At 44.3% G+C, this 72,089-nt stretch overlaps 2 long non-coding RNA genes across 3 annotated transcripts; both read right to left on the reverse strand.

Annotated features, from left to right (window-relative positions):
- Positions 1 to 12,124: 12,124 nt before the first annotated feature.
- On the reverse strand, positions 12,125 to 14,909 carry LOC121916284. Its single transcript, XR_006100815.1, has 3 exons — positions 14,768 to 14,909; positions 14,599 to 14,697; positions 12,125 to 12,783 (listed from the first exon to the last, which is right to left on the reverse strand). It is a non-coding gene; the product is annotated as an uncharacterized LOC121916284 (long non-coding RNA).
- Positions 14,910 to 24,046: 9,137 nt separating this feature from the next.
- On the reverse strand, positions 24,047 to 55,097 carry LOC121916283. 2 transcript variants are annotated; one of them, XR_006100813.1, is made up of 5 exons: positions 54,864 to 55,097; positions 50,164 to 50,294; positions 40,273 to 40,442; positions 33,219 to 33,373; positions 24,047 to 25,099 (listed from the first exon to the last, which is right to left on the reverse strand). It is a non-coding gene; the product is annotated as an uncharacterized LOC121916283 (long non-coding RNA). The 2 variants fall into 2 exon arrangements; XR_006100814.1 differs by lacking the exon at positions 54,864 to 55,097 and adding an exon at positions 50,985 to 51,364.
- Between the last annotated feature and the right edge of the window lie 16,992 nt (positions 55,098 to 72,089).

Genomic DNA, 72,089 nt, shown 5'->3' on the forward strand with positions numbered 1-72,089 from the left:
TCAGACATGCTGATAACAGAGGCATCTCTTAAAGCTCACATAGTAAGTGACAGAGGGAGGAGTGTGGCTTGTGTGCCATGGGTATTGCTGCTCCTAAGGCATTTATATATGTGTTGAAGCCTTTAAACATTATATCCCTTGTTGCTTTTCTGGGCAAGATTTGGGAAACTATGTGAGCATCAGGATGTGACAACATCAGATGGATGGAGATCCCTTCTTCTCTTCTGTTCATTGCTTCAGTTTATTTTTAGTTAAGGTTTCAAAGATCAGCTTTGTCCTCTAGCGGAAGGGATCTGTCAAACGGAATTGGTGAGGGATTCCTCCAACCCACTTTGTCTCTCATTCTGTCTGCCTTTGCAACCCTATTAGCTTCCAAACCAGTGCGTCCCTCCCTGCTTCATATTTTATGTTTTATTTGTCAGGCCTGGTTAGCTCTTTTCTTTCATCCCTTTTCCCCGTCGCTCTGCCATCCGCAATATTGAACTGTCAACTTCAAATATTAAAATTTAACCAAGGTGCTACGGGGCTGGCTTTCCTTTGGGTGCGTGTGTGGTTTTTTTCAATTATTAAAAGAGCTCAATATCTTGACTTGAATGCCAACGACAGATGGATGGGGCAATTCACGAGGCATGAAGCCAAACTGAAGAGCATGTTCCACTCGCCCAGTTCAGGGACTTTGTAATGCCATCATAGGCCTTCATGATGGCTTCAGTGAGTGCATTTGATGTCAGGAGAAGGCAGAACATCTCCCCTTTTTCTCTCCTACAGGAGGGTGCCATAGAACCAGTCACCAAATAGGTTTCTTCCTTTCCTTTGCAATGAGTGTTCCCATGCTTCCAACTTTCCTTTGCAGTCAGAAGATGCTCTGATGCCTCCAGCCTTCCTTTTCAGCCAGAAGATGATCTGAAGTTCCCACCCTTAGCTTCCACACCAGTTTTGCAGCCTGTAAGTGTCCCGATGCTTCCACCTTTTCTTTGCAACTAGAAGGTGTCCTGATGCTTACCCTATTTCTATGTACATAGCCGGTATGTTAAGGCTTCCACTCTTCTTCTGCATCCACAACCCAAGACTGTGAGTGTTCACGTAAGCCCTCCCCATGGAAGGGGAAATTTTACTTCCGTAGAGAGAATAAGCTCGGAGAATGATGGAAAGGAAGAAGATGAAGAGCCCCTCTTTGACCAGGACTGACCTCATATTTCTGCTTAGTATCTGCTAAAAGAGCTTCCGCAAATGCCTCCCTTTCTCCTCCTTCTCCAGTGCCTCGGGAAGTTGCCGGCAGCTGGAAAACGTTTCTCCGCGCTGTGATAAAATTAAATTCCCCTAACAAATTGCTAAGTCAAAGAGACAGGATTCTGTCTGATTAAGCCATTTATTGAAAAAGAACGTTCGGATTGTTTCGGGAGAGTTTTTGCCGATGCCCTGATGAAGCAATTAATTTTACAAAGTCATCCAGTCTTGATCTGGTTCACTCAGCCTCTACTCATTCATGGGGCCGGTGCAGTTCACCTCTGCCCTCCGCCAACCCTGCTTTTGGTTAATTTGTCTTATCTTCTAGGGCCAGTTATTGCATCAGTTGCTTTGAGGGAGAGCCTTTGTTTGGAAGTTTTTAATACTCTTTTTGGTGTTAAAACCTTGGGATTAAATATTTTGAAATAATAAATAATTGCTTTGGACATTGACTAAGAAAAGAGCAGCCAGGCATGATTTCATCATGCCTTGGCCCCGAAGCTGGTGAGAGGTCCATCCTCTGTGTACAGTTTGCAATTGCTCCACCTCTGAGCAAAGCAGCCAGGCATCGCTCCATTGTGCCTTGGTCCCAGCAAAGGGTGAGAGGACCTCCCTCCATGTGCCAGTTGTCATTTCTCTGGCCTCAGTCAAGAAGAAAGAAGTGTGCCTCTCTATGGCCTTTTTCACCATCCAGGGGTTCAGTGAGGGGAATAGATATGGCTGATTAATCTGATTTGTAGTAAGGAGCAGAACAGAAGAGATTTCCTCTGGCTTGGCTTGTAATCCTGCCAGAGGCAAAGTCCTGGCTGTGGGATTTAGTGCCGAGGAAAGCAGCCTCAGGCACTAGCCGATCTTTGAGGGGTGATGTATCACTATGTAACAGCAATCTCAGGGGTTCCAGTCTCTTGTGGGATGAGAACTGTTTGCACCTCCTGGATTGTCTAAGGGCAGCAGCTACTGTGTATTTCTCCCATTAAATGTTTGCAATTACTTAGTACATGGAAGAGATACTCTGGGAGTTTGGATGTCACGCAACTGACAGATTTCAGGCTGCCTGTCACTTCCAGGCTGAGCAGAAGGCAAGCAAGGCAACATCTTGGCTTTGAGTTCATACCCTGTCAAGATAATCCTCATTCATGCAGTGGAATGGGCTTCTGTTCTCCCTGGCCCCACTCACTCAATGGTAGGGTTGCCAGTTCAGGATAATCCCAGGCCTTGAGGTTTCCAAGCCAAAGTGTGAGACCTGGGTACAGCCCTTGGAGATGTCATGGAACCTAGTGGGGGTTCCATGACCAAGTAGGATTTGAACCATGGTCTCTAAATCCAGCACTCCAATCACGACACCATGCTGGCCCTCAGGAAGGGTTAGCAGGCAAGTAAAGCCAAAAACCAACTCTTCTTTAGTTCTTCCTGCTCTAACTGCAACAGTTGAAGAATGTATCAAGATACCTTTCACTGGGTAGACATAGACAAAAATGGGGGTTGGGAGATTTGGGCTATTAATCACCATAAAAAGATATGTAATTTGAAAGAAAATTTCATTGGAAGTGCAAAATTATCTTTGGAGGGCAATGTCATCATTGCTTGCTCCATCACTACATCTCTGCTATAATCAGTGCCCAACCTGAAAATCACTTCCCTCTCCCCTGGACCTGGCTTGACCCTTTGCAAACTGTCTCCTCCAATGGTGAGTGTCCCACATTGGGCAGGCTGGATTTTCTTCCAACAAATTAGTCTGGGCTGAAAAGCTATCCCTCCAAAGTGCTACACAATGCTTCCCATGCACCTTTACTAGCATATCTCTCAAGGCATCTGTCTACAAAGGAACCAACCCAGTCAGGCAGAAAGAAAGCAGCTAGTGGAGACAAAAGAGGTGGAGTATGGCCAGAGAAAGAGGTAAGAGACATCTGATGCAGAACACAAGCAGGTGAGATGCAAGTCTCCGTAAACCTTACTTGGCAACTGTGACCCCTTCCAGATATTGTTGCTGATGTTGCTGTGTGTCTTCAAGTCATTTCTGACTTATGGCAGCCCTAAAGCTATCATGAAGTTTTCTTGGTAAGATCTGTTCAGAGGAGGTTTGCCATTGCCTTCCTCTGAGGACAAGAGAATGTGACTTGCCCAGGGTCACCCAGTGGGATTCCATGGCTGAGAGGGATTCAATCTCTGGTCTCTCAGATTCATAGTCCAATGCCTAAGTCAATACACTATGCTGTCTCTCCACATATTGCTGATATTGCTGGATATTGCAAGTTTGAAGCATTTGGCTGTAATGGTTGTGGGTGATGGGAGCTGCATTCCAATATTTTCTAAAGGCCCATAGTTATCCATCACTGATGGATGGTGTCATTTATACCTTCTTCTTATGGCGTTGAGGTTCAAAAAGATGTTGGCATCTGAAGAGGATAGACTTCCTTCTCCCCATGCAACTGATACCAATCATGAATATGGAACAGCTACCTAAATTTACTCATTAGTAACTGTTCTGAATTCAAGATCACTACTCAATCATGATTGTGATACTATTGCCACAACTGTAACTCCTCCACCCCCAGCCTACTTTACTAGGCATTTGCTGCATGGGGGAAAGTCTACTATGCCAGTGATTGGAGCATGTATGAATAATGGGTTTGGACCCCTTGTAGTCTCTTCCAATGCTATGATTCTAAGAAGTGACCGAATTAAATATACTTAACTAAGCAGCTAGTAGAGAATACTGGTCATTACATTGAAACGTATAGCTCCTTCAGCTAAAGGAAAAACAAAACCATGTTAGATTGCTTCCCTTTCACATCATTGCTCAAACTTTAGCGGTGCACCGACTTAGATGAGGACCAGTATCCAAACTGTGGGAGCACCAGGAATAAAGTAGGGTGGCAAAGGGAAGTATGAGAGTGTGGCAAATGACACAGCCTGGTCTTGTCATCCAAGCAGACTTGATATTGCCGCTGGGTTTGTGGCTGTCTTGAATAAAAAGGGTGTCTTGGAGAAAAGGTGGACACCAACTTTCCGCCTTCTCGATTTCCGGGCAAATGGGCAAATCCCAGGGAGAGTAGCAGCTGCCTTAGCAAGCCCCTCTCCTTCATCATCATCGACTTAAAGTCAGGGCCTCTTTCTTCCCAGAGCTGTGATAATCTGTGAATTGTCAAAGGCGAGGGATACAGGGGACCCATCAGGAGGTGAAAGCAGGGTGGGGAGAAATGGGATTTGTTCACAGGCAAGATCATGGCGAGCGCAGCTGTAGAGTAGGCTGTGCTAAAGAAGAACTCGGCGCCTCATTGATATGACAAGCTTATCGTTGGATTATATCAGAGGCTACAAGGTCATTTCCTTTGATGTTAAAAAGGCTATAAAGGAAAAAAAATTCCCTACCCAGCCGGTGCATTAAGTCAAAAATAATGTCTCTCTCCATATTCTGTGGGAAATGCAAGGAGGTTGGCTTCGGAGTCGGAATCTTATATTTACAGGGAAACGTGCCTGGACTGGAAACCAGGGTTACTTTCTCTGTAGTTGAATGAAATGCTAAAGGGCAGGGGGGTCCCAAGTGCCAAAGTGGATTGACTGCATTTTTCATGGATCTCACCCCAAGAGGCTACCTCTGTTCCACCAAAAGACAGATTAACATTAATATTGGGCCAGGTTGGTGATAGAATAGGATAGGAATTACATGAATGCTTAAAATCTGAATTCATGGAAAACTCTTGCTTTGGGATTGCTATGCATCCACCTCCAAATGTTAAAATTATACCTCTTTAATTTGATTCTCAAAGGAAGGAAGGAATAGTTTTAGTGATTTTCTTCTTGCTGCAAGGAAGTCTTTGCAATTTCTGTGTAAATTTTGCATTGGAGGAGTTGCACCAAAAACAACTTTTTCTGCAGAGGAAATAATATTAATGATGTTAACAATATATCAATAATAATTAATAATATAATATTATTATCGCTGAATAAATGAGTTGCTTATTTTCTGCACAGAAAATACACTTTCCTCTGCACAAATGGCAGTTTTCGGCATTACAAAAAAAACATGTGCAATTTTTGCAAGGAATGAGTCCCTGACTACAGCATTTTGTGTACAAAACTAATATTCCTGCACAGAAAGTTCATTTTCAGTACAGAAAAAGGTATTTGTAATTTTGTCATTAAATAAGGTGCTTTTTGCCATTTATAATTGGTATGGTAAAAGCAACACCACTTTTGCAAACATTCACCATCATGGGATGGGAGAACCATCCTTCAATGCACCGGGGAAAGCTTTGGAAGCAGGCTTTTCTCCTAAACAGGCAAGCGTCAGATGGAACGGTCCATTCATTTGGACCATCTGCAGGCGAAGAGCCCTGGGGAGGCTTCCAGGATCCTTGCTGAGCTGAGGCCCGGCTCTTGTCCCTTAATGTAGAAAGGAGGAGCAAAGTGCGAAGTGATAAAAACTTGTAGGCGATGCAAAATTATTCAGAGTGGCTGAGCTGGGAGCCGTGATGAAAGAGCTGCCAAATCATCTCGCAAAAAACGGGTGATTGGGCAATAAAATGGCTGATGAAATTCAATTTGGATAAGTACAAAGTGATGTGCATTGGCAGAAAATAATCCTAACTCTACATATGCAATGCTGGGTATTAAATCAGCTGCCACTGTTGCAGAAAAAGAGAGCACTCCCTCAAACGTTACACCTGTTCTGTGCTAAACAGAGGTTGTTGGGAGTGGGAAGAGACTTATGGGGCCATGAAGGTACATCTTTGCAATGTAGGATCAGTACTCACCTGCCCTATTAGTGCAAGGGAAGATGAGGACTCACCTACCTGGTGCATGAATTGGTCTGAGCCCTTTTATATCATGGGGAGTTGTAACTTCATATTGTAGTTACATGATTTTCATGGTTTAACTATGCGCTGTATTAAGACTCTTTCTATCTGCCTCGAATGGCCTACCATTTAGATTCATTGGATGAACTCCAACAAAAGTATCTAATATTATAAGAGAGGGACAGAAACTTGTTCCATCTATTGGAAACCATGCTCTATGAGGAGTGGTTTTGGGAGCTGGGTATGTTTCGCCTGGGAAGAGAAGGTCAAGAGGTGACACGATAGCCATGTTTAAATATTTGAAGGGATGACATACTGAGGATGGAGCAAGCTTGTTTTCGGCTGCTCCAGAGATTAGGACACGGAGCAATGGATTCAAACTACAAGAAAAGAGATTCCACCTAAACATTAGGAAGAACTTCCTGACAGTAAGGGCTGTTCTATAGTGGAGCACACTCCGTCGGAGAGGGGTAGAGTCTCCTTCTTTGGAAGTTTGTAAACAGAGGCTGGATGGCCATCTATCAAGAGCGCATGACTGCGAGTTAGACTGGATGGATCTTGTGATCTCTTCCAATGCTAACTTGAGACCAGACTACCTGAAAGACCATTCTTATTCTATTATTCTCCTTTTTCTACATATTGGTGTGGGGAGCTGGTAGTGCCTCCTCACATGTGCCACTGGTTATAACTGTTTCTTTCTTTCCTGGAAACTCACTATAGGTGAGCAGCCAACACTTCATAGACCAGCACCAATCCATGGACCACCACTTGGAATAGCACTACTCTACACCATGCATAATTTCATATACCTATCTTGTCCTTCTCAGTTGCAATTTTCTAAGCTAAACAGTCCCCAACATTGCAACCTTTCTCTATAATTTAGTTGCACCAGTTCCTTGATCATTTTTCTTGCCCCTTTTCTTGTGCCTTTTCTAATTCTAGACTCCTTTTTGAGTCTCCTTTTCATACTGTACCCACATGGACCTGGACTGTATCCAAGCACACTATAGACTTGTACAATGGTATTATGATATTGGCAGTTTTATTGTTCTTTTCTTCCTGACGATCCTCAACATGGAATTTGATTCCCCTCCCACCCACACAGACTGGATCAATGTTTTCATTAAACTGTCATCCTCAGCCTCGGTTTGCTTTCCTAGTCAGCCACCACTTGCTCAGACCGCATCTATGTGAATTTCAGGCTCTTTAATCCCAATATGCATCACGGCATCCTTGCTCACATTGAACTGCATTTGCCAATCTGATGTTCATTGTCCAATCTAGAAAACTCCTTTTGGGGTTTTTCACTGCCTCTTTCTTTTTGCTTCTTGAAATGATATATTGTCCTCAGCAAACTTGACCACTACAGTAGTGCACCTTCTTTCATGATACACAACTATAGTGCTACGATTCCCCTTCAACTGCTATAGCAACATCCTATGGAGCTTTAGGATTTGTAATCTGGTGAGGCACCAGAACGGAGAATTCCCAAAAGCTCTTCCTAAACTGTGAATCCCAGGATGTAATAAGAGAGAACCATAGCGGTTAAAGTGGGATCATAATGCTACAATTATATAGTGTGAAAAACCCTAAATTTAAAAAAAGATTGGTCTTAATATAGATTCTCTGGGGATCAAATACCTTCCAATGTTTTCACAGATGAAAACTGGAACATATGTGTCCAAGCAACATCAGAGAGTGGTCAAGATGGGGAAAAATAATGAAAAGGAAGAATACACCGGCTAAAAGGGGTTACGACAGTTTGATATATATATATATATTATTAACAGTTTGTCTACAAGGAAGAGCAAGAGTCTACTCCCTCCTCTCCTATCTTCCCTACTAAGGTCCAAAACACACTCAAACTGGATTATTCCTGCAACGTGTTTTGGACCTCAGTTAACTGAATGCAAACTAATTTTACATGTTGAACTCTTCTTGTAGCAACTGGAATAAATTGATGGCGAAGGGGGAAAGTGGGAAGGGAAGAGTGAAAGTGGGACATTTTAAAAGCAGCTGGAAAAAGTGGGACAACAAAGGATTGACTGGAACTGTCCCTGCCAAGTTAGGACAATTGGAGAGCATGGGATCCCATTGTTTGCATCCACTCAATGCAAGAACTGACTGCTAGCACCAACCCACTCTCTGCTGTCTATTCTGTAAACATTTACCAATCCGTAAAAGGGCCTCTCTTCTTCTATCTTATGATTTCGAGTTTGCTCAGGAGTCAAAAGCCTTTTACAAGTGTAAGCAAACAAATCACCCCAGCCCACATGTTTGTTGACATCCTAAAAGGTTAGTGAGGCCAGACATGCTTTTACATAAGCTGTGTTGACTTTTTTCAGCAAGGCCTGTCCTGCTATTTGCTTAACAATTTCTTTTATTTAATACTGTTTTCCACCAGTTTACCCAGACTTGACATTAAAGCTAAGAAGCCTGTAAGTTCCTGGAACGTTCATTTTTTAGACGTCTGATGCTACTTGGGTCACATTCCAGTCTTCTGATACAAAGGATGCTCTTAAGGACATGGCAGATACAAGGCAAATCAGGCCACACTTCTCCTTAGAAACCAAGATGACTAAAGTCGGATTGACATACTTTGGACTTCTCATGAGATGATGTGATTCACTGGGAAAGATGCTAATGCTCAGTAAAATAGAAGGGAGTGGGAAAAGAGGAAGACCATATTACAGGTGGATCGATTCAATCATGGAATCCACAGCCCTGAGTTTGTAAAACATGAGCAGCCCTGTTGAAGACTGAGACACTCTCATCCATAGTCTCACAATAAGCCAAAATTGACTTGATGCCAAATAAGAAGATGCAGGGCCTGTTGCAATATTTTGGTAAGACTCTCTTTGCTTATGCAAGTTCCTCCCTCCCTCCTTCCTTCCTTCCTTCCTTCCTTCCTTCCTTCCTTCCTTTTGCTTTATGTCACCTTTGAATAACCAGTAAATGTGGTATAGTAAGTTTAAAAGGTTATTCCCCACAGAGCAATAAAGTTCACTTTCAAGAGGATTCCCTTGACTGGAAAGAGGTTTGTAAATTGTACCTGACCTCTTGGAGCCCTCTGAATGCAAAGGTAGGAAGGGAAAAGAGCATCTGAAACAAAATGATTTGCAAAACTAGAGGTGAATTTTGCAATCCACCATAACCACTTCTCTATGGAGGGGGTCACTCATTCTAAACTGGGTAGCATTACCTTGTGGTTGTCACTGAGGAGGCCTAGAATATCATGTCATTTTTCACTGCTCATCTGAAAAGACCTGTGAGTTTGGTAATTACTGTCCCATAAATTCCCAGAGGAAGTGGCTTCCAGAGTGCCTTGCCATGACCCCGATGTTCGGGTAAAGAAAGACAGTTGCAGCTGTACTCCCATGCCAAAGGCTGTTTGCAAAGTGCCGTCCCCAGAGTCATCAGCATGCCATCTGCTTTGCCGTGGCAAAGGTTCACAGTTAGGAAGATCGGCACAGTGGTGGGAGCAAGTGAGTAAACAAAGCAAGGCATCCTCCTCCTTGTGTCCTCCTTTTCAGAGCACAGTCCTTTAGTTGAAAGGCTGTCCAGGTCTAGTCTGACTTAAAGGTTTATGATAAGAAAGGTGGGAAGAGCAGATCAGGGACCTTGAAATTGCCCTTTATCCACAGTCTGCAGTATCTAGAAAGCAGACTCAGCAGGCAAATCAGCAGGGGCCCTTTCACATTACACAGTTATAATATAGCCACCAACATTTCAGAGATGCAAGCCAGGATGGATGTGGCCAAACAGCATCAGAGAGTGGTCAGGATAGGGAATGTTATTTATGATGAAGAACACATGAGCTAGAAGAGGCTGCAGCAGTTGGCTTTTTCCTGAATCTACTGGGAAAGGCAAGATTCACCTCTCCCCATGCTAAGTTAACTGAGTTCAAATGACTTTCGTACTTTGAACTCAGTTCACAGCAATGGAAGTTAGTCAGGATGAAGGGGGCAAAGAAGGAGGGAGGAAGAGAAACTGGGACATTTTAAAAGCAGCTGAAAATGTAAAGTGACACTGGCTTCACTGGGACTGTTGCTGGATCAGGACAGTTGGAGGGGTGTATTATAGCACTATGATTTCAGTCCAACCACCATGGTTTCATCCTATGGATGAAGACAAGACAAGGAGAGAAGAGAACATGGGGGATGCAAGCAATGGAGAGCAAGAAAAAACTGGAAGGGAAATGGCAAGATGTCCAACTTGGATTTCCTATGATATTTCCACAAATCTGTACCTTTCCGACATCGGTAAGAAAACTGATGGCAGAAAAATAGAATACTGTAGTGATCAAACAGGAATACAGTAGCTTTAGAAGCGCATGTGAATGACAAACAGTTGTTGTTGGTATTTACCACACCTGGAACACAAACGGTCACTTCACATGGTTCCACTTCTGCTATTGATCCCCACCCACAACAACCCTGTAAGGTAGACTTCCTGCAGATAGTGGGAGACCATGATCTCATGACAGATTCCAAGTCCAACACTATAAATATTCCTCTATTCATTCTCTCAGGAGAGTCATTAATTATTATTTTTAAAAAATGGATCCAAGGCTGAAACACAGTGCTACTAAAAATACAATGATTAATGTCCTGTATTTGCATAATCAGAATGCAAAGTAGTAATATGCAAAATGATAATGTGCCTAACATGCAATTTAACTGGCTAGATTTGACAGGCTGGGGGCCAGTGTGGGGTAGTAGTTTGAGTGATGGACTAGGGCTCTGGAGACCAGGGTTCAAATCCCGGCTCAGCCATGGAAACCCACTGGGTGACCTTGGGCAAGTCACACTCTCTCAGCTTCAGAGGACGGCAATGGCAAACCCCCTCTGAAGAAATCTTGCCAAGAAAAACCTCATGATAAGTTTGTCTTAGGGTTACCATAAGTCAGAAATGACTTGAAGGTATACAAGAACAACCACAATATGGCAACCCTGAATGCAGTATCCTTGAGTATCAGAACCCCTGGAAAGAAAAAGTTCAGGCAGGGCCTGCCTCCCTGTCCACCTTCCTACCCTCCCTTCCCTGCCCCTTCCTTATGCTTAGGCCCAAATGGATGATGTGTTCCCAAAACACATTTAGCGCATGGAAGGAACTGCCTAGCTCAGCAGGGGCTCATTTATTAAGCAAAGGAATGGCTAGCTGCAGCTCTATAGCCCATGTGGGCCAATGCCATCAGGCCTATCCTTAAGATACAGAGCCCTCAGTCTGTCCATCTGCCTTGGTCCAGGCCTCAGAGGGAGAGAAGAATGCTGGACCTGATCCCCTTCCCCTCAACCATTCCCTTCTCCTTTTGTGTCGTGTCTTCTTAGATTGTAAGCATGAAGGCAGGGAACCGTCTAATTAAATGATTTTATGTACAGTGCTGTGTAAATTTACAGCGCTATATAAATAAAGCTTAATAATAATAATAATAATAATTTTAAGAGGCAGTCTGGCATTAATAATGCAGTTATTGCCAGTTTCTTGTGCGGGTTAATAAGGCGTATGTATAAGAAGGAGGTGTTCTCTATACATGCGCTGCCAGAGTAGCTGGCTTGATCTGAGGTGGCAGCCGCCGTTCCTCCCTCTGGGGTCCGATGGATTCAAGCTTCTTTTAATGGGAACCCTGCCTGGTGTTGTTAGCTGAACATTACCAGCGTGACTTCCATTGCACTCAGGTGCCAAAGAATATTGGCCATTACTTCTAAGTACTTTCTTCTTTCCCCTCCCTCTCCAGCCCCCATTGCAACAGATTGCAGCAATGGCCATGGCAACAGAAAAAGGACCAGGCGCATGCAAGAAGACAAGGTTTTTAAAGAAAGAACATGCTCCTACACCCAGAAAGCAGCCAAGCATTGATGGCTGGCACCTACGGTTGCCAGATCTAAGGGACCAACGCAGAGTCTCAATGCCCAGACCTTCTTTTCTATTTTGTAGAATCCACACTGATTGAAAAGTTCGATATTTTGTTTCTCTTTCCAATTTTATACTGGGTTAAAATAAACCAGTCCTCGCTCAGCCACAGAAACCCACTGGGTGACTTTAGGCAAGTCAGACTCTCTCAGCCTCAGAGGAAAGCAATGGCAATCTCCCTCTAAACGAACCTTGCCAATTCAACCCTGTGATAGAGTCACCTTCAGGTTGTTATCAGTTGGAAATACAAATGCAATAAGTAAAATAAATAAATACCATTTAACATCACTTGCCAAAACCAGAAGTGGTCATCGGGCCATATCTGGTTGTATTTTCTCCCATTTGGGGCCATTTTGGGAAGTCTGTACAGTCCCCAGAAGGTTATGAGACAGAAACTGGTCCACCGCAGTTGCTCACATCTGCAATAAAGGATGTGTCTGGTTTCTTCAGCCAATGCATCCAAAAATCCAGCAGTGAAAGAGTCCCCTTCTTGTTGTCGCTTTCCAAAGATCGCTGGGTGGGACCCATCATTTCTCATGATGTGGGTCCTTCCTTACAAATCACACACTCACACCCTTGGATGATGGATGGAAGCCCAGCTGCCACACACCTTCCACCACCGCCTGTTTTATTTATACCTTGCCACTTTCCTCACCTTTAACCATTTCTCCACGGAGATATTTCACACCGAGCGTTCCCTGGTACGTGGGCGTATGATGTACTTCCCAGCCTGGCGCAAAACAATGAGGCGAAATGGGGTCTTGAATGGTTTTAATCTCTGTTTACTTCATAAAAGGAGTCCCAGGTGCTATCCATTACTTTCCCAAGGAACGGCTTTAACAGGCTATAAAAAGAAAAAATGTAGTATGTATTAAAGATTTCCATGCTGCGGCCTTACTTGCGGGAGAAAGATTTACAAATAACCGAATTGAGACCAGGGACATTAACTAGATAGAGAGCCCGGGGAGCAGTGACAAATCTGGGGCTGGCATGTAATGGGAGCCATATCTCAGAGCTCACCCAGAGTGGGATTTTGCACAAACAAGGCATGTTTGTAGTCTCTCGGGGTTGCTTCATAAACACCCAGATATTCTCAGACACATAACACACCTCACATACTCATAGAACCATAGAGTTTGAAGGGATCCCAAGGGCCATCTATTCCAACCCCTTGCTATGAAGGAATAGACAACTGAAGCACTCCTAAGAGGCAGCCATCAAATCTCTATTTAAAAACTTTCAATGAAGGAGAGACTTCCAAGGCAGGCTGTTTCACCATCAAGGAGGTCTTACTGTCAAGTAGTTCTTCCTAACATTTGGTCCAAATCTTTTTCCCCCCTTATAATTTTTCAAATGTTTTATTATTTATTTAGTGCATTTATGCCCTGAGCTTCAGCCCAAAGGGCTCCCAGAATGGCATTGTTGTTGTTGTTGTTGTTGTTGTGTGCCTTCATGTCGTTTCCAACTTACAGCCACCCTAAAATGAACCTATCATGGGTTTTTCTTAGCAAGATTGTCCAGAGGGGGTTTGCCTTTGCCTTCCTCTGAGGCTGAGAGATTGTGATTGTGTTCAACCTTTCTACTATTTAAAATGTTAGAACCGATCTGACAGAAGCAGTGCGGATCAATGTTTAGATTACTGAACTTGGAAAGTCATGCAGAGGGCTGACTGTCTTGAGCAACATCTTTACTGTAGGAACTATTAGACAATGAAACAGGCTTCCTTGGAGGCTAAGAGACATGGAGATTCCCATTCATTGGAGGTTTTTAAACAAAGGCTGAATCTTCCAGGAGTATTTTAGCTGTATATTTCTTCACGGCGATGGTGGGCAGGGGGATTGAATTAAATAGTCCTTGGTGTCCTTCCATCCCTAAGATTCTAAGCTTCTGTGACCCACTTATAGCAAATGGTAGAAATGGGCCTATCCAGTATACAATAAATGCTACCCAAACTATATAAAGGCCAATACTCCTGATCCTGTGGCTGGGTAACAAGTGGCTTGGCTTGGGGTGCCAGTCCCCCCGCCATAGGCAAGGCTATTGGAAGATGGATCCTCAGGTTTATATAGGGCAGAACCAATCTAAAGAAATTAAAGTTTGCATGTGGGAGCCTTCCCTCTTCCTAAAAGCTATGAGAATGAGATAAGCACATTGCTAACAGTAAAGCTTACTCCCCCAAGCCTGGTCCCAGTCACCAATCTATTCCTAGCCTTTAAGTGCCAGGGTAAGGCAAGAATATCTATAAGGATCTATGGACCATAAAATAACTCTTTCTTTGGCACTGTACAGCTGCAGATATTTGGCCATGAGGCTGAAAAGACACTAAAACCCATCCTCTTGGGAACAGGGCCCATACTCATTACAGACCCATAGGGATTCCATTTCCAGTCTTGCTTTGAAGACAACCAAGGATGGGAAAAGAGGGCTCTTCTACCCTCCGACAGACTATTTGGTTGCCTTCTGTGCCCACTCTGCGCCTCTACATTTTCACTGGTAGGTCCCAGTGGATGCCTGTCCATTATGGCACATGGGGCACTGTTTCGCCTTACATACATGCTGCCCCCAAACAAATCACTCCTAATGGAATTCCTGCTGACCTATATATGTAAGAATGGTTGCTCGCATGCACCTATATGCCAATGTGTTTAGGAATACCCACTTTGCTCTGCTTCTTACTCCTGGCTCTGCCCATCCACTGCTTTGCCTTCTGCTCTGCCAGTCAGAATGCACACCAGCCATGACTACCTCCTCCTGTTCTCTGGGAGAGAAAAAGAGTGAAGAATCAATGTTTTTCCCTCCTTTCCCTCTTCTTCCAGACATCCACACACCTCATTGTGATTCCTTAATCCTCTTTGCTCTAAGCCAAACAGCTTCATCTCCCTCTCATTGTCTGTTTTGCCTTGGCATGCTGCCAGCTGCTGCTCCTCCTCCTGATGTTGTTGGCAGGGATTTGGAAGGACCCCGACATCTTTGCAGTCTCCTCCAAGCAGATATGCATCTTTGCAACTAATCTTTGCTAAATGCAATCCTTCTCACCACTGCCTGTTCCGTGCGCACAGTCAAACCCGTGCAAAGAGAGAAAAGCGTGGTTGCTTCCCATGCCCGAGGGTGCAATCGACACTGCAGAAATAATGCAGTTTGACATCCCTGTAGCTCCATCCTATGGAATCCTGGGATTTGTACTTTTAACAAGTCTTTAGCCTTCTCTGCCAAAGAGTGCTGTTGCCTCACACAGATACAAATCCTGTGATTCTCTGGGATCATGGCAGTTAAAGTGGTGTCAAGCTGCATTATTTCTACAGTGCAGATGCACCCTTAGAGAAGGAGAAAACATTCAAAGCAGTACAAAATAGAGCAGAGAAAGGGATGAAGAAAACCCTCATGGAGACCAGAGTGAAGGAGCTAGGGAGGGAGTTAACATATCCTCCAACATTTCATTGATGAAAAGCAGGATATGTGGGGCTGAGCTCACCCAACCCCACTTTAATGGCTTGTGAACAGTTTATATGAAATGCCACTTTTTTCTGCTTATACCCAGCTTGATGCTAAGAGTATCTTTGGAGGTCCACTAAATGAGATGAAGCAGGCAACCTCACTGAGAGGATCTTCTCAGTGGTAGGACCCTTGCTGTCAAATATCTTCTCTGCCCCTGAGAAACCCTGGGAGGCATGTTCTTTATTGGCTTCCCATTCCTAGGTAAAGATCCATTTCTTTGCCCAGGCCCTTAACAATGGAGTTTATCAGACAAGGCAAATTGGCAGTATAATCCAATGGCAATCTGAACGCTATCATGGGGTTTAACGTTATTGCATGATAACCCACTACATGCAAATTTGGGCAATGGTAAGTCAGTCCGAACGCAATCATGGGGCTTCACGTTATTGCATGATAGACTACCACATGCAAATTCAGGCAATGGGAAGTCGGTCCGAATGCAATCATGGGGTTTCACGTTATTGCGTGATAGACTGCCACATGCAAATTTGGGCAATGGCATGCTATTTTCAGGCAATGGGGAGCCAGTTCGAATGCAATGCACATTCACGAAATTGCGCTAAACTAGCAACTTTAAGTGAATGTGTTCTGGCCCCACTTTCTTTTCATTCAAATTTAAGAGAAATTCCTCCCATTTGATAAACTCCAATGTGTATGTTTTTTGGCTTAGCTTCTAAAGCTTCAAATGGGTGTTTTTCCTTTTTCTGCTGCTAACAAGGAACTTAATAAGGCTACCATTTTACTGTGTGTGTTGCCTTTTTAAATATTGCATGATGCTGTTGCAGTGAATGTTCTGTAAGCTGCATGGAGAGCATATGGCGATGGGCGGCCATATAAGCAAAATAATAATAATAATAATAATGAATTTTTTAAAAAATTAAAACACCCTGAAACGGTCAGACTGACACGGTTATGGCCCTGATTGCTGTTGATAACTTTAATTGGTTTTAATTAGGCACATTTCATCAGACAAGGGAGGAGCATATGGTCCTATTTATTGCAAGCTAATTCAATTGCCTCAATAATAAGGGAAATGGATAGGCCTGCCTGCCATTCTGTCCAGGAGAGCAGAGGAGATCTCTGCCCCCAAAAAGCAAAATTGGAGCACTCTGCTTCCTTGGAGGGTTGCTTGTTTGCAAACAAGTTGGCCTTAAGTTTAACCCGCCTCAGATTTAATATTCCTCGAGGCATAAAACAGATTTTTATGAGGCTCTGAATGTATCAGAAGTGCAACTAGGGAAATGGTGGGGATTGTTTTAAAAAATCAACATTCCTAAGCAGCTGGGTTATGATGGCTTCCTTGTTTCTTCTCTTGGCTTGATTTTAATCATCAGGCAGGGCAAGGGGCAAAGAATTGGGATCTATGTAAGGGCGCATGATGAAATCGCTGAGCAAGACAGCAGAGCCAAGGTTTAGGTAGCAGTCTTAACAAAGCCGTGGGTTGAAGTCAATGCCTTGGAGAGAAATTGTGTTTGTAAAAAGACAAGTGAGTGTTAGGGGTGAAGAAAGAGAGAGGCAAGGAAGAGAACTGCCTTTGTAAATTGCAACCTTCTATTCTGATAGTGCAGGTGAATTCATGCCATAATTTGCTCCTTTTCAAGCTAACCCAAGCTTGTTTTCTCCTTTCCCAGAAGATAGCATACCTTCCGTCCTTTCGCAGCTGAAAGCTGGGACACATATGGACAAGCGACATCAGCATATGGTCAAGCTGACAAATGTTATCAGTCAGGGAGACTATACAAGCTAGGAGAGGCTGCAGCAGTTTGCTTTTGCCTGATCCTACTGGGAAGGGGAAGATTTTGACTCCTTTGCTCTCCTCCCTGCTGTGTTAACAAAGTACAAACTGCTTTGTTTACTTTGAACTCAGTTTGCAGCAACCGAAGTAAGCTGAGGACAAATGGGAAAAGTGGGGCGGGGGGTGTTAATGTTAATGTGGTGTCAAATTGCTTTAATTTTTGCAGTGTAGATACATCCAAAGGCTGAAAGAGAACCACCGGGATATTTATGCACAGGTCCTTCAAGATGGAAGGTATCTAATTAGTGCCTAATTAGGTCAGTATCTATTACATAACAGGAGCTAGGTTAATAGGTTTCCCTCTGGACGTTATCAGACAAGGGAAATTGGAAGTACTGTATAATCCAATGGCAATCCAAACACAGTTATGGTGTTTAACGTTATTGCGTGATAGACTACCACATGCAATTTCAGGCAATGGGATGTCAGTCCGAATGCAACCATGGGGTTTCATGTTATTGCATGAGAGGCGATCACACGCAATTTTGGGCAATGGCAAGCTATTTTTGGGCAATGGGAAGTCAATTTGGACTCAATTCGAATTCACGTAAATTCACTGAACTAGCGAATTCACGTGAATGTGTTCTGGCCCCACTTTCTTTTCATTCGAAGTTAAGAGAAATTCTTCACATGTGATAAACTCCTCTCCTTTGCCCAACTGAATGGGGTGGTCAACTTCAGCATCTATGGCTCCTGCCAACTCCATTTGGGAAGAAAGATGCCCTCCTACCCCAGTTCTGACTCCTTGAACTCAGAGAAGGCTCCACTATTAGGAATTAAAGTTTACTGACAGTTTGCCTCCTCCTCCACATCTGAATTGTCCAGGGGATGAATTACAACAGTCAGTGAAATTTCAAAGGATGTTAAATGGGGAGGTTTGTACATGTGGATCTGCAGGGCAAGGAAGTGAATGTGTCCTCCACCGTTTCATCTTGCAATTCCCCTCTCTTATGATGAAGTCCCCTTTAGCAATCATGTGCCCATTCCATCAGACGAATGATGCTTTTACCATTCTGTCTCATGATCCATTGATAGCCTTTGTACCTTGTCGGCGCAGCTTTGAGCATCTCAAAAAGGCATTTATATTGAGGCTTTAGTGATCCAGCGATACATTTATATTGAATCAATGTATTGGCCGGGCAACATCAGGAAATAATTCTGTCACTGTCTGACAGTCCTGATTTTCATCACAATGCAGTGTGTGTGTTTGGATTTGGGGCGGTTGTACAAGCGGGGAAGGGGGGCTTACAATTGTCAGACTAGTTCTGCTACTTAAACTAAGCCAGTCTGTGCAGTCAGCAGTGTGGGGCTTTATCCAAAACAATGCATGACCCATCTCTGGGAAAGTGGGAGGCCAGGCCACTAATACGATGAATTCAAGCACACATGCACTTTCAGATGCCAGCAAGCATTTTTGTTTCCATCTCTGCCTTTTCATTCTAAGGTTTTGGACAAATCCAGCCACCTGCCACTATCCCCTGTTTTAAGGGATCATGTTTAAGAAAGTCTGTTGATTCACCTCCTGCAGTTTCAGGTTGCTTTTACAGTGGCCTTCCTTGTGCTCTTCAGTTCAGAAAACAGTTAAGTCTTTTCACTTAGCAGATTGAAGGCACTTGTCTGACTTCTCGCCTATCAGTACCGTGGGTAGAAAGCAGCTGAATGGCAAGGTTTTGTGATCTCATATCCTTCAATATTTTACACATGAAAACCAGGATACATGTGACCATGTGCAACACGAGAGTGTGATCAAGTTGGCAAAGGTTATTCATGGGGAAGAGCACGCAAGCTAGAAGAAGCTGTAACAGTTTGCTTCTGCCTGTGCCTTTTGGGAAGGTCAAGACTCTGCCCTTCCTCTCCTCTTCAACTTGCAGAGATAAATGAGTACAAACTACTTTTGTACTTTGAATGCAGATGGTAGCAAGTGAAGTAGACTGAGAACAAAGGAGGAAGTGGGAAGGAGAGAAACTGGGACATTTTAAAAGCAGCTGGAAAAGTGGAAAGATAAAGGATTCATTAGCGCTGTCTCTGCCAAATCAGGACAGTTAGAGATTATGCAATCTGTGTTGATGGAAGAATATGGTTTTCTCTCATTTCACATAGTCAGAACCCCCACAACAGTCTCATTCTAGAACAGAGTAGGATGTTCGCCCTGGTTGCACGCATACATACACACACAAGAAAAAAAACACACACACACCAACATATTCAAGGAGTACCGTTTGCTGCTCAGTGTTTAGCAAGCCGCTTACCAGTCTCATCATTTTTTAGCTTGTGTTTCTTCCTAAGATAGCCACTTCTAGATCATTTTTCTCATTTCCTTTTTTGACAACTCTGAAAACTTAGAGAGGGAGAAGAGATAAAGGTTGCTTTCGTCATTGCCTATGCAATAAAGGTTACAACAAGCATATCTAGTTCCTCCATGACACATAAATGTTAACAGGGGGGGGGGGGGTTTGGTAGTAAGGAACAAGGACTGAGTTGTCTACATGGAAGGAGTCTATAGAAGGCCAGTTTAGATGCCTAACTTAAATCTAAACCTAAACATTTGCTAGGAATATTAGTTGGGTGGAACGTTAGCCCCAATGCATGTGCAACTTTTTAAAAACTGTATTACAGTGTACAAGTGGTAAGCCCTGTTGAGATTCAAGTCTGTTGGACAGAAATACATTTCTTTCCATTAAGTTAGATCCTTGATTCACCAGCTTGGCTTCCCAATTTTCCTTGGAGTAGCGGAGAGAAGCAATTTCACTTCAACAGGAAAGTGAACAGTTCTTTGGATGACAGAAGCCTAAGTCAAAAAAAGGGGAAAGTGTTAATTCCTTCCAAAGGCAGTGAGGCTCACATCTCCTCTCTTTCCTTTTGATGTAAGACATGCCACCTTCCTGTTAATCGTGTCCCGGCCCTGAAATGTTGTGTCTCCTTTATGCTAAATTGATAGCAAGATGGAAGATGAAACCAGCTCACAAGGGGGAGAGAGATTAAGGTGCCTTTCTATTTCTGCTGGCAACCTGAGAAATTAAGGAAGGCAAAGAAAGCAGAGGATGGGATCTTGCAACAGACATCCATAAAAGCCAAACTACATATGAGAGAAGCGGCCGTATTTGCCTATTCAGAGGTGTGCACTTTTCTTTCAGACAGGCCTGTCTGACTTTATATATTTGTTGGATATATACTTCACCTTCCTCTCCAAAATGAAATCTGGGGCAGGTAAGAAACTAAAACAAAACACGTACAATCATGGTGTAGCTGTCGGAGGAGCTGAGACCATTAACTCCCATAAGAATTTTGCAAGTCCTCATAGGAAGAGAATGGCAAACTCCCTCTGAGCAAATCTTGCTAAGAAAACCCTGTTCAGTTGCGCATTTAGAAATTTGAAAAAGGGATGCAGAAAGTGACTAAGGGAATGCAAACCCAGCAAATGCAAGAGTTCTAGGTGTGAATCATTTTCAACAACTCTGCAATGGTTGAAATTTGGGGACTGAGAAAGAAAGAAACAATTCATTGGTGGGCACAAATATGGTGCCTGTTCCAGGTACACCGAGGGGAAAGGCATGCCAGTCTATTACCAGAGAAATACAGAGCTGTCTATCAGACTACAAATCTGAGGATTCCTCAGGGTGATGCCATGGTAGTTAATGCAGCTTCAAACTGCTGTAAGTTTGCTGTGTGGACACACCTTGTGTAGATACACTCTGTGTATTCATCTCCCAAGGAGGAAACATCTAATCCTTAGCCAAGAATATGGGTTTCTCTTCTCAGGCAGAAGGGAAGAGTTTTCTTGTCCCTTCCAACTAATGACTTTGCTGTCTCTAAAATGTCAGCTACATTTCAGACCCTGGCTTGTTTTGCCAAGTTACAGCAGCATCGATCCCTCTGTTTCATTGCAATTAACTGGCAGACTTGGACTCACTTGATGAAACTGTCCCCTGAAGGAGACGAAAGGGAAACATCCCCTTTACCGAGCCAGAGCTGGGGAGGGAAGCTGTGACAGGCATGCCGAGAATTAGTTTCTACAAAAGTGAAATGGTTTTCTAAAGTGCATCTGTCTGCATTGTCCCCCCTGCAATCGAGGAGCATTTGCATGCAGGCTGCGAGAAGAGGGGACACTTTGTATTCCATTCATCAGCACCCTGACACCTAGCAAGGACATGCTTAGTATTTCCTTGGTGGATCTGGTGAGCGTTGAGCAGCTACTTTCCATGCACTGGTAATGGCGACTGAGTTTTCTCTTTGCGTCCATGGCTGAGGTGCCTTGCTTCCTGCAGTGGCAGAGAAAGGATAATAAAATCATAGCACTAGAAGTAACCCCAAGCTTCATCCACTCTAGCCTCCTGTCATACATGTAAAGCACTCTTGAAAGATGGCCATCCAAGCTCAAGGGCCTCCAATGAAGAGGAGTCCACCAACCTCTGACATAGCCCATGATACTGTCAAACAGCTCTTACTTCCAGGAAGTTCTTCCTCGTGTTTAGGAGGAAGAACTTTTATTGCAATTTGACTCCATTGGTTCATGCCATGGTCTCTGAAGCAGCAGAAAACAAGATTGCTCCACCATCAACCTGGCATCCATTCATAATTTAAAGATGGCTATCATGTCATCTCTCAGCAGGATGAGGTTCCACAAAATTGGAACTGTCCCAAGTCCATGGCTCTGTGCTTTGCCTGCTTTAGAAATGCCTGCCACTGGCCTTAACTAGAAGCATAAGGAGAAAGATGTGCAAGTCTGTGCTGGACCAGAGAGGGAATGAGCAACAGTGGGGAGAAGGACTTCTCACCATGACCAGAGGGCAGAGGAAGATGTTGTCTCATGGTTGAAGTATGCTTGATGAAATAGGGAGGACGTATGGATGGAAGGACGGACGGATGGATGGACAGACGGATGGACGGAAGGATGGAAGAATGGAAGGACAGAAGGACAGACGGACGGACGAGTTCCAGCAAAGTGTGTGACCTGAATCATGACGAGGACACTTAGATGTTCAAACACAACCCTTCTCCATGTGTCCACTTTTCCATGCCTATAGATGACACCTATCCAATGAATGATAAACTGCCCTAGATTGTCCAGTGTGAGTGGGGCAGTTGCAAGGCACACTGTCGGGTGTGGGTATGCAAACTGTGAATCTCTCATTGGAGTCAGTTCACACAACCATTATGAGATGAACCCATGTTGGCCTTAACTTTGTCTGGCCTGGCATTGTGTTCCACTTTGTTTGACCGTCACAGTATAAAAATGAAAGAGCAGAGGGAGGGTGAGAAGCAGGAATGTAGCAGCACTGTTGGGACAAGTGTTTTGTTTCATCATGAGCCGTCATAGATATTAATCCACTCCCTCAGATTCACTGATGGAATATGCTATTACAAGCCATGTATTTAAGCACAGTTGCAGTTGTGGGGGAGTGGAATCAGAATGTATTAGGATATAGAAAGATGCAAACTGTGACCTTGGCTTCAAAGAGCAGTGCAAGATGATACAGGCCTTTCAAGTAGCTCATCTGTAGTATAGAGCTCTAAAAGCAATAAATCTGTTTACCAAAGAGCAATTTCCTTGGTGTCAAAGAATGCTATGCTGAAATTGCAGTCATGAGAACTGCCTAGAACGATCATCTCGGTGTCCCAAGCAAAGGCCTGCATTTTGTTAAGGTTTTGCTCATGGACTCTCTCTCTTCCAATATCTTTAAACAAATCTAGAAGCCAAGATGACAAAACCAACAACGTCAAACTTTGGACATATCATGAGAAGATGTGGCTCAATGGAAAAGGCAATAGTGCTTCATAAACTTGAGTTTCCAGGACCTGATCAGGGCTGTTGATAACAAGGAGATTTGGAAATGTCATCCATAAGGTTGCTCTGAGAGATGTGCAACTGTTTTAATTTGCAGTGTGTATTTTAGGTGTTTTCACTGTTTAAATTTTTCATGTTATAAAACTAGTGTTTTAATTGAATGCATTATTTTCAGTTTTTTAAGCTTTTATACTCCATATGGTTTTATTTTTACAATATGTTTTATTAAATTTTAAAACACACACATATAATTACACATATATAATACTCCTAACCTAAACTAACAACATACATCAAATCCTACCCTTCTACACTACATCTCCCCCAATTCCCCCAACGCCACCTTTTATACAAAATTATACTAATACACACAAAACACAATTAACTAAACTAAGACAAACTAAAATCCAACTTCCCCCTTCCCAAGTCTGAAAATACTAATGTTCAATATATATAATTTCTCGGTGCTGCACTCTTAATTTAGTCCGACTTCAGCCCTAAATTTGGTTCACAAAATTGTTCTAAAATTCAATATCCACAACCATAATCTTCTCTTCTTTCTTATTCATCTAAAACAGAAACTGCTCCCAGTCTTTTTTTTTTAAAGTTATCTAAAGATTTTTCTTGAATCAAAGGCATCCATTTGTCCATTGCTGGCTATTCAAGCACTTTAATAACCCACACAGTCTATTTTCCAATTTTAGGCAACTAAAAGTCTCACCGCTTATAATCATATACTGCAAGACTTAATAATTCACATCTTTAAATATCTTCTTTGAGAGGCCCAGCAAAAAACAATATTGGCCTTAAATGAATTCTACATTTAGAAACAGATTGTATGAACTTTTGTGTTTGTCTCCAATAACTTTTTGCTTTGTTACATGGCCACCACATGTAATAAAAAAGTACCTTCATGCATACCACAGTTCCAACATTTATTCCGAAGATGGTTATATATTTTAGACAACCTCCTTATGGTTTTAGATGTTCTATTTATACCATAAGCCACTATGAATCCTATTAGAGAGAAAAGAGGCATATAAATTAAATAAGTCAAAGTTTATTTGATGACAATTAACAATAAAACAGGGGCTGGATGGCCATCTCTCATATGTGTTTCAGTTATGTATTTCTGTATAGCATGAGGTGGGACTGCAGGATCCTTGTGGTCCTTTGCAATGCCATGCTTCCATGATTCCACGTTCCTCTATGGTTTTGTCCAACATACAATATCCACATTCAGTTCATGACCACAGAATCAGAGTTGCTAAAGAACTGGTGATAACTAACAGCAGTCATTGGGGCAAAGCATGGAGCTGTGCATGCAGAGCATTATTCGCTTTTAGGATCGCGATCTACATTTTACGGTGGTGTTTTCTAGAGGAAGGATGTGTGTAGACAAAAACACTAGAACACCATCACTGCCGCTGCCACCATCACTATGCACCGAAAGGGGACAAGGACCATAGAAAGAAGGGCAGTAAAGATTTGTTTCTCTATTTGACGTTCCAGAACATCCCACTCTGAGAACTATGCCTGCTTCTACCCAATACAAGGTCCTCTTTGTAGGAAGAATACATTGAGTCCCTTAGGAAACCGCTATACTGTCAGGTCTAGACAAGCAGGAGGCAGAGCTGTTCCATTTCCTTAGAGATTATACTGTACATTTGTGAGGAAGGTGCTGCAGAATATTTATCACACTTTTTGGAGGAATTTCCATATTTATAAGGAGACAAAGTGCAGATATTTGATGACACCGGTTTTGTTTTTGCTCCCAAATGAATATCGACTACCCGGCGTCAACAGATGCCGAAGTTAAAAAAAAGTTGTCTTTCTGTTTCTTTGCAGTGTAGGAAGTATATCAAAGGGCTGTCTCTCCCCTCCGCCCCTTGTGTTTTTGGTGGGCTGTTTTAATGATCATCGGCTGTATAGAGCTTGACAATTCCGCCCGCTGCATTTCTAATTACGGCTTTTGCTATCACCTGTGTAGGAACAAATCCATTCTCTCTGATCCGAGCTGATGCGAATGCCCTCAGCTACTTCTTCAAGTAAGAGCGCAGCTCACGGTGCCACCACTATCTACTCCTATACACAGAGGGAGAGAGAGAAAGACAACAAATAAAAGAGATGTAGGACAAACAGGAACACGTTCCCTTTTTTACTGCCGTGGCGCCATCCTATCTAATCCTGGATTTATTGTTTTCTGAGGGATTTAGCATTCTTAATCGGAGAGCTCGCCGAACTACAACCCTCAGGATGCCATGCATGTAGCCATGACATTTAAAGTGGAATCTTAACACTATAACGGTGTACTGTCAAAGCATCCATGATTTTCATGCTTCATCCTTCTATCCTGCTGACAGTGGCAACTGATGTCCCCCATGGCTGTGTGACAGTTAATCCATTCCCAATGTTAGACTGAACTTTAAAGGATCTATCCAAAATGCCGAATTTTCGGGAGGGAGAGATTCACTGCTTCACTTGACACACAAACCAACAACAACATTCTGGTGGAGAATGGAAGTGGGCTATTGCCTCGGATGTGTCTTCTCTAAATCTGGGTGATCGTTCTTGAGCTGGAAGTGGACCGCCACTTAAAGCTGCCATAGCTTCATCCCATAGAGCAGTGGTTCTCTCAGTGATGGTGAACCTATGGCATGCATGCCAGAGGTGGCACTCAGAGCCCTCGCTGTGGGCACATGTGCCTTCGCCCCAGCACAGAGTTTGCCAGAGTTTCTTACTAGAAAGCCAGAGGGACGTGGCACTTTGCAATAAATAAGTGGGGTTTGGGTTACAGTTTGGGCACTCGGTCTGTAAAAGGTGCACCATCACTGCTCTAGATTTTTGAGACTTCAACTCCCAGAATTCCTGAACAGTGAGCATACTGACTGGGACTTCTGGGAATTGAAGTCCAAAACATCTGGAGGCCCAAAGGTTGAGAACCACTGCTATAGATTCTTGGCATTTATAGTTTAGTGCGACACTTGAGCTCTCTGGAAGATGATTCTGAATACTTCACAATAGAAATCCCAGGATTCCATTGTATGGTGGCCTGGCAATTAAAATAGTATCAAAGAGCTAGAATTGTGTTGCGTGAAAGAGACTCGAGGTTGTTTCCTGTAAATTATGCCAGGATGATACCAACATAAGTACTTTCTGAAATTCAGTGGAAGGAGGTACCCTGCACAAAATGGCAGCGGCACGATAAGGAGTGATCTAAAGCCCTCTGGTGTTTTTATCTCCTAATGAAGTTTTACGCTCTTAATTTGCTAGCTATTTCATTTTCCCTAGCCTTTTCGAGCCTTGCTTTATTTGTTTTGTTTTGTTTTAACTTATCTCCTGTTTGGTGGAATGTCTTTGTTACTGAGTTTGTTGTCCATGCTATTTGCTATCTGCCCTTGTGCTGATTAGTTTGCTGCTCTGCCAATGGACTTTTGAGTACTACCAAAGCCTTGAAATGCTTTAAAATGCAGTTTGGGACTGGAAAGAAAGAAAGAAAGAAAGCTTTTAGGAAGCTGTTTGATGCTCTGGTTTGTGAAACTGAATTTTTCACATTTTGACATCAGTTAGGAGCTAGTAATCTAGTAATGATCTAGTCTAGTCTAGAAATGTAAGGTACTCCACTTAGGGTGGAAAAATGAAATGCACAGACATAGGATGGGGACACCTGGCTGAATGAGAGTTTTATGTGTGAAAGGGATCTAGGAGTCCAAGTAGACCCCAAATTGAACATGAGTCAACAGTGTGATGCGACAGCCCAAAAGGCCAATACAATTTTAGGTTGCATCAATAAAAGTATAGTGTCTAGATCAAGAGAAGTAATAGTACCACTATATTCTGCTTTGGTCAGGCCCCACCTGGAATATTGTGTCCAGTTCTGGGCACCACAATTCAAAAAGGACATTGAGAAACTGAAGCATGTCCAAAGAAGGGTGACTAAAATGGTGAAGGGTCTGGAAACCATGCCCCATGAAGAAAGACTTAGGGAGCTGGGGATGTTTAGCCTGGAGAAAAGAAGGTTAAGAGGTGATATGATAGCCCTGTTTAAATATTTGAAGAGATGTCATATTGAGGAGGGAGCAAGCTTGTTTTCTGCTGCTCCAGAGACTAGGACCCGGAGCAATGGATGCAAACTGCATGAAAAGAGATTCCAGCTCAACATCAGGAGGAACTTCCTGACAGTAAGAGCTGTTCGACAGTGGAACAAACTCCCTCTGAGTGTAGTGGAGTCTCCTTCCTTGGAGGTCTTTAAACCGAGACTGGATAGCCATCTGCTGGGGATGCTTTGATTGAGAGTTCCTGCATGGCAGAATGGGGTTGGACTGGATAGCCCTTGGGGTCTCTTCCAACTCTACGATTCTATGATAGTAATGTGGTCCAGAAGGTGGCCTTGTGAATAAATGGTTCCAGCACTCTCACCAATTCAAAGTTGGTGGAGAAAGGGAGGGGAAAAACAAGGCTCCAAGAACATAACTGTGTGTTTGGAGTCTTTTGGGAGAATGTGTGACTATGTCACTATGGTTGTAGCTGGAGACCAGACCAGACAGCAGAGATTTAAAGAATCTGTCTCTGTATCCCCACAAAAGACTACTAAGGAATACAGTTTGCAGGTGGAAACCAGAGGTAATTTATGGAGGAGATTTCGAGTAAGGCCAGCTAGCATTGAATTTTGTTTCATTAGTGGATAATAATGTTAGTAAAGATCAGTTGGAAGTTGTGATAGAACTGTTGGGGATTTGATCTCCAGATCCAGAATGTATAGGTGAAAACCCTTATTTAATGCCCTCTGTCTGCAACACTCCTCTAACTCAAGCACATGCCCAGCACACCAGGCTCAGTCTTCAGATAAGGAGACAGAAAAGGCAGTTGTGAAAAATCCTTGCAGAAGTGTATAAATGTCTTTGGGGCCAATGCCTTCCTGCAGCTCATACTAAGGAGAGAATTTTCCAGAGCCTGGATTGCCTAAAGAAGGGAGTCCAGCCTCGAGGCTAATATTCGGGCTTTAACAAGTTTAACTGAGATGGAGATTTTGAAAAACGCTCCTGCACCTTCTCTAATGAACCTTATCAAGGATTTGATAACAACTTGGCTTCCACCTCGCTTGAGGTCCATTAAGAAAGAAAAGGTGGATTTGGCATGGGGATGCTGCCTTTGCATTAGAAGCAGTAGAAGCCAAGTTTGCAGAGACCTTAGATCTGCTTCTAAGAAAAAAAGCAAGTAGACCAGACCAGCTGTCCCTTCTTCATCCGATGGGATTTTATTTCATGAGAGATGCTGCCTGCCTACACTTTAACGTCGAGTCATCTGGCCTTCGGCGCAAAAAAGAAAAACGTGTACCTCCCAAATGTGGAGCTCTTCTCTGCCAATTGCAGTCCTCCAAGGATTTCGTCCAAACTCGCCTGTCCCTGCGCCACCCCCCAACGCACACACATCTCCGCGCCTCAGTTACAAGCTGTTTAGTATACATGCTTTGAAAAAGGCATATAAAAGTACAGGACGTGGTGAAATCTCTCCATAAAGTGCCCAGATGGAAGGAAAATATAAAGAAACAGATGGCACTTTTGTATCTCAGCGTTTATGGAGCTGCAGAATTTTCTACTGAGTGGCCCCATACTGAGGGTCAAGGTGAAGCAGGCAGGCGAGTGGGTGGATAAAAGGAGGAGGAAAGGGGGGTTTAACTGGAGGGTTTAAGACGACATCTGCTGCGGGCACAAAGCACCCATGGGTGCCATGCCTCCTCCTCCTCCCCTCCTTGCAATTTCAGGATAAGGAGTGGACACTGGGAGAGGTAACACCTTGCATCGGCAATTTGTTTATTTGCTCTCTGGAAGCCGAGCAATAAGGCTAGGATTAAATGAAATCTTTCAAGGGATCTTGGGCAATCTCAGCTTGCCTTGGAAACAGCCTTGAGAGCTGGCAACCCTGGCAAGCTCCCTATCCATCTATCTATCTATTTACTTTAACCAACCAGCTTCACTAAAGCGTGAATGCCGAAAGAGAGCAGGTGTGTGTACATGAGAACGAGAGAGATAAAGACAGAGGGAGGGAAATAATCCACTGGAAGAGTGGCAGCCATCTCCTCCCTGCCAACAGCCATGAGGCAAAAAATTGCTTGGAGCAGGCCCTGAGCTATAGGCTTCTTCTGAGTCCCCAGAGGAGTGTCATACCCTCCAACCATCCCAGTTTGGCAGGGACAGTCCAGATTAATCTTTTGTCACCACACTTCCTCAGCCACTTTTAAAATGTCCCAGATTCTCACTCCACCCCCCTTCTCCCCTTTGTCCCTGGCTTACTTCCATCGCTGCAAACTGAATTCAAATTACAAAAGCAGTTTGCACTCAGTTTGCTCAGCAAGAGGTGGAGGAGAAGATGTGCAGAATCTTGCTCTTCTCGGTAGTCACAATCAGAAGCAAACGGCTTTGGACTCTCTGAGTTTCTCTGTTCTTCCTCATTAATAACTTTTACCATACTAGACTCGTATGTTGCTTGGCCTACAAAAGGCAGCCCCTAATGATATCATTAGACATAATGCATCAAACAAAACTGCAGCAAGTATGCCACAGAAATCCTTAACACCAAATCTAAAAAATGAAGAAAAAAACATGTGTTAGTATATATATATATATAGATAGATAGATAGATGATAGATAGATAGATAGATGATAGATAGATAGATAGATAGATAGATAGATAGATAGATAGATAGATAGATAGACCCATGCTCACACACATACACATACACATATAATGCAAACACACATATATGCACTTATATGTATAGAGAGAGCTAGCAAGTTGTAGTGGTTAGAGTACTGGACTAGAGCTTTGGGAGACCAAGTTCAGATCCCCACTTGGGTGATCTTAAGCAAGTCACTCTCTCTCAGCCTAAGACAGAAGCAACGTCAAACCTCCTCAGAATAATTCTTGCCAAGAAAATCCTATGATGGGATCACCACAAGTCGGAATTAACTTGAAACCACACAATACTGTAACTGTATGTGTGCTGCACATTAACTTGAAGCCACATAATACTGTAACGTGTGTATGTGTGCACGCGCACACACACATATATGTCATGGCAAATCTCAGAGCAAGAGCAATGCCTTCAAATATGCACTTTTCAAGGCAGTGCTTTTGCCCTGACATTACTCATCCTCATCCTGATAGGACCAGAGAAGAGTGTCCTTGCTCTGAGTCTCAGATCTGGAGCCCTGAAATCTGAGGCCCTACTCTTGACACTATGATAGTAGAAGAAGCAAAACACCTATACTCTGACACAATGCCAGTAACAACATGGGACCTTCTAGCCACTGCATACTTTGTTGAATTTGCTCTCTTTGCACTATTGCTGGTCCAGCCCTGGCAACAGCCCTGAAGGGGTCTAACTGGGGCTGGGAGGAGAGAGACCTGGGTCCATCCATACTGGACAATCAGTAGCCAAAACTCAAAGGCCAAAGCCTGCATGGCCCAGACCTTTGCCCATTCTCCTTTCAATATTTGCCAGAAATGGAGAGCTGGCTTTCACTGTTTCCTCTTAGTGTTGTAAAATATCGGGGAGTTCTCAGTGGATTCTTTGTGAGCTGGTATTTTTCAGTCTGAGGTTTGATGTTTGGTTAATAAGAAGATTAGTTATAAGTCCAACCTGAGGGAACTGAAAGAATCTCTCAGTGCCATTTTAAAAACAAACCAAAACAAAAAAGGGAGTATGAAAATTCTCAAAGTGTGAATTATTAAATTGCAAATTCCTAGATTATGAATTGCAGATTGTGAAACACAAAACAAGTATATTAATCAGAGATGGGGAAAAGAGGCTGAGAATCTAGGAGGTCAGACGTTGGAATCCGAGCCTTTGCCAACGGAAACAAACATGCCCCTTTGATTCATGAATTTAAAAATCCCTGATTATTTCAGCTCCACTCTGGAAAGATAGTTTCTGCTTATAGCTTCTCAGGGGAGTGGAAATTGCTTTGCATAAAACATTTGAATCCAAAAGTAATGTGCGGTCTGTGCACCGGAAAGTGGAGAAGGGACCGTGAGAAGTATTCGGCACCAGCTGCCAGCAAAGTCTCTTTTATGCTTGGAGGGACAGGGAAAGGGAGAGCTGTGAGGAGCCAGCCTTTCCGCCAAGTGGGTTCCCCAAAGCTCATCTGCCATTTCCCTGCCAGAGCTACTTGTTGTTGTTGTTGTTGTTGTTGTTGTTGTTGTTGTTGTTGTGTGCCTTCAAGTCATTTCTGACTTATGGCAACCCTAAGGCGAACCTATCACGGGTTTCTTCGCAGAGGGTTTGCCATTGCCATCCTCTGAGGCTGAGAGTGTGATATGCCCAAGGCCATGCAGCGGCTTTCATGGCTCAGCAGGGATTTGAACCCTGGTCTCCAGAGTCATAGCCCAACACTCAAACCAATGTATCATCATGCTGGCTCTCCCTCCAAATCGTCATTGATGGAAGTGGGACATGTGTGGCCCAGCAACATCAGAGAGAGATCAAGTTATTAATGAGGAAGAAGACACAAACTAAGAGAGGCTGCGGCAGTCACTTTTGCCTTCATCTACAGGGAAGAGCAAGATACTGCCTCTCTTTTCCTCTCACTGCTGCTGAATTCATTGAGGGAAAACTACTTAGTTTGCAGCAGTGAAAGTAAACCAAGGACAAAGGGGAGAAAGTGGGAGGATGAGAGAGAAATATAGATATGTTTTTAAAAGCTGAAAAAAGTGGGATGATAGAGGATTCATTGGGAGTGTCCCTGCCAAATCCAGACAGTTGGTGGGTATGAAGTCGCTGTCGTTCTATGCCTTCAAGTCCTTTCCAACTTATGGTGACCCTATTACAAGGTTTTCTTAGCAAGATTCATTCACAGGGAGGTTGCCTTGTCTCCCTTTGGGGCTGAGAGAGTGTGACTTGACCAGATGCAAACTCCAGTGTCCAGTGCTCAAACCACTACACCATGCTGGTTTTCTGCACCATGTTGGCTTTGTTATGGAGTAGTGCTCTTCTCCTTTTCCTCTTGAGCTGAGAGAATGTGGGATGTGACAGCTACTCACTGGCAAAATGGTGGTGCGTCCCGTCCCGTCCCAAATGCTAGAAACCCTCCTGCAACGTCACTGGAATTTGAGACCGCTTGATCCCATGCGAAATTTTAATTGAGGTTTTGTCCTTCTGGCTCTGCTTCAACTTGCTTTTAAAATCTATTGCCCGGATTGTGTCGTTTTAATTGTTATTATTTCTCCTTTTAATAATTTGTGAGCTGCTCTGGGAAGCCTCACGGCGTTGAAGAATGAGGTATTAATATTTGCATAAATAAAATAAATGGCCAAAATATGCACCGCAAGGAGAACTCGGCTGTGCATTGTCCCTGCTTGCACTTTTGTGTTAAACAAAATTTCCTTCTTGGTTTCCCCCCTGCGAGGCTCTTACCCATTTTTGCTAGGAAGCACCAAGTGACTGCAATAAATCCAGGAGCCAATTTTGCATCCCCAGGACCCTCTGGAAGTGATGCCAACTGCTAAAATGCCACACACATACACACACAAGATAAAAATGGAAATGGGCAGAGGTCCACTTCTGGTATCCATTTACACTACACCAATATAGTACTATATTCTACTACAACTGCCTTGGCGTTATCCTATGGAATCCCAGGGTTTGTAGTTTAGGCCAGCATGGGAATAGGAGTAGGCAAAGTGTGACCTACAGGCCTCATGCAGCCCTTGAGGAAATACAAGACTCCTCCAGTTCCACCAAAAAGAAGTTTTAATGGGGCTGCGATCTTTGGGTTTTGTCCCTAAAATTGAATTGAACCCTGGTCTTCAGAGTCATAGTCCAACGCTCAAACCGCAATGCCACGCTGGCTCTTCCACTCCTAATAGACATCGCAAAATGGAGTGATCTGATTGTCAGCTCTCTGGAACCCAAACCCAGCTTCCGTTAGGTGAGTTTTCATAAAACATCCATTTCATTTCAAGTGACGTTACATTGCCTTTCAAATGATTTTGCACACCGGCTGCCTGTCAAGCTTCCTAAGCATGCTTTAACTGGGTTAATAGGAACTGCTGTTTCTTTCTTTATTCATGAGCATTGTTTCCCCTTTTCCTTTGTAAGCTGCCTTTTATACCAAGTTACAAAGGTCGCTAATAAATAAATGAAAAACTTTTCTGCCTTTGCACAGCAAAGTCGAAATGTCACTGCTGGTTTGCAGGCTCTCACCAAATCTTCAAGCGCTCTCTTCAGGATCCATCATCATGCCGGGATCTTGAAATACATCTGGAGGGTAAAGGCAAGAAGAACTGGAGCTAAGCTGTTCCTCTCCCATGTGAGTCAATGGCAAAAAAGATTAGCACTTTGGACAGTGAACCTGGAAACTGAATGTAGTGGCTATTTAGACATTGTGGTTTTTAGTGCAACTGTGGGAATAATCTCACTCACACATTCCAGTTTTGCTGTTCATGCTATTTTTCTTATCGAAACTGCATCTCTGCACGTTCGGTTGCTCACATGTGTCAGCGCTGCAAATAAAGATGAAGTTGATGATGCGGATGTACTGTATTCAAAACACGTTCGAAGCATGCAGAGTTTTATCCCAGTTTGTCCTGGGCATATTCACATCAGTTATTCACACGACTGACAATGTGAATCTTTTAGGAAAACCCGGGGATGGGGAGAAGATCAATTCTACCAGGTTAAGTGGGGGAGATGGCAGGTAAAGGTAAAGCTAGCCCTTTACCTTTGGCACTCCTGGTTGGGTGCATTTGAAATGCATGTGAACAACAATGAGTCAACCCACATTCTACCGGGATTATTTTCACCATCTGAATAACCCTAAAATTTGACTCCAGTAGCTTTGCTTAAATCCTATTTATAGAATTTAGTTAAAATTAGAAAGAGCCAAATGAACAAATGCACTGCCCTCTTTGAGGCCATTCTCATCCTTGCCCTCTCCCCCTTACTCTGCAGCAATCCTCTAGACATTAGGAGTGTGTTAAGCGGAAGGCAGTAATGGGAAGGAATCCAGTATATCCTCATGTTGCAAACGCCTCTAATCTGGCTGCTTTCCCAGGGACTGGATCTAAGACCCTCACTGTTTTCAAACTGCAACATTCTTCTCTGTACCTTTCTGCTGACCCAAATGCTGTCTGTATCCATATTAATTGCCAATCAGATTTGCTCAGGATCTTGATACCGCCCTGAAGTTATAAAACTTTGCTGTGATCAATAAAGGGTCCCCTCTTGCTGAAGACAAGCTTCTGTGTGGTTGTGCTCTTCGTAGAGAGTACCCCCTTTGATCACAGGTAAACTATTGCAAATTAACCCTGACACTTAACTTGATGGTAAGAGGCCTGTAACCTCACTGGAATGGAGACATACTGGATTGCAAAACCCTGTTGGACTTTGAAAATCTCCCTATTGCCGCATGGTCAGAAGGAGGAGGAACCTGCCTGCACAAAATATATCCTCCCCAGTATACCATCTTTACTAAAACATGCAAGCATCTAACATCTCCAATTGTTGTTGTTGTTGTATTCCTTCTCCTATTTGGTTTGTAACATCTTGCCTTATGAAGAAGCCCATGGAGCTTCAAAAGCTTGCAACAAGTATATTGTGCATTTCGGTTGGCCAATAAAGGTATCACTGATGGATTTGTGTTTGCAATTGTTAAATGGCCAACACAACTACCCCTGAATGTTTACTTAACTTGATGGTAAGAGCTGGTCAACAATGGAGCACACTCCCTTGGAGGGTGGCAGAGTCTCCTTCTTTGGATATTCTTGGAGCCATCTTTCAGAGCTGCTTTGATTGTGTATTCCTGCATGGCAGAAGAGGGTTGGATTGGATAGCCCTTGGGGTCTCTTCCAACTCTATGATTCTATAGTATCATTCCATTTTTTAAAAATCATAAATCTAACAGAAAAGTAAATACTCCAAAGCATGTTTTATGTAGCAGACCTGCATCCAAACAGACTCCCCATCCTAGCTTTTGCACACCCAATAGAAACAAAGGGGCACATATAATTTAATCAGTGAGTCAAGAACGCAGATTCAGGCTGTCAGTTACACTGACTAATGCTATAATTTGATGAAGCGGGCTGTGTCCACAAAAGCTTATGCCAGAAATTTATTCTTCCCAGTTAGTCTCAAAGGTGCTGCTGAATTTTTTAAATGTCTTTTTTATGCTTGGATAGCCTCTGCGTAAATGTATTTCCAAACTCTGGGTATTTTTTCTTTTTTCACCTCAATTCAATTACGTATCAGGATTTTATGTAGCAGGGAATCTTCCACATCAGAACCATCGGAATGAGAAACGGGACATCCAGTAACAGTTTCTTTAAAATACCTTGACAAACACCCACACAAACGCATTTCAATACAGTGCTGTCACCCCAAGATTCCTCCTTCTCATCCTTTGGAAAAAGGAAGATGGCTTAGGCCTAGGGACCCAGGGCCATGCCTTGGGTTCTGAGAACTCTAATGCCAATGCATCTGATACATGGGAAGATCAGATGTATTAGATCCAATCTAAGGTGGTCTTTCTAACCCAGAATCCTGCTTTCCTATTTCAGTGATCAACCATATGTTACCAGTGAGAATCCTACAAACATATATGCACAGATTATATATGCACAATCACATCTCCCCCTGCTGCTGTTTCCCAGTAAGAGGGATTATGGATGCATCTACACTGTAGAAATAATGCAGTTTGACACCACTTTAACTGCTATGGCTCCATCCCTATGGGATGCAGGCATTAGTAGTTTTACAAGGTCTTGAGCCTTCTCTGCCAAAGAGTCTGGACACCTCACAAAACTTCAAATCCCATGATTTTGTAGGATGGAGCCATGGCAGTTAAAGTGGTGTCCAACTGCATTATTTCCACAATGTAGATGCATCCAATGCGCTTGTCTCCTCTGAGCCTTGAGAGGATAGCATAAAGTCATTGTGACCAGGTTCCCAGCCATCCCTATAACTATTTAATGCCTACAACTTTTCTTCTCCCAGTTATTTGCCCTCTGCTTCCCACTTCCACACTGGCACCTCTCTCTCTCTCTATCTCTCACATCCATGCAGCATGCTCTGATCCCTCCCCAAACAGGATTGGCACCATCTCCCAACATGATCAGAAAAAATACCCAGTTCTCAGTGATTCTTGGTTGGGATGCTCATATCAGAAGCTACACAACAGAGCAACAGGTGGTGCCTGTAGCACTTGGGGGGGAGGCAGTGGGAGGCAAACTCCTTTCAGCAGGAGCTCTACTCTTTGAAGGTGCTGAGGGTATCTTTTTGATTCCCTTCTGCAACCAGTGACATCTTCTTAATAAGGGCAGGATGCTTTGCTCTGCCCTTTGAACCTCCGAGGCTCAAAGCTCCTGTCATACATAGAAAGATAACATAGCGCTTTCACAATCCCTCCCCTCCTGCTACTGCTTTACAAAGCTGAACTTTCATGGTGCATCTTGATAAGATCGAGTGGCCCAGTCTGGACATGGCTGTCTTCTGAGGTCCTGGGGAGATCAAGTGGCTGCAAAAGGGGGACAGTTGCTTTCTTCTGACATGCAGAATGGGGGAGTGATGAGATCTTGACACTGGGGCTCATGTTTTTCTATGTACACTAGTCCCAATTGGTTAGACCCACTGAATAAATTCTTTCGTTGTGGCAAACTGAGTTCAAATTGCAATACTGCTCTATTAGCAAATTGGAGAGGAGAGGAGAGGAGAGGAGGGATAGAATCTTACCCTTCCCTGTAGACTCAGGCAAAAGTAAACTTCTGTAGCTTGATTGTTCTTCCTCATTAATAACTTGACCACACAGCTATCTTGACCACACGGATGTTCCTTATGTCCCATATGTGACCTGGTTTTCATATATGCCTTGATGTACATGCATTAGGCTGAATCCGATTTGGAGACCTAACTAGGCCAGTGCACAATGTGTGGGTAAATTTGGTCAGTTCAGTGGTCCTGCTCTAGTCAGGACTAACAATAGCATTCAGACCTTTCTGAGACTTTCATTCGGTCACTCTCTTTTGAAGGTGAGGGGAAGGGCAGGACAGATGTTTTTGTTGCAAATCACATTCTAGCTGATTTCTCAGTTTGGCACTGGCGGGCATGAAGTTGTTTTTTCCTTACTTGGAAGAACAGCCAGTGAACATCCATGGCAAAACTTCCCAGGAACCTGGCAAAGCATGAGCTTTTAATAGTTCTCCCACCCCTTCAGGTGGCATCTGGTGCTGCTGCAGATGCCAAAGGACAATGGAGAGGATTGGCTTGGAGAAAACGCTTATCCTATGTCCCCTAGCCCCAGGCAATCATATGCCAGCCACTTCAGAACCAAAATTTGTCCCTGGCGTTGCCTGCAAGCCCAGTGCCAAACTGGTGGTGAACAAGGGCACTGCCAGCTGAGACAAGCTTGGCAAAGCTTCCTGGTTGGGCTCCTGCCTGAGTCTGATGTCCTTTTTCTGTGAGTGGCATTAAAAGAGGGACATGAGGATACTACCTCATGACCACATGAGAAGTGGGGCACTGATTGATGCCAGGCAGGGCAACTTGTATTCCAAAGAGACACACACCCCAAAAGGAGAACTTACAAGAAAGATTAAACTTGTAGGACATTTTTATTGTCTTTTCATGAAGGGAAACTGTCCATATTTGCACAGCAGAAAAAGGCTACAGGCTGCAGTTACCTCGAGCAATGTTTCTCTGAGGATCATTTTACAGCTATTTCTGATCCCCATCACCACCAATTTGTGTTTGGACTGTTGCCATACCCTCATAAAGTGATGGTGGCGTTTGTGTGCATATGTTCAAAGCCTAGTATAGGTGGGTGGCCAGCTGGGCATGTTCAGCTTCCAGTTGCCCAATTAGAGGCATAAGAAAATGCAAGCTGTTAATAGGTCCCTGAATAGATGGCTGTTTAAAAGCCACTTTATTTTATCTATCTAAGGTGAGTTAACAAGGCATCAGTAAGAACAAGAGGGAAAGGTCTCAAACACAAAACCCATCTCAAACAGGACCATAACAAATAACCAAACCATATAGAACAAATCACAGGAACAATAGGCAATATTAGAAATAATCTTATCATGTTTTACACTTATTTGGCATCACATGATTCTAAAATTTAAATGACTATTGTTGTCTCCTGCCGTCAAGTCATTTCCGACTTATGGCATTCCTAAGGCAAAAATATCACAGGGTTTTCTTGGCCAAATTTCTTCAGAAGGGGTTTGCCAATGTCTTTCTATGAGGCTGAGAGAGTGTGAGTCACCCAAGACGACTCTGCCATCTTGACCACACGGATGTTCCTTGTGTCCCATATGTGACCTGGTTTTCATATATGCATTGATGGGTATGCATTAGGCCGAATCCTATTGGGAGACCTAAACAGACCATACCTACAGAATCAATTGGTGAATGGTTAGTCCACACTGATTCAACATCTCTACTCTAGCTGGGGAAAATAATAGGATTTGGGCCATTGGCCAAGCATCTGTGCGATGCCACTGGAACTTGGCAGTGCCAGGCCCTGAGTGGAGAGAGCATGCCTCGATCTATAATTGCAAAGCTGGAAGAAGAGCAAAGCTTCAGCCCTGATAGGAGACTGGCTTTTTTGCTGGCCAGAGGGGGCGGGTGGTGATAGGTTCTGAGACAGATGGGAACAAAGTGTGTTTGCCTGTCTCACACCTGAATGTTTGGCAGCTCCTATTTTTAAATTTTATCTCCCTTTCAATCGCTCTCTCTCTCTCCCCGTCCCTCTATTCCTCTCCCACTCCCTTTCTGATCTCAGCTCCTCAGCTGCTTTTGGTTACCAAAGCAAAAGCATGCAGCAACAAGGAGTGAGAAGCAGCAAAGAGAGAGACAACAAAGAGGAGAGGCAAATTAGGCAGGAGGCTTTGGTTCTGTAGTTGAGGAAGGAGGGATGGAGTGTGTAGGTCTGTTCTGACCCAGGCCTGACGTGGGTTTCAAAGACCTGCTTTCTGTCTCCTTCACAACTTCAAAACCAGCAGCCTGCAGCATTCTGGGAAGGCCACAAAGCACTCCACGTTTCATGGAAATGAACCATCTGCAACCTGGCTTTCCATGTTATGTCTGTGAGGAGAGAGAGATGTGGCCCAAAGGAATGGATGCGTTGGAAACAAGTTCCAGACATAAGAGCCAAAGGCAAGACCACTGCTTACTTCATTGGAACCGGACCTAAGGTGCCTCCTCTCCCCTTCAGCTCTTCTGAAGGTGGACTGAGCGTGTGCAGAATGCAAAAGGCCAGCAAGAGGAAGAGGACACGTCACCACAGAGATTTGCTCATGGCTTGCTTGCTGCCTCTTTGCTGTGTTTTCTCCCCTCACACGCTATTGCTCACCACCACCCCTCCATAATTATGCAATCATCCCCAAGTGAGTGAAATAATTAGTGTTTATGCCAAACACAGTAAGTGCACCTTGAATACAAACTGTGCAGGAGGAGAAATGTAACTTCCCTCTGTCATTGTCACAGCTGCCTCTCCTTCGGCAAGTCAGAGGGAAGCCTAGCCAAGCTCAAGAAAAGTCTGACCAAAGGCAAAACATTGTTCCCATAAGAAGTTGGCAAGAGCAAAGCCAGCTGCTGGCTGGAACCTCCTAAGAGCCCAAATGTCAGGCCATAGCATGACCCAATAAGGCCCTTTAGGAGCTGGCATTTCTGCAAAACCCAGAGGAGGTAAGCCATCTTATTTGCCCAAGCGATATGCTCCTAAATCAGGTTCCCAGGAAAAAAGGACATCTGTGGCTCAGATCCTACATCAGAGGCTACAATACATAACTTTACAATGGCATTATGCCACGAGGCAGCATGAAACCATACTAGTGAATTGTGATGATGCATAATGGGGAACAGTCATCACATTGCACATCGAGACACACTGCAAATTTGGGACATATTATGCATTGGAACCACTGTGCAATGGCCATGTTGCTGCCTTGTTTTGAACAGTCATCCCAGTGGCATAGCTATGTCTCCATTCTCCTCCTGAGAATGCAAACATTGTAGTAACACGTGGTTCAACTGTATGCCTTTGTAAGTCAGTTTACAAGGACATAATTTTCCAGCAGGATGCCAGCCTAAGTTCTGTTGGTTTCATATGAGCATCTAAATTCCCTTGCACAGGTTGTACTTCCTTGGCTGTTGCGCAAAGGATGTTTTGAGTTCATCATTGCATAAGCAGGGATAATTTCACACAAGCCTACATCCTACCACCAGCTCAATTAGAGCCATTGAATCAATTAGATTGACGTACCTGTTGACTCAGCACTCAACAACTGATTCAGTGTGCATGCTTTACTTGGGACTGACTAACAGGACTCCAACCAGGCGCTTGTGCTTTCTTGGATGGCATTCAATTAATCATCAATGTCTTCATTGTGCCACTCGATTGACTGGGACTGCAGAAACAGCCAGTGTGCATTTCTCCATTACATAATGGAAAAGAAACAGGTACATTGTAACTCCTCATGTGCCTGCCAATGTCAGTACTTAACAGAAGGCTGGTGCAATACAACCACCATATGACAATGCAAGTGTAGATTTACACTACATAGGTACAGTGTAGGATCTAGGCTCTTTGTGTCAGCACATGATGTATGCCATTTTGAATATGCACAAATCTTAGCTCTGCCTCAGCAAGAACTTTGCAAAGTGAATTTTAAGAGTTGGAAAGTCAGTCTGAAAGTGATAAAGCTGAAAGCTCCATCATGCCTGGGCCCAACAGCTGGTGAGAGTCCCTCCTTCCATTATAACTGCCAATGCTCTAGCCTTTCCAGGGGAAGAAAGGAGCAGCCAGGCACAACTCTAGTCTATCCATGCTTTGGCCCCAGTAGTTTGGGGCCATTCCAACTACCACAGCTCTGGCTTGAGAGGAATAGAAAAAAGCAACCAGGTCCATCTCCATCATGCTTTGTGCCAATGGCTGGCAAGAGATCTTCCATTCATTCATATTGTCCTTTCTGTGGCTTCTGTAGGAGAGAAGAGCAGCCAACATTTGCAGGGCTTAATCCCCCTGCCCCACTACCATTCCCTTTTCTTTGTGTCTTATTAGGTTGCAAGCCTGAGGGCAGGGAACTGCCAAATTAATACCAATTTGTAAACTGCTCTGGGATCCATTTTGACCGAAGGGCAGAGTATAAATGCTCTGAACAAGTAAATAACTAAAATAACTGCTTGAGAGCAAAATGCAAAAGATAAGGCACTTTTAAGGGCAAATGAAAAGAATCTCCAGTGAGAGGAACACTTGGCCGCTGATCTGGAGATGCACATTTTCTCAAGGGCAACTCAAGACTGATGTGCACCATGAGGAACATTTGTGCACACAAAGAGACAGGCAGTCATCTTCCAGAGGAGTTGCAAAGAACCATTCGTTAACAATGGTTAATGATGCTCCTGAGCTACGTTGGGTACTAGAGCTACTATATGCATAAAAAATATATGTGCACTCCTGGCTGCCTTGAATTTTTAATAGCCATGGAAAGGCCGGGCATAAGTGGCTTAAGCTGAAATAAATGTACACAGAACCCTAAGACTCCCATTGAGAAGCCAGCATACTGTAACCAAGCTTTTCTTGGCTCTTCATTTCACAGCTTATTTTATTCCCACCTGCTTCGACTTGATAAAATACCCAGCAGGACAAACCAGACCAGTGAAGCAAAAACATGCTTCATATGAACTGCTTGTCTGGCTTGCCAGTAAAAGAAGGGATGACAGAGAACTGGAGAGCCATACAGTGATCGATTAAAGCTATTATCCACAATGCAGAATTAATGCAGCTTGACACCGCTTGAAATGCCATGGCTCAATGCTATGCAATTCTGGGGTTTGTAGTTTTGTGAGCTATTTAGCCTTCTCTGTCAGAGAACTGTGATGCCCCAACAAACTACAAATCCCAGGATTCCATAGGATGGAGCCATAACATAAAGCACATCAAACTGCATTAATTTTGCAGTATAACAGCAGTCTGAGAAGTTTGCTGTTTCTATGTGGCATGGCACATGGCGAACAGCAGTTGAAATGGCACTAAACATACTACACCCTCCCCTTTTGGCATTCATGTTTAAGTGCCTCCTAAGAAGAACACAAGGGTGGACAAGTCTTCCACATTTGCCTTGGTCCTGATGGCTCCTGGTCCTTTGCCATAGAGCTGATAGGTAGGTTCTGGACTACTAGATTCAGTGACCTAGTAGTCATTCCTAGACCAATCCTCTGCCCTCCATTAATTGATCTTCTTTCCTTAGAAAGTGATCTCTAAATCATTCACCAGCGACCCTCACCCTTGAAGAAGAGACTGGGTTTCTGGATCAGGCCCTCTCTCTGGGGGAATATTGACATTTTTCGGGAGCTGCACTGCATCCCAGAGGCGGTGGAGACGGCACTCATTTGAAAGGCTGATCAAAATGGAAATGAACCTTCTGCTTGCCTGCCTGCCTGCGAAATGAGAGTGACTGCTGTCATTGCCATCCAGTTGCCTTCTGACCATCAACCCAGCTCCATCCTCACAACCCGGATTCCCACAAGGGATGGGGTGATCTCAGGGACAATGGACCAAGATCTTTGGGGAGGGGTGCCTTACACACAAACCCCAAGGCTGTAATAAATGTGTGTCTAGCTGCAAGGGGTGAAAGTCAAGAGACAGGCCACATCTGGCAGCAGAAACGGAGGTGGCGGAATCATTTTGCAACCATCATTGTTTTATAATGGGAACAACCTGCATTACTTGACCAGTCACCTTTGCTCTCCTGTTTCCTGCCTTTCTGTGCTGTATATAATCCTGCTTCATTTGTCCTGGTGCCTACTCCTTGGTTCAGGGTCAGGGGTGGAATTCAGGATGCATTTACACTATTGAAATAATGCAGTATGACACCACTTGAAGTGCTGTGGCTCCCTCCTATGGAATCCTGGGATTTCTAGTTTTAAAGGGCCTTCTCTGCCAAAGAATGCTGGTGCCTCACCAAAATAAAAAATCCCAAGATTCTGTAGGATGGAGTCATGGCAGTTAAAGTGGTATCAAACTGCATTATTTCTACAGTGCAGAGCAGCCTGGTTAGTGGTTTGGGTGTTGGATTGCAACTCTGGAGACCAGGGTTCAATTCCCAGGTGGGCTATGAAAATCACTGGGTGGCCTTGGGCAAGTCACACTCTCTCAGCCTCGGGGGAGGGCAAAGGCAAATCCCCTCTGAACAAATCTTACCAACAAAACTCCATGATGGGTTCACCTTAGGGTTGCCATAAGTTGGAAAGGATTTGAAGGTACACAACAACAACAAGTTGCCCCCAGAGCCTATCTTGCCCAGCAGGAGAAAGTGATGCTTTCACACAGCCAACGAGTGGAAACACATGCTCTGCAATGTGTGAACACTGTGCAGATGTGTGTTGGAAGAATGCTGCCACTTCCAGGTGAAGAGCACAAAAGACACTGAAAATCTCTCATGCTCCTTTCTGCCCAATGGAAACATGTGTTAAATTAACCAGCCTCAGCTCCAACCAGTCTCTCTTCACTCCCTGCCCTTCTTTTCACCATAATGCTGTCAATATCATTCAAGGGTTTTATGGGGCATAATCATGTTACAGTCTAGCAAAGAGGGTTCTTTATTTCCCGCGTAAAACACTACTGGCATTTACAGTCCCGAGGTCAAGAGAAATTCAGGCCTCGTCTCGCTCCGCTCACCCCCATTTCCCCAGGGATGATGGGCTCCCTTCTCTTCATCTGTGGTGCTAGGCTATGAGTAGACCAGGACCTCTGGCCATATCGCCTTTGCTCTTACTGTCTGGACATTCTTCCTAATGTTAAGGTGGAATCTCTTTTCCTCTAGGTTGAATCCATTGGTCTGGATCCTAGAAAACAACCTCATTAATCAATGTTGCCATCTTGACTACAGTCTGATATTCCTTGGTCACATATATTTCCAGTGTTGGTGTTGGAGGGTATGGGACTTATGTTTTAGGGTTAAGCTTCTTGCAGCCACTGCTGGTCAAGCAGGGCTATGGAGTTTATCCCACAGGAGGAATTTTTCTTAATTTCGAATGAATTCGCTAGTTCAGCGAATTTACATTAATTCGAATTGCATTCGAATTAACTTCCCATTGCCTGAAAATAGCTTGCCATTGCCCGAAATTGCGTGTGGTAGTCTATCACGCAATAACGTGAAACCCCATGATTGCGTTCAGATTGCCATTGAATTATACTTCCAATTTTCCTTGTCTGATATGTCCTATGTCTTGAGGGAAAGCTAGTGCTTCTTGCCAAAGCCTTTAGCCAGAGAGAGAAGCCTCAGCAGACCCTTTTCTGGCAGCTTCCCAGCAAGATTTCCTCTCCTCCTTTTCTTCCTCCCTCTCTGCTCCATTCCCAGCCTGGTGAGCTGTTGCTGTTGACCGCTGAGCGAAGGGCAGAGATTCACTTTCTCAGCTCTTCTGCCTCGTTTCTGCCAAACGAGGGATGACAAAAGGAAGGAAGCCCAGAAAATGATAAAACCTTCACCTCTTTGACTGTTGCATGTGTGGGTAGATGAGCCATGCCAGTTATGGGGAGATGAAGGGAAAACAAAGACCACTAGTTTAATATAAAACAAAACACCAGTATACAAGTGTTTTAAGAGCTGCCTCGTGGAAGGGATTGCATTCTGTTAGCTGGGGACAGGCAAGGCGATCCATCAGGCAAGGCAATCCTTCCTCCTCAACACTTGATTTCCCACTCACACTGAAAAATGATAGCACTACGGTTCCACTAATACTAGGATGCTGTCTGAATTAAGATTTAAGATAAGTAGAAGTAAATCAATTTATTAAGCCATGTGATAACCTCCTTTAGTTAGCTTCCTCCTTCCCTGGATCATTCTGATGCCAGGGCTCACCCTCCCCTCTGCTCTGCATCCCCCTTCTGGCTAGAAGCAAACAGGATATATTCAGTGTTCCTTATCTGTTTAAGTAAGAGAGAAGGAATAATCCCCTCATTTCACCTTGAGCTGAGAATAGGCCCAATGGTTAAGAACCTCTGTCTTCATTCCCAAATAGAACATATGGCTTGCGTGTCCATGTATATGTGTGTCTATGCGTTTACATGACAAACTGTGAGCAACTGTAGTTGGTACCTGATGCACAACACTATCGCCAGGGTTCAGGTTACAGCCCAGAAGCCTTAAGGTTTGGGATGATTCAGAACTGGCAACCCTTGGCTTAAACTTTGGCTCCTTTGCTTCTCCTTGGAGGAGCAAGGCAATCTTCAGTCCTAGTGGTCCCAGCAGGAAGTATGGAGGGAGACCTAGCACAGGCCTGCAGCAGCCAAAATTCTAGTACTGAGAAGCGAAATGTTCATATGCATAAAAAAGCAGGGTTTTTCTGCAGACTGGTCATAAAGGAGCAACTTTTTTTAAAATGCTGAAAAGTCAGAGAGAAGTTAGGAAGAAATATCCCTGGGGATGGGAGTGGGGAAGCCTTCCTAAGCCCCAACCTTGCTGAGTAGAGCTGATGATCTAGGTCTTCAGCCATGGGCGGAGGGCTGTTGGGACCCAAAGTTACATTTCCCACTCTGCACAAGAAATTTTGGAGAGCACTGGATGCTCTCCAAAATGCTTTCATGTTCACGAGCATGAACGTTGACATGGATATGCCCTAGAGACAGCAATATGCCTCCCTTCCTCTCGCTCACACACAGCAGTGTTCTGCCAGTTGAGCACCAAAGAACCTGCAAATGCCACCCACCCGCTGTGGCCCTGAAGCCTGTCTTGGAGGGGGGCCGATGCAGGATGGAATTGTCTTAGCAGACTTTTGCTAAGTGGCACTTCTTGGATATGCAACAGGAGGGAGAGGGAGAGAAGGAATCAGCTGCCGTGAGGCTGGGCACACAGACGCATGCTCCATGAGTGTTAATAGGTTCCCTCCACCCAGCCAGCAGCTCTTTAGATGGAGAGAGAGATTATTTCTTTGTCTTGCTAATGGACAAGGATAGTGGTGTCTCCTTGAACCACATTTGCAGCTGTTTGTGAGTGGCAGTGAATAGAAATACACAGCAGATGAAAGAGCCAGGCAGTGAGTCCAAGAGGCACTTAGCCGACCTGCACCCATGGCTAGAGGGATTTTGTGTGCCAACTACACAGCTTCCTCATTTGATCTATCATGTATAGCAGGTGTTGGTGGGAGGGGAGTCTCTGCTGTGACTCTTTCACAAAGAAGATCACACCATCTCATTCATTCAAGGTCTGCCCACCAAAATGTCCGCAATTGCCACATCCACCCACCCATTTGCATTCCATCCCTGAGACCCAGATGACTCCCTATTTCCATTGACATCTCAGTTTTGCTGTTGTTGCAGCATGACTTCAAGTGTTTTTAACTTATGGAGGCTCCAAAGCTAATTTATCATTCTTGGTGAGATTTGTTCAGAGCAGGTTTGCCATTGGGCCTTTCTCTGAAAGTGAGAGATTTGAGACTTGCCAAAGATCACCCAGAGGATTTCCCTGCCTGGCCAGGGATTTCAATACTGGTCTCCCAGAGTTCTAACCCAAACCACAGCACAGGGCTGACTCTCTGTTTTAGTTTACACAACACCAGAAGGGCCCATTTTTAATTACAATGCCACATCTTTACAATCCTGGTGGAATTAGCCAGGTCACAGTTAGACTAGCATGGCACACATGATCTCTGGTCTCCAGTCTCCATTGTAAAATGTCATTCTTGATACCCTGGTCACTCACTGCACCAAGTTCTTCTGCGCAGGAACTGGGTATAGTTCCAGGCTTCCCTAAGAGTCCTATTGGTGACACACATTACTTCTGTGTTGTTGTTGTATGTTTTCAAGTCATGTTTAATTTATGCAAATCTATTATGGGATTTTTGGGGGTTGAGAGTATGGCTCAAGGTCATCTAGTAATGGGTTTTCATAGTGATCAGGGAATCGAAGCCTTGTCTGCAGATTGATGGTCCAGTACTTAGACCACTTCACTATGTTGGCTCTCTGCAATAGCATAAGCTTTATTGATGGTAAATGAGGGTACATACAGCAGGGAAACATTTCAGCACTTTCACTGATGGGGTTCAAGATCCCCTCACATCCCCAAACTAATTCTGTCCATCTTCTGAGAATAATCCAATTCCCCATCACTGGCTATATGGGGAACCTGGCCTAAGGTGCATCTCCCTGCCAAGGCCAATGGTCTCTCGAGAGTTCTATGCTACCAAAGCAAACAAAGAAAATGTATAAGTGTGACCCATCTTCCCCAAACAGCTATGAGAACTGTGCAAGCAGGTTAGCAAGAGTGGAAAATTCACTCCCCCAGTATGTTCTCCACCTTCCTATCTTTTTTTCCCCATCTTCAGACTCCCAAGCTACGGCAAAAAGTTTCTGACATGGTCACTAATACAAGCTAATTCTTTTTCTGGCACAGGACAATATTTGGCCACGATGCCAACAAGGAGTCCAAGACCCATGTGCCTAGTGGTAGAGACCCAGCTCACTGCCACCTGAGTGAAATGCAGATCATGGAATCATGGAGCTGGAAGGGAACCCCAAATGTTTTCTAGTCCAGATCCCTGCCAGTGGAGGAGGCAACCCATAGCTAAAGCATCTCTAACAGCGGTTTGTTGCTGTTATTCATTACACCACTTACTGGCTGCATGACTCATTAATATATATATATATATATATATATATATATATATATATGGATTGAAAAAAGGATGACATAGACCTTGAAAAATTCCACTCAAAGGACTATTCAGAATGCCTATTTTTTTTTTCAAATGGAGTAGAAAATCACAGTGTTAAACCAAATAATTTCAACATCATTCCCCTCTCCTGCTATGTTATGTTCTTTTTGAAATGTGATTGCATTATATCCTCATCTCCTACTCAAAAGGGTAACTTGTGACAAGTGTCTCTAGGAAGCTCCACAACAGCCTGAAGTCTCTAGATAGAGCTCGCAATGATGATATCACTTCCTTTCTTGGACAGCTCTTTCATGAGCCATTGGTACATCGGCCATCCCACCTTCAGGATGTCATGTCACCCCTATAGAATTGAAGGAATCCAGTGCAGAAGAGTCAGATATACAAAAAATCTCTGGATCCAGATGATGGCTTCTACCACTTCAAAATCTTAGGAGCTGGTGAACCAACATTGATGCAGATGAGGAACTATAGCAGAATGGGCCTTCATACCCACAGCTAATGGACACTGAAGAGCAATCTCCATCATTTGTGGTACATCATCAAGGCAAGAAACAGCCACAAAGGAGCCAATGCCTCCTAAATAAGAAATGCTAAGCAATCAAGCTGCTGGCATCTCAAGGTCAGGCAGCTATAAATCCCACAGTAGCTACTGGGAGTTATTGTTTGCATTCTCCCTGTTCATTCTCCCTGGATTTTGTGCACTTCCTGATGGTTAATTCATTTGGACCTCTAGACTGGCTTATGGTGTACATCTCTTTGGCCCTGTCTGATAGGACCAAAAGGCCTGTGTCCCCTCACTACCACTACCACCACCACCACCACCACCACCATTTGGGTATTCTCCTGTTTGGATGATGCACGTCCCCAACCTCAGTTCTGGTGTGAGCACTCCAGATCAGGTCTGGCATGTTCTGCACCAAAACTGGGCTATACCCCACTTAACACACTTTTTTAAAAGTTAGGTAACTTTTTTAACAATCTGGGTCCCTCAGACTGAGGCACCCAGCCATATTATCAGAGCTGGTCCCTTGTACTGATATCAGAAGTGAATGGCTTTTGGTAACAGCAGACGTTCTGGACAGTTCAGCAGGATGCCCATTCAGCCACCACTGTGTGGGAATGGAGGACCAGGTAATGGGGAGGAAGTCAGGGCAGTTCCTGAAGCTAGGAGGAGGAGGAGGAGGAGGATGATGATGATGATGATGATGATGATGATGATGATGATGATGATGATGATGATGATGATCCCGCCCCTCTGTGCAACACAACCAGGACGGCTTACAATATTAAAACATACATTCCCATCTCAGAATCCCACACACCCTTCTCTAATCCTCCAGTCTGTCTCCACAATATCCTGGCCCATGCAGATATAGCCTTTGTCTTTTCCTTGCAGTTTCAGTTATGGGAACTGCTGGATTCTTGTGATGGATCTTGGAATAGCTGAGACCTTGCTATTGCATTTCCCTTCACCCCTTTTAGACTCCTTTGATAACCTGCATACAACCTGGACTGCTTTGATTCACCTGTAACTGCTTGCCCTACTGCAGTCTGCTTCTCCTGCTCCTTGCTACCTGTAGTCTCAGGACACAAGAGCTCATCTGATGGCAAGGAAACATCTCTCCCTTCTTCCCAGGCTAGGGTTGCACCTGGGTTCATCCAAGAGTACCCCCAACCAGGAGGCGGGTTCCCTCTTGCTTTCTTCCCATCCTCCTCTGGGAGGTGGAAAAGAGGCTTAATTAGTCTCGACAAAAGGCTTTGAGCTCCATGGGCGGAAAGTGACTTTTAGTTTCTCGTTTCTAATTTCCAGAGAAATTATTCATGCTTTTAAAACAAAATTATGTCAATTCCCTGTTCTTTTCTCGGTGGGATATAATTAGTGGTTTTTCAATCAGCTTAGCTGCTAATTCTCCTACTGTTTATTGCCAAGAAAGGGAGCCACTCTCATGAGGGTGTTCTATCCCCTTTTCTGAAGCTTGACCATGTCTCTCTTTCAAATGGGCTGTAGCTCATGCCTCTTTTTCTTTTCTTTTTTTCCTTCTTCACATCACGCTGTACTCTCCTTGCAGTCAATCAGTCAGGTCCTTCAGAGCTCAGATTCGAGACGATTGTTGCCCATGAAGCAATGGAGGGAGGTCACCAATGGAAGTCACCGAAAGGAAGAAAAAGCTTTTGTGTGAGCCCAGGGAAAGGCTGTCTGTCTGCAGAAACATTCTCCACATCTGTCTGGGCACTACAGACACATAATCTGGCTCACAAAGAGAATGTGTCCATCCATCCGCCCTTGAACAGGCATCACTATGCCACAACTCCCCAAGTGTGCATGCATGAGTGCATGTGCATGTGCGTGTATCAGGAGGCGAATCTTTCTCTCCATAAATAGGTCTAATTCCGCTGCTTAATGGCACCATTAATTAGTGCTGTAAAAGCCCCGAGAAATATCTACAGTTTGCTTGTTTGAGTCTCGATAAATACTCACCTCGGGAGAATATTTTGAAAGGGCAGACAAATCTTTCCCAGCCATGTGGAGCAGAGATGATAGACTCTTATGGGCTTGCAAGAGGTGGGGGGTGGGAGATGATGGAGAGGAGAGGGTTCATCCTTACTCAGCTGTGGCATGTGGATGGAAGTGACAGCAGCCAGTAATGCAACGGGGGAAGAAATAAAGAAGCATTTAGTAAATCTAGGAGCATGCATTACTTTGTGTTTATGGGTGTGAGAGAGAGAGAAGCAATCCTATTCCTGCCTCAGCAGATTAGCTGAACAATCAAGGAAAGTGTGACGGTTGTATCATGAATAGCCAAGGGCCACATACAGCCTAAAGGAAGTGGTCATGTACCTTTGGCTTAACTGTTCTTTGGAGCAGGGCTTATGAATGACATTCAGCTGTTTTTTGTCAGGATAAGCCCTATTACTCCTTTCAAGTCCTCCCAACCAGGGACGTAGCCAAGGGGGGGGGGGGGGTCCGGACCCCCCCTTCCATTAAAAAAATGAATGGTGTGTGCTGCTGCGCCGCCACACCCAAGCCCCATTATAATGGTAGCACTTGGTCTGGAAACCCCCCCCCTTCCTAAAATCCTAGCTACGTCCCTGTCCCAACCATAGAATAAGAATGTTGTAGAAGACCTCCTAAAGCAGGAAAGTGTTTCCCATGGACTACCTGTGGCCCCTGGGCCCCTGTTTTGCAGCCTCTGAAGCCAACTAGAAAAACACCGAAAGACACAGAACCAACCCCCATTGATTTTTCATAGGTGATTCCAACGCCAACGCCTCTGCCACAACCAACCTCTCTTTACTCACCCAAAAATGCACATACATCAGCAAACCTTGGGCCAAAACTTATTCCCAACTCCACCAGATACAAAACAACAGAGCTCTGCTCTGGTTGGGTCTTGCAAACTCAGGGCAACCATAGTTTCCTTGACTGAATCAAGCTCCCTGTAATTCAGTCGTTCTCTTTTCCACTGCCACCCATTATGTTAAGTATTGCTGTCTTTTCCAGTAAGTTACCCTGATTTTGCAAGACCTAAGCAGGGCAGTTGATGCAGGGCTGATAGATCATGGAGATCTCTCCTTCATAGGGTCATCATAAGTCAAAGTCAACTTGATGGCAAATAACAGCAAACAGTTGGCAAGATAGGCTCTGTTTAAAGGAACCCAGAGGGCACAGAAATCTCATGTCACTGACCCCATTTCTCAAACCACAGTGCAGGGATGGCACACAATCAAGGGGCCTGGCTGGCTGGCTGGCTGTTTAATTTGGGGAGACTTTTGTTTGTAGACATATTCAAGCTAGGGCCAGTCAGGCACAACTCCATGGCCACTGCATCACTCTCAGCAATTTCCAGGAAAAGAGGAAATCAATGTTTGGCCACCATGCCAGCTGCCAAGGCATCAGTCAGTCAGGTAATGAAAAGATCCCTTTCCACTTAATCGGCTTTGACTGAAGCATCAGACCTCCCAAAGCAGCAGCTGCCCTCCTCTCCCTCTGTGCCTTCATCCCTCAATCGATAGCTCCCAGCTGACCTGGAGCATAGGGTACCCATCCATCTTGGAAGATAAGCAGGCGGGGAGCCTGGAAAAAGAGCAGCTGTGGCAACAAAGGCAGAAGCTTTTGTCCTCCTTTGCCTTGGGCAGCAAGCTATCTAGTCTCCCCTTCCAAGTGGGTTCCCTTGCCCTCCATGCTATGGGCAAGAGCCACCTGAAATGGCTATTGGATTTTAGTCTGGCAAAGGTACACCATGTTGGTGTAGCAGTTGCCTATTTTAAAGAGTACAGGGCAGGGTGGGTGCTGCCCAGCCCAAATTCTCTCATATAGAAGAGAACAAATGCTCATCAGGAACATTAGAGGGATGATGCTGAGGCAGATGCTTCTTGTTTCCCTGGTAGGGCCAGCCCTCCTCTGACATTGTTGTTATGTGCCATCAAGTCATTTCTGACTTATGGCAGTAGCAATAACATGTACATTTCTGTACAGTTTATCAGTGAACTCAGCACTCTCTAAGCGGTTTATAATCTGTAATTGCCCCCCAACAAGCTGAGTACTAATTTTACTGACCTACAAAACTCTGGAAGGCTGAGTCAACCTTGAAGCCCCTGGGACTGAACTCACAACCTTGTGGTTGCAGTAGTGGCATTTAACCATTGCGCCTCCTTATAGGAGCCCTGTTAGGCAACCCTGATGTAAGCCTATCATCAGGTTTTCTTGGCACATTTCTTCAGAGGGGGTTTGCCATTGCCATCCTCTGGGGATGAGAGAGTATGACTTTCCCAAGGTCACCCAGTGTGTTTCAATGGCTGATTGGAAATTGGAACCCTGATCTCCAGAATCATAGTCCAGTGCTCAAACCACTGCATCATACTGATTCTTTTTTGCTCTGATATGCCCTCCTTGGATGGAGTTGCACCCTTCCACCACACCTGATCCTGCAACAATTCAAATTAAAGTTGTTGGAAAACGTGGATGGCCCCAGGCTGACAATCTGTGTCAATAATCTTAGGCAACTAGAAGGACTGCAGGGATCTCTGAGCCAGTAGAAAGCAGCTTCCTCCCTTCTTCAATTCCCTGATTCTTTGTATTCCACACTGAAGTCACACTCATTATCGACTCACTTGCCACTCCTCATTTATAGAGCAGAGGGATTTATAGTCATTCGCAAGGTCAATTAGTAACCCACCCATCCTCATTCGCTGGTTGTTGTTGCATTCATCAGCCTTGTAACTTGTCCAAATGATCAAATGCTTGTCGGGGTGTGATAATGTTACCTGCCCAATTTTTCTCCCATGACTTTCACCACTTCCCACCTTGTCTGTGAAAGCTGCACAGAAGGTGATTCTTCTAGCCGGATCTGTCTCTGACAAGCCCATGCTGACTGTTCACAGTTCCCAGATAAGGTCCTTCCTGGCTTTATAAAACTCATACACCCCACAAAAGTTCAAAGATAAAAACTGGGACGTGTGGCCAAGAAACTTCAGAGTGTAGTTCAGATGGCAAAAGTTATTAATGAAGAGGAACAGACAAGCTAGGAGAGGCTGCAGCAGTTTGCTTTGGCCCAAGTCTACAGGGAAGAACAAGTATCTCCCCTCAAATGAGAAGGAGAAGAATGCGGCTGAGAAGGAATGTCCTGTGTTTTCTCTCATCCAAAGATAGATTAGAATGGTTAGGGCCCTGGAGCAGTTCCCCAAACCAGGCCCCCCCTTTAGTGCATATCTGTGAGTTATTCTAGGATTGGCAGCATAGAAATAAAATAAAGAAATGAATGCACACGTAAGAAGGCAATTACAAAATAAAATATGCAGCCGCACAAAAATCTTTGTGGTGTGAATCCATTTTTCACCTCTGCACTGCTAGGGAACCAAATCCCATATATGTTTACTCAATTACTCAAAGAATGCCCCAAATGCTGATGGTAACATGAATGTCAGGAGATTCAAGGATGGACAGGGAAAGGAGGAAGAACAGCAGAAGGAGCAGGAGAGGATGCTACTCTGTTTTCCCTTTTATTCTGGGCTCCTAGCTGGTGAAGGGCTTGGAGCAACTGCACCAGCTGAACCACTCATAATGCAACCTTGATCCCATCCGAAGTGGATGTGTCCTCCTATTTCCCCTTCCTTTGGCAAAGGGGCAAAATACCCTGGTTGGGTCAAATACACCATCTTCATCACTAATCTCTCCTCCGGAACAGCACCCCTCCGCATCCTTTTGCTTTTCGACTATTGAAAATAAGACAGTCCTTGAATTCTCTTCCCAGTCTTGGTTTACTGACTGGCCACAAGGTTGGCCACGTTTGCCCACAAAGAAGTGCCCGACAGAAGGGTTTTGCTCTCCTCTACCAATTTTTGAACACACTGTTTCTTCTCAAGAGACGTATTCTGCTTCAGACGTGTTGAGAATTTCAACGGCAGCAATAAATTCTTGTACTAGCATATATATTATAAAAAAAGACTCAAGGCTGCAATCCAAGACGCGCTTCCCAGGGAGAAAATCCCATTGAACTCAGTGGGAATTAGTAAGTCTGTCTAGGGTTGTGCTATTTTAATTTTAAATGTGAAGTGCGGGGGAAGCTCGGCCTCATTAAATTCAGACTCTGTCTGACCTAGGCAAGAAGGATTGCCCCCTGTTCAGCCTACATGGCTCACTCCGTGTCTCCTGCTGCAACCCACATCCTCACGGTCCGGAATTATGTTTGGTATGAGCTTGCAAAGCCACTTCTATGTCATAACCCTCCTTTTTCTTTATGAACTGAAATTGCTACTACTTTGCCATTTTATGAGAGAGCTGAACACTTGCTTCCATGTCCTTTGCCATTCCACTTCCAACTGTCCCTCACAATGGTTTCCAAACTTTGGTCCTCCAGATGTTTTGAACTGCAGCTTTCATAATTCCTGACGCTTGGCCTAGTCAGATGGGGCTTCTGGGATCTGAAGTCCAAAACAAATGGAGGACCAAAGGTTGGGAACAACTACATGCGATAGTCCCAATTAATCCTCTGTCCTTTCAGCTTCTTTTAAAACGTCCCAGTTTCTTTCTCTTCCTCCCACTTTCCTCTTTTATCCAGGTTTAATTCCATTGCTGCACACTTGAGTTCAAGGTGCAAAGGTAGTTTGCATTTAATTCATTTTATTTATTTATTTCCAGGATTTATATCCCACCTTTCTCCCACAACAGGATTAACTCACCAGAGAGAAGAGTCTTACCCTTCCCAGTAAGATCAAGCCTCTGTGTTTGCCCTCATGGATACTTTTTTGCTGTCTTTGATTGAACACACTCTGCTGTTGCTTGGCTGCATATATCCCAGTTTTCATCTGTGACGTGTTGGGAAATATTCTGTGGATCAGAATAATGTCATGCCACACGATGCATCTTCATCATCACTCCGGCAATGCAATTCATGTACCACTAGATGTTGTTTGAGCTGCAGGGATCAAAGGTAGAGGGAAGGGCAGCAAAATGTTCCCTCTTGGTCAGGAGACGTAAAATAGCTTCCAAGTCAGGTGGGGCTGATGCAGACAAGGCCTTCCCCTCCCTTCCCAGACTGGTTTCAGAAGCAAGGATGGTAGTCACTGTGCTTAAAGCTGGCTCCCTCATTTTGAGGCTGGATTTAATTGAAGAAAAGGTAAATGGGTCCTCACTTCCTTGCCTTTGGGCAGATTGCATGCTGTGGCTTAATAGGAAGTGTCTCCAGTCTTTTTCGAGTCATTAAGGCAGAAAGTAGAAGCGCTCACATCCCTGCTGGGCCCAAAGCTGATAGAGGAGGAGGACAGGGAGAGCAGGACCACTGACAGCTGGCACTGAGCCTAGAGCAAGAGACAGGATCAGGCCCCTTTCCCTAAATTTAGCAACAGATGTTAAAGTCTTCCTCTGGGCTGCAGAAATGCCAACATTTATTTTGAAATGCATTAGTTTCTTCACTCTGTGGCCCCTCCAGCACAGAGAGTTTGCCCCACCATTACCCCCTTCAGCCCTGGGTAGTTTTCAAAGAACATGCCACTGAAATGGACTTCTAGCCACCTCCCCACCACCATCCCATTCTGACATAGAAGAGCCCTCTTAAATATGGGGTATAGGACAGGCATCAACTCTTCTCTGAAGCTGGGCAGAAACAGGGCAGAACAGTGGTTGCATCTGCTGACCCTGTGTCCTTCCCTGCATCTCCAGGCCAGGGCTGTCTCAAGTGGCAGCAGGAAAGGGTCAGACTGGGAGATCTCTCCTTCATGTTTACAAGAGTTGCTGCCAAGCTGAAAAGGCCATTCTTGGAGGAAGAAACTGAAGTGACTCTTCAGTGCCAGCTTCATCAGATGAAGTCTGATTATACTTGTTCTCCAACTGACCCATTTTGACAGGGACTGTTCCAATTCATCCTCTGTCATCCTACTTTTCCAGTTGCTTTTAGAATGTCCTAGTTTCTATCTCTTTTTCCTATTCCATCCTTCTGTGTGTGTGCCTGTGTGTGTGTGTGTGGTGTGTGCCTTCAAGTTACAGGACCTTTCAACTTATGGCAACCCTATCATGGTTGCCATGACCCTGATCAAGCACTCAAAGGGGTGGCATCACACCGCCCCTTTTGGGCCGTCTGTTTTGGCCCTGAGACTGTTCAGTAGGATTCAAGCAGCTTGCCTCTGCCCTTTGAGTGGCTGCATCACATTCGGTGACTGTCTAGAACTAGAAAGCATCCTCCCAGTCATTCCCCCCACCCCAGATTCCATCAAAAGGCAATGCTTCTGAGATTGAAACTCTACCTTTCCATAACAAAAATCTGTCCTCCTCCTTTGAAATTCTAGACAATCTGTGGGTGGTAAAATGATACAGCAGCAGGTGGAAGTGACACCTTAAAACAACTGGATTCTACTCAGGCTTGTTTCTATTAAGGTTTGCTGAGTCCCAGCAGAGATGGGACTATGAGAGAGGGGTGTGCATATGTGAAAAGCTGGATAGAGGTAGTAGCCATTGTTGTTTACTTTGTTTTAATATATATTCTTATGTTTCGAAACTATCAATAAAGATTATATAATAAAAAAGAAAAGCTGGATAGAGGTAGTAGCCATTGTTGCGAACACAGCCTACAAAATTCACCTGTTGCAGAGGCAGTTGTGATGGGGGTGTGCTTGAAAACCTGAACCAGCTCAAAAGGAGTTTGAAGGAGCCAAATTGACCAATAGTATAAAGAAGGAGATATCTAGCTGGTCCCTAACCCTAGTACGGTGCCAGCATGGCGCTTATTGGTGGTATGTACCAGGCCATACATCCATGTTGCTGTTTCAAGGTAAAGGCTGCCCTCTTAAGTTTGGTTTAATCATACCTCAGCCAATGAGTTAGTAAAAGGCCTTCGTCCGTGTCCACTCAGGATTCAGATGAATCCACCACCCCTGGTGCTACTAAAAATGTTTCTACTCTCCCCCAGAGCATCAATGCCCTCTTGACTTGCTGATCTTGTTGTGCAAAAAGAGGAAGGTCAGCTTCTCTGCACCAAGGTGACTTCTTATCAGCACCTCTTTGCTGAGCAGCTGCTTTCTGAGTGACCTGACAATTGTTATATGGCTGAGGTGAAGGAAGACTCTCTTTCACATACACACACACACAGAGGCACACACCAGTGCTTATGGATGCCTCAACAAGTCTATAATAATAACCCTCCTGAAAGCTTTACAGGCAGGCTCTAAAGAATTTACTGCAGGCTACGGACTTGTATATTTGTCTTGACTAATTTTATCCAAGCAAGACAGTTTGTTCTTTGTCACTTCAAAAGATCGTCAGAAATCCATTGTAGTTAGATGCAGGGAGATGCCCAAAAGCCAAACAGGTATGCTCCTCTTTGGTGTCTGAAGATGATGAATATCTTTCAGGTACAAGTGTCTTAGCTCTAGATCCTTCTCACTCCAAAAGGTACTTGGCACCTGCAAACTTACCAAGAAGTTTGCGGGCTGACTTTAGAATATGACAACCTACTTTAGTCAACTTCAGACCACTAGACCACCTTGTACGTTGTTGCTGTGGTGGTGGTTGTTAACCTGCCTTTTTTCCAATATAGAGAGTCAAAGCAGCCCACAACAAACTAAAGTCTGGGAGCAACCACCAAGAAAGCCATCTCCCTTGTCCCCATCAAACAATCCTGAGAAGATGGTGGGGCAGAGAGAAGGGCCTCCCCTGATGATCCTAGAGCTCTACTGAACTCATAAAGGGAGATACAGTCGTTCAAAATTGCCTCCTCCAACTGGTTGCAAGCACTCTTCAGTTTGGGCAGGGAATGGTCTTTCTAAGCCTCATCTGAAGGTGCTGTCAAGCATAGAACCAGGGAATGTGTGCGTGCAAAGTGGGGGCTTCTCTGCCCTTGAGCTACTGAGGCCCATTCCTCTTGGGCCAGGAAGGGCAATATGAAAAACCTTACTCCATCATTGGGGGTCAAATGACCCTTTCACAGGGGTCGCCTAAGACCATCAGAAAACACATATTTCCAGTGGTCTTAGGAACCGACCAAGGAATTTTATGGTTGAGGGTCATCACAACATGAGGAACTGTATTCAAGGGTCCTGGCATTAGGAAGGCTGAGAACCACTGTTCTAGATGGAAGTGCATGGCCCATGGGCCACTGTGCAGCCTTCCAGTGTCAACCGCAAAGAGAGAAAGTAAAAGGAGGAGAAAGAAACCAGGACATGTTAATATCAGCTGAAAATATGAGATGGCAAAGGAGTAATCAGGACTGTCCCTGCAAAAACGGGACGTTTGGAATGTATTCTTTTCTTTAAACGCCTAAACCATATATCAAAAGGTTCAGTTGAAGCATTACGCTATTACAATGGCTCCATTTGCACTGCAGAAATAATGGAGTTTGGCACAGTTTTAACTGCTTTGGTTCAATGCTATGGGATTCTGGAGGCTGTAATTTTGTGAAATATTTAGCCTTCTCTGTCTGAGGGCTCTGGTGCCACAACAAACTACAAATCCCAGCATTGAGCCATAGCCATTAAAGCAGTGTCAAATGGCCTTATTTCTGCAATGCAGATGCAGCCAATGCTAGAAATTGGGAGACTCAAACGAAGGCCATGCCTTCATTTGCCCCCTCCACCATCACTATAATCTGTATCATCTTGATGAACCTATTTTTTCTTCCAAGAGGACCACTGGGTGCCATGTCCCTATGGTCTGCGGAAGAGCAAATGTGAAAACCCTTGGCCAGATTTGAAGCTCTTGCTACTCCAGGACCAATTGACCGAGGTGTTTACAGTACCAATATTTTTCAAAGTTGAGAGCTAATTAATTCCGAACCTTGAACGTAAGCATCAACACAATGCCAGTGCATATTTAATGTATTATTTTGGCCCTGTAATTAAATTAAATGAAAGCAATTTCCCATCAACTCAGGTTACTAAAACAAAAACAAAATGAAAATGAAAATACAGCTCCGTATTCTTGGCTGCATCAGCCGAGCAATTATGGCGAGAAATTAAAATCCCTTTAGTGAAATAATGAAATGTTACTTGGTATTTTTTAAAAGGGGGGTCCAGGATTTCCATGCATGCTCTGGAAGGCTATTAGGGATTCAAGTGTGGAGCTGAAAGCAGAGCATGGATTTTAATTGCTGGGTCATTTGCATTTAAAGCAGCACCTGTTCGCCCCCCTGCCCCACATCCACACTCTCCTGGACCTCTCCTGCGAAACCACTGCTGGGGAAGGTTAGGGGGCATCTGGAGATGGAGATGAGCAGAGGGCAGAACTTGTATTTTCAGGCTGGGAGAGAGCTGTTTGCCATCTGTCTGCTTCTTTCTCGGTATCATGCCTGGTTTTTATCGAGAGGTGAAATATTTAGTGAGCCAAACCGTGCAATTCATTAATGCATAGTATGACAAAGAGAACATCCGCCTCTGTGCTTTTCAACGAAATGGATATTTTGCATATTTAGCTGGCTAAGAAGCCCAGCAACACACATGCACATTGTTTTCTACTTTTGCCCTCTCCAAATGAGGTTCAGATCTGTGTTGGAAATGATGCCTCTTCATCTTGATTTGGCTTAGCAGCAACAAGCCACTTTGGTGGCAAGCAATACTTTGTGGAGCAATTGCTAAGACGCAAGCTATAAGTATCTCTCTCTCTCTCTTTCTCTCTCTCTCTCTCTTGTCTTTCTTCCATTGACATCATCTATTGTTATTAGATGCTGGATGAAAATAATACACCTTTCACAACAGATTATTCCAAAATTCATTTTTGTTAGTTTGAAATTTAGAATAAGCCATCTTTTTCTCAAGATGAACAAGGAACCAAGTCAGCATCAGCCCTATCTGTCCATATGCTTTCCTAACAATTTGTGCAGATGCTGGCAACAAACAGTTTTTCTGCCTTGCGCATAAAAGTCTAATATTCATATTTATTGAGCCCAACTCACAATACAGTAGGAATAACTGTGGACTGATGGAATGACTCCTTCCTTCCTTCCTTCCTTCCTAGTTCTGAGAAGATGAGTCTGTTACATCCACCACCGTGATGTGCCATGAATGCTGTTGTAAAGGCTGAGTAGAATCTCTTCCTGCAGTTGCTGAAGGCTGTGTAGATTTAATCCAACACACTGGGAAATAAGGCTATTCTTTGGAAAGAATTGGGAGTGATTGTTTTGCTTTATATGGCATTGGCCATAAACGCTCCGCACCTTGGCTGATCTTAAGCTTCTTAGGATGAAGTAGGACATGAAGTTACTGAAGCTTTTGCTGCTACTTTTTTCTTGATTGAAAACAACCACCATCCCTACAATTCCTCCTTCTCATCTTAAATTTTCCTCCTGAATTCTGAGCTACAATATCTGGAGTAAGATAATTACATTTTATTACTTTGCTTTGCAATTTGTGGGATGCAATTCTGTTTGCTTTGATGTATTTATTTCGACTGAAGTAACTGTCGAATTTGGTGCCTGTATATGCTTTAGTCCCTGCTGGGATAGCATCCCTCATGGCCTGTGGTCCATCTGTTCGGAAGGGTGTTATTGTAAAAAAAACCTCAGCATCCGTAGCAACTATGAAGCTGCTCTCAATTTGAAAGATTCCCCAATGGATTGCTGATTCCTTAGAGAGTGAGCAGTATCTCATATGCAATTAGGAGTATTGGTGGCATATGGTGTAGGCATGGAGTCCATGTCACCAGACATGCCAACTGTGATGATGCCAGTGGTTGTGACACTGTGAGATGCTCAGGATTGCCTGAGCATCCCATTTGGGGTAGGAGATAGAAGACCCATGATCACAGGTTCCCCTGGTGTGAGTCTGTATAGATTTAGTCCAACACATTTGGAAAGAGCATCTAGACCGAGAACAAGTGTAGTGGTTTGAGCCTTAGACTATGGAGACCAGGGTTTGAATCCCCTGCTCAGCCCTGGAGACCCATTGTGTGACCTTCAGTGAGTAACACACTCATTGTCCAAGAAAACTCTGTGACAGGTTTGTCTTAGGGTTGCGATAAATTAGAAATGAATTTAAGGCACACAGCAACATCAATCTAAGCATTTGCTTCTTAACCAGAGAGGATATTATCCCAAGATATCTCTCATTACTTGGACATCCAGCTAACAGATCTGAGTCAGGAAAAGTTAGGACTCTGGCGCTGTCAACCACAAAAAAAAGGGTGAGAGGAAGCACCATCTTTTCATGCTGCAGTGCTTTCAGTGTTTCTATTGCATTTGACTTTCTCCGTCTTCCTCTGTCTGAAATGTTGACATTAGCAAGTTTTCAATTGAATCCGTCACAAATGAAGCATCCTACAAACACAAGCCCTCTGCATGGAAGAATGAAATACCAAATTTGAACAAAATTAATTAGGTTTTTTTTTGGGGGGGGAGGATGGATAGTGCCATGGGTCGGAAAGGACAGGATCCATTTCCTGGCCCTTCTTAGAAAAGATCTTTTATCCATTCTCTGTGGGCTGAATGGGGACGTCTTTGCCAGCGACTCTTTGGCAAGGTGGTGCCGTAGCTGCTGTTGTTGTTGCTGAAGGACCAAACAGTGCTGAGTAAATGTTAGATGAATAAATAAGTAAACGGCGTGCTATATTTATATATTGATCAGGGTGCCTGAGGAGGCCAGATAATCAGGAGGAACAGATCAAGAGCATGGAAATGCGTAGGAGGAGGAGGAGGAAGGAGCTCAATAATTGCACCAGAAGGAGACTTCACAGAAGCTGTGAAAAGACTTGTGTCCTAAAGGCCCTGACAGGCTGGAAAATGCCAGTTCTGAAGAGTGATTTAAAGGAAAGCAAAGAGGCTGAAGGAAACTTTGTACCAAATGCAGCTGGAGCAGAGGCATCGGCTGAACAAGACGCACCAACATCGGGGCTGGAGCAAAATATTTTGCTGCTTAGGAGCGGTAAAAGCCAAGGGGAGCCCCTCTCTTGATATGATACATGGAATCCCACTGCGCTGGTTGCTGGAATTTTCTCCTTTCCTGACAACAGGAAAGAAAACCCTACAGCGCTCTGTAAATAAATGTTAATAATAATAAATCTTGCCAAGAAAACCCCATAAGAGGTTTGCCTTAGGGTTTCCATAAGTCAAAAATCACTTTAAGTCAGACAACAACAAAGTTAACTAAAAATTGTTAGCAGTGACAAAAAATAGTGTATACCACCCAAAACTGTTAAGCTAGTAAGTGAAGGTTCCATCTAGCTTATCTTGTTCTTCCGCGGAGAAGAGGCGCGAGAGCTTGCCAATAAAATAAGTTGTACGCTTGAAAGAAAACTGCAGATGGCCTGGTAGATAACTTACACATCAGTCTGAAATGCATGGCTTGGCAAAAAAATTACCTCGGCCCATGCACAATGCATGAGGACTTCTTAAACTCTCTGGAAACTATGTAAGAGTGCACTGAACCACTGGTGCGGAGCCCTCATTCAACGCAGCAGCCTGGCTGTCAGAACTGTGAGACAGAAATGCATTTCTTTTAACAGAGCAAGATCTTTGATTCACCAGCTGGAGCTCTTACTTGGACTAAGGCTGCATCCACACTGGAGCAATAACCCGGTTTGGCCGTGCTTTAAGTGCCCTGGGTCAAGGCTATGGAATTCTGGGAGGTGGAGTTTGTTGTGGGCCAAACCAGGTTATTGCTCCAGTGTGGATGCAGCCTAAGTGTGGCACAGGGGGAAATACATTGAGGTGCAGTGGAGGTACCAGTCCTCCAAGGCCTCTTGTCAATACATCCCAAAGTTGCCCATCCTTGATGTAAAATAAAAGTGGAGGACTTTTCCCTTTCTCTTTGTTGCTATATTAATTGCTCAATCAGGAAGGCAGGGCAACAGGGGATGGGGTTATTGCTATTTTCATTTGATGCGATGCTTTAAAATTAATAAAGCGATTCTTCGAAAGGAAACGGAGCAAATCCTCCGCCACGTGACCAGCCTTGTCCCTTCCAGTGCCAGAAAAGACTGATGGAGCCGTACAATGAAAATGCTAACAGAATTGCTACTCTCGAATCATTTGAGTTCTGCTCCATTGATCGGCTGGCCTGGCCTGCGCAAGTGCAGCTGTCAACATCAACTTTCTCAGTTAGCAGGGCTTCAATCTACATCAGAGGTTGGCAAAGTGCAACCCTCCAGAAATTGTCAGGCTGACACTCCCCTCAGGCGCAGACAGCGTACCAGTGAGAGATTGCAGATGTTGGAGCCTGGCGATATATAAAAGGCTATACATTGCCCAACCTTGGCATTTGGTCACCCTGCAATGTCTACTACCTGCAACTTAATGAGACCTTGTGCCATGAGAGCAACAAGGAGGCTTTCTTTCTTTCTTTCTTTCTTTCTTTCTTTCTTTCTTTCTTTTACATATTTTTATTGATTTCATAAAATACATTATAAAATGTTAGTCTGTAGAGTCAGTACATAGAGGGATCTTGTAGCACCTTTGAGACTACCTGAAAGAAAGCAATTGGCAGCATGAGCTTTTGTAGACTTCAGTCGACTCCCAAATGCATCTGAGGAAGTAGACTGAAGTCTACAAAAGTGCCAATTTCTTTCTTTCAGTTGGTCTCAAAGGTGCTACAAGATCTCTCTACTTACTGATTATAAAATAAGAGTAACCACTCAATGTACAAGTTTCCCCAAATCATTAACTTGACTTTCCTAGTACTTCCCACCTTCAGAGGATCGGTGTATAATCTTCTCTGCACTGGCTTCTACTGTATTTCGTTCTTTCTTTTATTTACTTATCTGGGCCTCTACCTCTTATTCTACTTTTATTTCCATTTGTTTTGTTCCCAAAAACATAAACTGGATTAGCATCACAAGTCTATATTATTCCTTACTAATCCTCTTATCTCCTAGTATTCTATTCAACCCTTTACTCCAGTGATGGTGAACCTTTTAGAGACCGAGTGCCCAAACTGCAACCCAAAACCCACATTTATTGCAAAGTGCCATGTCCCTCTGGCTTTCTAGTAACAAACTCTGGCAAACTTTGCACTGGGGTGATGGCACATGTGCCCACAGAGAGGGCTCTGAGTGCCACCTCTGGCATGCGTGCCATAGGTTCACCATCACTGCTTTACTCTTAGCTTCCCCAACCAGGAGGCATCATTTCTAAGGAAGTAAGGGAACTCATACTTTCCAGCTGTCCCAATCTGGGGCCTAGTCTACAGGTTTAAAATACTCTTCATTCTATGGTAATAGAATGTGATCCAGCCGTCCAGTGATTCGCAGGAATTCAGGCTTTTTAAGGGTGGAGGGACAGTCCCAGTTAATCCTCTATCCTCCCACTTTTTCAATTGCTTTTAAAATTTCCCAGTTTGTCTCTCCTCCATCCACTTTCCTACTTTGTCCTCAGCTTACTTCCATTATGCAAACTGAGTTCAAAGTGCAATAGTTTGCACTCAACTAACTCAGTAAGAGGATAGAGAAGATGGGAGGACAGAACCTTGCCCTTCTCAGTCGGCTCAGGCAAAAGCAACCTTGCTGCAGCCTTTTCTAGCTTGTGCATTCTTCCTCATTAATAACTTTTACCATATTGAACATATGCTGATATTGACTGCCACCTGCATCCCAGTTTTCATCTGTGAAATATAGGAAAGTATGGTGTGGCCCGGATCCAGAAGCAATTACGACGGAGGCAGACATTCTCATCTCCCTCTGTTGCAAGTGTTGGCACTGGATGGACGGGCAGACGCTCCTGTGAACATCCTTGAGGCAGTTATTTATTTGAGTAGGTTTATGACAGCTTTAAATTAAGGGACATGTCGCTGTCACTGCTGTCTCCGCTGCTTGGTTTGCAATGTATTTTAGTCAGTGATTTACTCTGTATTGGTTTTGTGGGTTTGCATGCAAGCTGTCAGGGATATTAAAAAAAATCAGAAGGGCCGAATGAAAATCTTGGAAGCCAATGCATACATGGACATTGGGGAAGTTGCTGACAGCACAGAAGTAGTGCTAAGCACCATAGCGAGGGAACCGTTGGGATGGGGCTGGGTCACACAGTTTGCAGAGCTGCCTTCTATCATGGAGGCAACATATTGACTAGGATTAGCTGGGTTGTTAGCAAACTCTTCTAAGCTGAAGTGCACCCAGCAAACCAAACATGCCGAACATCTTTGGGGATTGATGCAGATTGGGGTATTTGGAGAGAGGGCTCATCAGAAAAGACTGTTGAGTCTTTAATCTGCTTTTGCATCCTGCTTGTTGCCTTTATTCTTGCCCTGTCTGCCAAGCTGGGATCAGGGATGCTGTGATGGGCAGCTCAGATGGAATGAAGTGGCAATGGGGGAGTGTGGGAGAAGCAGTCAGAGGACCAACTTTTAGGAAAGCAAGCTACCACCTCTTGACTTTCAGCCAAATCTGGTCTAGGAAGTGCTAAGATGGCTCAGGCAACTGCATGAGTGAGTTTTTGACTCACTTTTCAATCCCTCATCACCCCATGAGTTGTGGGGTTTCCATCCTTTATATCAGGGGTCCACCCTTTATCCCATTCCTGTGTGACCAAATGTGTGGGTTTTCCACTACTTATCCCACCAACTGTGGGGTTTACACTTGGGCAATGCCACCAACTGTGAGGACTCCTCTGGGGCAATCCCATTACTGTGTCCAAATGTCCAGTTTCTATCCTTTAACCCACCAGCTTTGAAGACTTCCACAGTGCTCACTGACATTACCAAGAGTGAGGGCTTTCTCTGTTCTCCACCTCTGTGACAGCAGTGCAAGGACTTCCTCCTGTCCTCCTTGTTGTGACAACTACTTTTGGGACCACCTAAATGACCTCAAGGTATATATGAGGATTTAAACAACTTCTATCCCCAATAAAGACCTCTGTATTCAATACTGTCACCATAGACACCTTGTCTGAATGTAAGCTCTCAGATACATAGTCTTTTGGGGGCCAAAAGGAAATAAAAACAAAAACACACCTTTACTTACAGAAGTTGAACGTAAGATAGCAGCTTATTTATTTATCACATTTAAAACTGAACTTAAGTTACTCAATTAACTCTGGAGAAGGGAGAGGAAAGGAAAGAAGGTCTTAGCTTTGCCAGTAGTCTCAGGCAAAAGCAGATTGCTGCATTTTCCCATGACATATCTGTCCTTCTTCGTTAATAGGTTTTGCCATCTTGACCACACTCTGGTGTTGCTTGTTCACAGGCATCCCAATTTTCATCATCAGGGAATGATATGGAAAGATATGGTCATTCAGATAGCCAAGGACTTGAGCTGTATAGGACTTTAAAGGCCTTAAGCAGCACTTTGGATTTATAGGTCATCAGCAGCACTTTGAATTGTGCCTGGAAATGGATCTGCAGTCAGTGGAGCTGCTGCAACAAGGGAGTCATATCCTTCTTGTAATCAGCCCCTGCTGTTAACAATCTAGTTGCAACTCTTTGGACCAGCTTCCAATGACAGGCAAAAAACCTTTTCATTCAGACAGGCTTTTAGCCAGTAACCCATTGATGTAGAAGGATCTTTTAAATGGGGAGGGGGTTATGCTGTCCCTATTCTTGGTTTTAATTCTGTGTTAATACAATAGCTTCTTTCTTTGATTTTTAATTGCTCACAAGGCAATCGCTCTAACTAGGTTTTACTTGTATTTTGTTTTAATTTACGCTCTGAGCTGCCTTGCGTCCTGTGCTTAGGGAAAGGCAGCCTATAAAGAAATAGACAAATAAATGCATGCATACATAAATAAGACACTTTGGTGCAGATGGGATAGGAGTGTTGTTGGGGGAAAGGTGGAAGCGAGGGCATTCTCCCCCCAAAAAAGTATTCTGCATTCCTGATGAAAATTTGCTTCACTCTTCAAATTTCCAACCTTGCATTCGCTTGACACTATTAAGTTGAAGTATCTTTAGAAATACAGTTTAGGCATCTAAAGAAAAAGAGCAGGCAAAGGAATGCAAACACAGCAAAGAGAAGAGTTCTGGGAGTAAACAGTTTTGAGTGTCGGCAATGCTAGAAATTTGGAGACTGGAGGAAAATTTCACTCAAGGGCACATTTCTTATTTGGAAGCAATGCCTTCATTCTGCTGCTGCTATATCACTGGATGGGATGACATTGAAGTTTATCACACACCTTTTTTCATTGACCCTGAGACCAAAGTCCTTCCTGAAGCCCTCCATTTGGGGTATCAAGAGTATCTAGTTCCTAGCACTAGATGGCGAGAAGAAAGCATCTTACCCTTGCTCATGAATCATGGTGCTGCTGCCTTTCTCCTCCAGAAAGTCCAAGCAGAGCCTGACTCAGATTCAGCCTTGGAAATGCTCCAGTGCTGTGAAATGAAAAGTGATCTTATGCTTGGATGATGATTTTACCTATGCAATGCCACCAATCTAACTCCCCGCTTGAGGCAGTTCTAGGCAGCAGGCTGCAAGGAACACACACACATATTTTGGTGCCCCTGTCCAGGACAGCCACCGACTAAAGCCTCTCTCTCTCTCTCTCTCTCTCTCTCTCAATATCTCACAAGCCCTGTGCAGATTGCCCTGGCAGTGATGGAGAAGGAGGAGAAAATGGCACTATGGCATAAGGAGAAGGATGAAGAGGAAGGCATGCAGAGCCCAGAAAATCTCTCCTTGGTCTTTCCAATCAGGCCTCTCAAGTCACTGCAGCCAAGGAGGAGGGGACAAGTAGACCTTCTCTAAGCATTACTAGCTCACACCTCCCTGCAAAGTACCCAGAAATACTGCCACATGGGTCATCTTCTCTCTAGGGGTTTTCGAGAGCAGCTGAGCTCCAGATTGCTCAGGGAATTGCTGAGAGCAGAAAACAAAAGCTGATAGAGCATCTTTGGGGAGGGGAGGATGCGAAATCAGCCAAGAGAGGAGAGCAAATGACAGCTTGAGAAGGAGGGACTGCGGGAGGGAGGGAGGGATGGTCCCTGCTCCCCAGGGACACCAGAAAGCAATTAGTGGCTTTGCACGCAGAGTGGCAGGATGGCAGGATGGCACAGTGGCCTGCCCAGCTGCTCCCAGTCTGCCAAGAAAGAGTAGGAATTGTTAAAAGAAAAACAAAAGCAGGTTTCAGAGAATGGAGGGTGCTGCTTGGATCCATCTGTGTTTAGGGTACAGTCAGTTTCATAAAGGATGTTCCAAGTGCGTTAGATATGCTGTTGGCCTGTCTTTCCAGAAGTCTGAGCTTACAAGATCTCATGGCTCTCAGGGAGGGGTATGTGTGCTATTAGGCCTTTGACTTTTGCATGGACTGTCCAGACCTTGTCATATGTGAGCAGAGCTAGGAAGAACCGCTGCGGTGAGAGCAGAATCTTGCCCTTCCCAGGAAGCTTGGGGAGAAGCATAGTGCTGCAGCCTCTCCTAGTTTGTGTATTCTTCCTCATCTTGTGTGCTTTTCCTCAATCTTTGCCACCTTGACCACAATCTGATGTTGCTTTGCCACACAAGCCGTGCTTTTCATCTGTAGCCTCATCTTTGCTATTGTGTGCCTTCAAGTTGTTTCCAACTTATGGAGACCCTACAGCTAACCTATCATGGGATTTACTTGGCAAGATTTGTTCAGAGGAAGTTTGCCATTGTCTTCCTCTGAGGCTGAGAGAGTGTGACTTGCTCAAGGTCATACAGTGGGTTTCATGGCTGAGCTGGGAATCAATTCCTGGCCTCCAAGTTGTAGTCCAGCTCTGAAGCTACTACCACATGCTCTTTGCCACTGGTTTAACTGCCATGGCTCAATACTATGGAGTATTGGGATTTGTAGTTTGCTGGGCACCAGAGCCCTCTGGCAGAGAAGGCTAAATATCTCACAAAACTGCAAACCTCAGAATTCTATAGCAGTGAGCCACAGCAGCTGAAACGGTATCAAACTGTATCATTTCTGCAGTGTAGATGCAGGCTGTGCAACATTAGAAGGCATGTGATATGCAGTGATCCCTCATAGTCTCAAGCCCTGCTTGCAGAAACAATGAGGTTGAACCCAGAACCATTGCCCACTGCCACTAAGCTCATCTGCAAAGAAAGAGAAGAATTCACCAAGGGTCCTTGCCAGAAGTCCTGTGGCTGCATCCAGCTCTACACACAGCCATCCTTCCTGATGCTTCTCTCCCAGCTCAACTTACAGGCAAATCAGAACAGATGAGAAAGGAGGCAGCAACTGCAGCCCTTCTCTCTCAAGGGCAATGAGAGAGCTCAGCACCATTTCTTCAGGGACCTCCCTACCACGTATTACCTGCCGCTCGAGTGGGTACCAAATTGAAGCATTGGTCTGGATTTTATTTGCTTTTCTATTTCCCCCCTCCCCACCCCATGAATTGATCACATCATTCAAATCGCAGGAAGGCCAGAGAGGGAGGGAGTGCGCCTGGGTCTGGCGGTATGGGTGATTTGGCTAAAGTGGGCAGATCCATCACAACCGTGGTGGCAACCAGCCAGCTCTCAGGGGAGGAAATCAATGAGGAAATTGAGATGAACACACGGCAGCCTCCACCCAACGTAGATCCATTCATAAAGGAGCACTTTAAAAGCCATAATCATCACAGAAAGCATCAGGGGGATGCTATCATTGCCCATGCCAGTCAGGCATTTCAGGCCCTTCAAGGCACTTTTGTCCAGATCTTCAGCTGCTGCACAGACTGATGCATGCAAAGAGATGTCCCACTCCGACAGGGCCTCCAACCCACTTTTCTCACTTCTCACCCCTCTTGAACTCCCCACTTCCTCCTTTCTCCTATTCACCTGTTGTCATTCTTCAGACAGAAAGGATCATCCAGATCCTGCCATGCAGGAATCTTTTACTATAGCACCCCAGAAAAGTGGTCATTGAGGCTGGTGCCAAAATAAAGCAGTTTGGCACCACTTTAACTTTTCTGGCTCAGTGCTATGGAATTCTGGGATTCGTCGTTTGGCAAGGCACCAGAGCTCTCTGACTGGGAAGGCTAAACATCTCACAATACGATAAATCCCAGAATTCCATAGCATGGAGCCATGGCAGTTAAAGTGGTGTCAAGCAGTGTCCAGGTGTCCAAATAGATGTCCCAGGAGTAGAGAGCTTTGTTGGGGACCAGTAATGGGGCACGATGACCCACAACTGAGACGTCATTCATCCTTTTGGGTCACCAGTTAATTTGGTTTGGTGATGTTGTTTTTAATGCAGATTTAGCCAGGCTTTCTTTAGAGGCCATTGAGGTGGGAGGAATAGTTCCAAGTTAATGTCGGTCATAGTGATAAGAGCAATTAAGTCTCATTAGCAGAGTGATAATAATGTGAATTTTAAAAAGCGAAAATGGTCTTGGAGTGGGGGAAAGATGCATTCAGTCCTTTCATGCCCTGGCTTCTCAGGGCAAAATTAAATCATTTGAACCGGCACAAAAGGAAAAATGATCAGTCTTAACAACATGATGACTTAACTACAGATATTCTACCATAAAGTGTTTGTGGGTCATGGCCAGAGAAATGGGTTTCATGCACAGAAGTATGCTCTTGTACGCAATTATAGACTTGCCTACTCACCTATCTGTCTATTTTAATAAAACCCAATTACAGAACTAGTCCAGGAAATATGAGGGAAGCAGAAGTTCAAACTCTATTAGGGCTGCCAGATGAAAAAACAGAACAGGGCTCCTGTGCCTTTGTCAACTAAGCAGGTGGAGCTTCGTAGACAAGAAGGGCCTACTCTATACAATTATTAAGGATACAGGAACCCTGTCTTGTTTTTCATTTGGCAACCATAGCTCTATCTTCCTCGACAGGGAAAAGAACCAGGCACTTGTGTGCTAACAACCATCTTCCCATTCTGGAATCACAAAATGCCTGCTCCCTTTCTGCCCAAGGGAATGAGCCTTTCTCAGATATCTGCCAGTGGAAGCAGGTTGCAAGACTCTTGAGTGCTGGCACATCTTGGGAATGAATTCCCACCACTAGCCTTCACTGCCCTTCTAGCACCTTTCAGGTCATCCAGGAGACCTGGCTATCCAGGTCTCAGCTTCAACTGCTTGACAAAGACAGAGACCCCCAACTCCCCCTTCCCAATCCACAGCCTTAGCCAATGCAAAGCAAATCTGCCAGCCTTGGACTTTCATGCCAGCTTGAACTCATCCCATCACCTAATCTTGGAAGTAACTAATTGCAAAAAAATAGTTGTTTGTAAGGAATCCCTTTAACCAACAACTAAAATATAACTTTACTATATTACAATGGTAATGTAACAAGGGAGGAACCACCCTTTTCACAGTGTACCTAGAACCATTTTTAGTTCTTTTAGTAGCAGAGGGCACCTTCCACAGTCGAACCATTTCAGTTACTTTTATAGCCAAGAGCAGGTGCTTTCATCAAATGGTAAAAGAAGAATATCATACAGTTCGAGTGCTGCTTCATGCTCTCTTGGGAGCATTCAGGCAACCGTGAAATGTAAATCAGAAAGCGTAGTTTGGCCCTCAAGTAGTTTTCCAAAGCTGTTGTTGCGTACCTTCAAGTTGTTTCCTACCCATGGCGACCGTAAGGCAAACTTACCACAGGGTTTTCTTGGCAAGATTTGTTCAGAGGGGGTTTGCCATTGCCATGTCAGAGTCTGCACCGGGATCTTGGATGCAGGGCATGACACCCATGCACATTAATGTTGCACCTGCAGCCCCAGCCCAGCCCACAAGAAGCTGATGGGGAAAACGCCAGGACTGTCTGGGTTCCAATAATGCATTCTGTTTGCCTTGCATGGCAGCCAGCATTCTTAGAAGCCTTTTAAAGTAATAAGAGCAGCCGATGAGGCTGCTGATAGTGGAATTGCTTTCTTGTCAGGAAATGGAGCCGCATTTATCTCAAAGCATCATGGGGTAGAATCTGGAGCATGAGGCCTCAGTCTGGGCTTCTTGGAACAAGAGAAATGAGCGAAAGAATGAGGCAGTCTCCAAAGAGAAGAAGAAAAGAGGCAGGGGGAAATCAAACACTCCTGTTCGACAATGTCCCAGTTTCTCTTTTGTATTGCAGGTAGGAATTGGTCCACAGGGAATATTTTAATAGTCCCT

This window comes from Sceloporus undulatus, chromosome 9 (genome assembly GCF_019175285.1).
Source record: "Sceloporus undulatus isolate JIND9_A2432 ecotype Alabama chromosome 9, SceUnd_v1.1, whole genome shotgun sequence".
Taxonomy (NCBI): Eukaryota; Metazoa; Chordata; class Lepidosauria; order Squamata; family Phrynosomatidae; genus Sceloporus; species Sceloporus undulatus.